Source organism: Saccopteryx bilineata, chromosome 4, assembly GCF_036850765.1.
Source record: "Saccopteryx bilineata isolate mSacBil1 chromosome 4, mSacBil1_pri_phased_curated, whole genome shotgun sequence".
Taxonomy (NCBI): domain Eukaryota; kingdom Metazoa; phylum Chordata; class Mammalia; order Chiroptera; family Emballonuridae; genus Saccopteryx; species Saccopteryx bilineata.
The window spans coordinates 124,469,904-124,540,022 of record NC_089493.1 but is presented as its reverse complement, the minus strand read 5'-3'; the positions used below and the strand labels follow the sequence as shown (position 1 = coordinate 124,540,022).

Genomic DNA, 70,119 nt, shown 5'->3' with positions numbered 1-70,119 from the left:
AGAAGCATCAATCATCAGTTTCTCGTTGCGCGTTGCGACTTCTTAGTTGTTCATTGATTGCTTTCTCACATGTGCCTTGACCGCGGGCCTTCAGCAGACCGAGTAACCCCCTGCTGGAGCCAGCCACCTTGGGTCCAAGCTGGTGAGCTCTTTGCTCAAACCAGATGAGCCCGCGCTCAAGCTGGCGACCTCGGGGTCTCGAACCTGGGTCCTTCTGCATCCCAGTCCGACGCTCTATCCACTGCGCCACCACCTGGTCAGGCTTTTTTTCCCATTTTTTGATTGGATTGTTTGTCTTCCTGGTGTTGAGATTTACAAGTTCTTTATAAATTTTGGTTATTAACCCCTTATCAGACGTATTGTCAAATATGTTCTCCCATTGTATAGTTTGTCTTTTTATTCTGTTCTTATTGTCTTTAGCTGTGCAAAAGCTTTTTAGTTTGATATAGACCCATTTGTTTATCCTGTCTTTTATTTCACTTCCCCGTGGAGATAAATCAGCAAATATATTGCTCCGAGAGATGTCCGAGAGCTTACTGCCTATGTTTTCTTCTAAGATGCTTATGGTTTCACGGCCTACATTTAAGTCTTTTATCCATTTTGAGTTCATTTTTGTGAGTGGTGTAAGCTGGTGATCTAGTTTCATTTTTTTTGCAGGTAGCTGTCCAATTTTCCCAACAGCATTTGTTAAAGAGGCTGTCTTTACTCCATTGTATTTCCTTACCTCCTTTGTCAAATATCAGTTGTCCATAGAGCTGTGGGTTTATTTCTGGGTTCTCTGTTCTGTTCCATTGATCTATATGCCTGTTCTTATGCCAGTACCAGGCTGTTTTGAGTACAATGACCTTGTAGTATAACTTGATATCAGGAAATGTGATACCTCCCACTTTATTCTTCTTTTTTAAGATTGCTGAGGCTATTCGTGTTCTCTTTTGGTTCCATATAAATTTTTGGAATATGTGTTCTATATCTTTGAAGTATGTCATTGGTATTTTAATTGGTATTGCATTGAATTTATAGATTGCTTTGGGTAATATAGACATTTTAATGATGTTTATTCTTCCTAACCATGAGCACGGTATATGCATCCACTTGTTTGTATCTTCCTTGATTTCTTTTATCAATGCTTTGTAATTTTCTGAGTACAAGTCTTTGGTCTTCTTGGTTAAGTTTACTCCTAAGTACTTTATTTTTTTGGTTGTAATAGTGAAGGGGATTGTTTCCTTAATTTCTCTTCCTGTTTATTGTTGGCATATAAAAATGCCTCTGATTTCTGAGTATTGATTTTATATCCTGCCACTTTGCTGAATTTATTTATCAGGTCCAGTAGTTTTTTGACTGAGACTTTAGGGTTTTCTATATACAATATCATATCATCTGCAAATAATGATAGTTTTACTTCTTTTTCAACTTAAATGCCTTTTATTTCTTCTTCTTCTTGTCTGATTGCTGTGGCTAGGACTTCCAGGACCAAGTTAAACTAGAAAGCCCGACGGTCATACGAAATGACCGCTGTTCTAGATATTATAAATTGTAATTAAAATGATTTGTGCAAAGGTGTCTGCTAATTGAAACTGAATTACCCAGGGCAGGCGGCAAGGACGCCCCTTTGCTTACTGCCCCACGGGGTTTCCCCCTTCTACTTGCTTAATTGCTTAGAGTGCAATGAAGGAAACCACTGGTGGTACATTTCTTAAGAGCCACCGCTACCTCAATAAATAAAGGTGATTTAAATAATTAAATGTTAATTCACATGTCAAAGATCTCTTTGTACACAACATTTCTTGTGTAGATCTTTCCATCATTTTTAAGCTCGCCTTGCAGAGGACCATCAATTATTTTTAATTTTACGTCCGTTCTTTCACGAACTCTTGAACAGGCAACATAAAGTTGACCGTGTCCAAATGCAGGCTTAGGTAAAAAAATGCCAACACGCTTAAGTGTTTGGCCCTGAGACTTATTGATGGTCATAGCAAAGGCAAGTTTTACAGGAAATTGTCTATGTCTCAATTGAAACGGCAACCCTGTTTGAGATGGAGCCAAATCAATTCTTGGAATGGCATGTATTTCACCTTTAGAGGAGCCAGTCAAAGACTTAGCTATTATGACATTATTTTTCAATTGGAGAACCTCTAGTCTTGTACCATTGGAAAGACCCCTTCTGGTGTTAAGATTTCTTAACAGCATAATAATTGCTCCAATCTTTAACCTCAGTTTGTGAGGTGGCATGCCAGAAGGCGGGACTATTTGAATGCCATGGCAACTTCACCCCATTGGCTAGTACAGTTACGCAAGCAACCAATAAGCTATCGGCGACAGACACTTAAGCCGCATATAATAAAGATAAGAGTGGTGAAAGGGGGCACCCCTGTCTTGTTCCTAATCTTAAGGGGATTGCTTTTAATTTTTGCCCATTGAGTATGATGTTGGCTGTGGGTTTCTCATAGATGGCTTTTATCATGTTGAGGTATGTTCCCTGTATTCCCACTTTGCTGAGAGTTTTGATCATGAATGGGTGCTGGATTTTATCAAATGTTTTTTCAGCATCTATTGAAATTATCATATGGTTTTTCTCCTTTGTTTTATTTATGTAATGAATCACATTGATTGATTTACAAATATTGTATCAGCCTTGCCTCCCCAGAATAAATCCCACTTGATCATGGTATATGATTTTTTCCATATATTGTTGGATCCAGTTTGCTAATATTTTGTTGAGGATTTTAGCATCTATATTCATCAGAGATATTGGCCTATAATTTTCTTTCTTTGTGTTGTCTTTGCCTGGTTTTGGAATCAGAATTAAGCTTGCCCCATAAAAGGAGCTTGGAAATCTTCCTTCCTCTTGAATTTTTTGAAATAGTTTGAGAAGGATAGGAGTTAGTTCTTTGAATATTTGGTAGAATTCACTTGTGAAACCATCAGGCCCCGGACTTTTCTTTGTTGGGAGTTTTTTGATAACTGTTTCGATCTCATTTGGTGTAATCGGTCTATTTAGGTTTTCTGATTCTTCCAGTTTGATTTTTGGAAGATTGTATGTTTCAAGGAATTTGTCCACTTCATCTAGGTTGTCTAGTTTTTTGGCATACAGTTCTTCATAGTATTTTCTTACAATATTTTGTATTTCTGTTGTGTCAGTTGTTATTTCTCCACTCTCATTTCTAATTTTAATTATTGGAGTCCTCTCTCTTTTTCTTGGTGATTCTAGTTAAAGGTTCATCAATCTTGTTTACCTTTTCAAAGAACCAGCTCCTGGTTTCGTTGATCCTCTGTATTGTTTCTTTAGCCTCTATGTCATTTATTTCTGCTCTGATCTTTATTATTTCCTTCCTTCTACTACATTTGGGCTTTACTTGCTGTTCTTTTTCTAGTTCTTTTAGGTGCAGGGTTAAGTTGTTTATTTGAGCTATTTCTAGCTTCTTAAAGTGTGCCTGTAGTGCTATGAACTTCCCTCTCAGTACTGCTTTTGCTGTGTCTCATAAATTTTGAGTTCTTGTATGCTCATTGTCATTCATTTCTAGGAATTTTTTTTTCTTCTTTGATCTCATTCTTAATCCATTTGTTATTTAACAACCTGCTATTTAGTTTCAATGTGTTTGAGACTTTTTGAGCTTTTCTGTTGTGGTTCATTTCTAGTTTCATGCCGTTGTGATCGGAGAAAGTGCTTGATATGATTTCAATCTTCTTAAATTTGTTGAAACCGCTTTTGCGCCCTAATATGTGGTCTATCCTAGAGAATGTACCATGAGGACTTGAAAAGAATGTATATTCTGCTGCTTTAGGGTGAAATGTTCTGAAGATATCTATTAAATCAAGTTGATCTAGTGTGTCCAATAAGTCTGCTGTTTCTTTGTTAATTTTCTTTCTTGAGGTTCTATCTAGTGATGTTAGTGGGGTATTGAAATCCCCTACTATTATAGTATTGCTGTTGATCTTGCCCTTTAAATCCATCAAAGTCTGCTTTATATATTTAGATGCTCCTATATTAGGTGCATAGATATTTATAATAGTTATATCTTCCTGTGGGATTACTCCCTTTATCATTATGTAGTGGCCTTCTTTATCTCTTACTATATCCTTTGTTTTAAAGTCCCAATTTGTCTGATATAAGTATTGCTACCCCAGCTTTTTTTTTTTCATTTCCATTTGCATTAAATGTTTTTTTCCATCCTTTTACCTTCTCTATGTGTATCTTTTGTTCTAAGGTGTGTCTCTTGTAGACAGCATATGTACGGGTCCTGTTTTCTTATCCACGCAGCTACCCTATGTCTTTTGATTGGATCATTTAATCCATTTACATTTATGGTTATTGATATGAATTTTTTTATTGCCATTTTATTTTTTAAAGCTGTATTCCTTTTTTGCTATATTCTTTTCCCACTTTGTTCCGTTTACAACAGGCCCCTTAACATTTCCTGCAGCATTGTTTTGGTTGTAATGAATTCCTTGAGTTGTTTTTTGTCTGGGAAGCTTTTTATTTCTCCTTCAATTTTAAACGATAGCCTCCCTGGATAAAGTAGTCTTAGTTGAAAGTTTTTGTTCTGTATTACTTTGAATATTTCTTGCCATTCCTTTCTGGCCTCAGGTGTTTCTGTTGAGAAGTTGGATGTCATCCTTATGGGGGCTCCTTTGTAGGTGATAGCTTTTTTTTCTTTTGCAGCTTTTAATATTTTCTCTTTATCACTTAGCTTTGGTATTTTAATTATGATGTGTCTTGGTGTAGGTTTCTTTGGGTTTCTCTTTAATGGAGTCCTCTGTGCTTCTTGAACTTGTGAGAGTTTCTCCTCCATTAATTTTGGGGAGTTTTCAGCTATGATATGATTGAACAAAGTCTCTATCCCTTGTTCTTTTTCTTCTTCTTCAGGAACCCCTATGATGCGGATGTTATTTTCTTCATGTTGTCACAGAGCTCTCTAAGAGTTTCCTCAGGCTTTTTGAGTCTCTTTTCTTTTTTCTTCTTTGCTTTCATGCCTTCGTTCCAGTTGTCTTCCAACTCACTGATTCGATCCTCAGCTCTATCTATCCTGTTTTTAATTCCTTCCATTGTGGTCTTTATTTCTGATATTATATTTGTCATCTCTGACTGATTCTTTTTTATACTTGCTATTTCTTTATTTAGGTGTTCATAATGACCATCCATTGTTGTTCTAAGATCCCTAAGCATCCTTACAATCATTATTTTGAACTTTGCATCTGGAAGTTTGATTATTTCCTTATCACTCAGTTCATTTCCTAAAGGTTTCATTTGGATTTCACTTTTTTGTCTTCTCATTGTCTGTATTTTGTTTGTAGAGTTGGTTGAGTCTAGGCTTGGTGTTGTCTGCTTCCAGTTTTCAGTTGTGTTATTTCTAGGTCTTCTTGGGTTGTTTTAGCTATTATTTGTAATCCACTTTTGGATTTGGGCAGCTTTGAAGTCTTGATTTGTTTTTTTTCTGTTTTTTTTCTTTTTTTTTTTTTTCATTTTTCTGAAGCTGGAAACAGGGAGAGACAGTCAGACAGACTCCCGCATGCGCCCGACCGGGATCTACCCAGCACACCCACCAGGGGCGACGCTCTGCCCACCAGGGGGCGATGCTCTGCCCATCCTGGGCGTCGCCATGTTGCAACCAGAGCCACTCTAGCACCTGGGGCAGAGGCCACAGAGCCATCCCCAGCGCCCGGGCCATCTTTGCTCCAATGGAGCCTTGGCTGCGGGAGGGGAAGAGAGAGACAGAGAGGGAAAGTGCGGCGGAGGGGTGAAGAAGCAAATGGGCGCTTCTCCTGTGTGCCCTGGCCGGGAATCGAACCCGGGTCCTCCGCACGCTAGGCTGACGCTCTACCGCTGAGCCAACCGGCCAGGGCTTGTTTTCTTAACAGGTGATAGTCTTGTTTACTGATCTCAGCAGGGGGCTTCCTTGAAACTGTATTCAGGAATGCGGTGGGTGTGACCTGAGACTCTGAAGGCTTCTTCCACCAACTAATCTCTCTGGGGGCAGAGTGTTTTCTCAGCTTCAGTAGGGGGAGGTGTATCTCAGATCTCCATGGAGACCTGAGTTACTGCCCCTCCTCCCCACTTCTTGTTTTCAGCTATGTCTTGTTGCACTGATTGGAGCTGGAGAGATGTCTGGAGATCTCTGATCCGGAAGCAATTCAGTACTGTTTTGTGGGGAAGAATCAGTCCCTCCCCCACCTATGGCTGCCTCCAGCACGGATGAATCAGCTTTTTTTAGATCATGTCCTGCATTCCTTAGCCCCTCACAGTCTGTCCCTCTCTCTTTCCTTTCCACTTGGGAGATAAGCTGGTCTTTTCAACACACCTTGCTCCCTGGTGGCCAGGCAAGTGGCTGTGAGCAGTATTTTCTGCTCTTTTCCCTGGGGTGAGATCCCCTCTGGGCTTTCAGCCTCACCCCCCCCCCTCCGTTCCTGTAAGCAGGGGAGATTCAGGCGCTCTCTACCAGGTTTGTTGTGGCTTCTTCTTTGCTCCTTGGTTTTTGAGAGCTGTTTTTTTAGTCCAGAGTTGGTTTTTCACACTGATTTTTCCTAAATTGATTTGTATTCCAGTTTGGTGGTGAGAGCTGGGTATCCGTGCATCCACCTACTCCGCTGCCATCTTCAGGTCTCTCAGAGTATACATTCTTTTCAAGTGCTCATGTTACATTCTCTGATTATTGCTTATCCCACCATGTTCTCTGGAAGAGGCTGTTGCCAGCAAATTTTTAAATTGATTTCACTTTCTAACATGTTCTCCCTATGAAGTGACAGAGATGGTCACTAGAAGCCTTAGCAGCTCTCTTATTGGCCCAGTTTGAGGCCCTTGCTCAATCCTTGAACCAATCACTGGCCAAAGAGATGGAATGCTTTGCTTCATTAGGCCTCAGTGACCTGTCAGTAGACGGGGGAAGGTACCCCACTCCACCTAATGTACGGGGATCGACAGTGGAGCAGGGTTTTCCCAACAGAGGCTTCATTTAGTCCCTTGTCTTGTCTGCCTCACAGCTTCATGCTCTACACTAAACTTCGCAGCAGTTCCTTAGTGCTTTACTCGTTTTACTTTCTCCTGTGACACATTCCTTCCTGGGCCCCAAGTGTCCTGTTTCAGCCGCCTCTTACTAGCGAAGTCTTATTTTATCTTTTAGGATCTTAAGTGGCCCCTTATGCCAACAGTCCTTTTTTGTATTGTGACCTGTTGGCACTTCTCTCTCACTAACCCCATGCTCTGAGGATGACAGCTTGGTTTGTTATCTTCATAACCTCAGGCCAGAGTGTGCTGCTGCTGGGTACACAATAGACCTTTAAATTTTTATAAAGTACTTTTATTTTTAAAATTATATTTCTATATTTCTACATTGTTATGTGGGTTTTCAGATTTGTTGAGAATAGATGGCAGGAACATTTAAGGCAGTGTTTTGTCAGGGTACTATTCTTTTTTTAATTTTTTATTTATTGATTTTAGTGAAAGAGGATAAGAAACAGGAACATCAATTTGTTAAACTGGCAACCTCTGCACCATCAGTCAACAGAGCCAAATATCAACAGTACAACAATTGACATTTCTTTTGAGAGCCAAATTTTTTAAACTTAAACTATATATGTAGGCACATTCCTTATCGAGGTAGCACCTGCACGTGGTATTTTGTGGAAGAGCCACACTCAAGGGGTCAAAGAACCGCCTCTGGCTCACAAGTAAGCTGTGGTTTGCTGACCACTGCTAACCAATAGAGCCATCTAGCCAGGGCTTGTCTGGTTACTGTTGTATAGAATCTTGGTTTTAGGTGTCTGCTTCAGTAATTCATGTGTCTTTCTTTTTTATAGAGGACCCACAGACATGAATTATTTACTCCTCCAGTGATTGGTTTTCACTCTGATGAAAATGGAAGCAAATTCCAGGTTAGAACACTATCCTAGTTTTTTAGGGGGTGTAAGTGTACATGTTTAATATTTATTGCTTATTCTAATTTATTGGATTTCAAATGAAAATGAACCTAGCTAATTGAACTGTGCATGCCCACTGTTTGATAAAGTCCTGTCCAATGTCCTATGTACTACAAATCTCTAATAAAAGCAACGACTTCCTTCTCTGGGGCAGGCCCTGTGACTGTAGTAGCCCCTACATAGTCTCCCAGTCACCAAGACAAATCCCTAGTCCTTCTCCGTTTGCTATGTAGTGCATTGGCTTTCTGTCCAACTCTCAGCATTACCGTCTGCCCTCACCATACTGCAAAACATGGGCCCTTGCCCAGCCCAGCCCTCTAGTGACCACCATCCACTTGTTCAATTAAAATGTATTGTGTCATTTGGAGTGAAAGCTTTACACGAGCACTAAAGAAACATTTTGTAGAATGAAATGTGAATTTCAATACTTTTCCCAGTCTTTAATCATATTTTTATTCTCTTAACTGTCCTTTTGAAGAACCTAAATTCTTAATTTTGTTGAAGTCCAAATAACAGTTTTTTAAAATCAGATAATATTTTTGGCATTCTTTCTAAGAAATCTTTACCTAACTCAGTTTTTAGGATATATCTTTTTCTTCAGATTTATCGCTAAGTATTTTTTTTTAATTATTTAAATGTACATTATACTCCTCTGTTGCTTTAGGTTCATGTTTTTTAAGAGGAACTCCAATATCAAATGTTAACAGTAATTATGCCTTTATTTCTTTCTTCTTTAATTTTTTTCTCTATATTAAACATTTATTATTTGTAATTAAAACCATTATGTGGGAAAGATAAAAGAAGCTCTACCTGGTAGTTCCTATAAAAATGAAAAATTATATACCTTTCATCCAGGGATTCTGTTTAGCTTTTTGTAAGTTCATAATGTATTTTCTAAGCTTCGTTTGCTTTTCTACAGGAAAGTAGGTATAAATACAAAATGTGCATTCAAATTTTATTTACTAATAAAAATATTAGTTTCTTGCCTGACCGGGCAGTGGTGCAGGGGATAGAGCATCAGACTGGGATGCAGAAAACCCAGGTTCAAGACCCCGAGGTCGCCAGCTTGAGCGAGGGCTCATCTGGTTTGAACAAAAAGCTCACCAGCTTGAGCCCAAGCTCGCTGGCTCAAGCAAGGGGTTACTCGGTCTGCTGAAGGCCCGCGGTCAAGGCACGTATGAGAAAGCAGTCAATGAACAACTAAGGTGTTGCAACGCGCAACGAAAAACTAATGATTGATGCTTCTCATCTCTCTCCGTTCCTGTCTGTCTGTCCCTGTCTATCTCTCTCTCTGACTCACTCTATGTCTCTGTAAAAAATAAATAAATAAATAAATATTGGCGACCTCGGGTCTCGAACCCGGGTCCTCTGCATCCCAGTCCAACGCTCTATCCACTTCGCCACTGCCCGGTCAGGCAAAAAAATATTAATTTCTTTAAAAATGTATTTTCAGTCTTTAAGAATTTGTTTTGTTTTATTTTAGCTTAAAACAGTGGAAACCCTATTGGGCAGTACAACCAAAATTGGAGACGTAATTGTTCTTGGAATGATAACGCAATTGAAAGAGGTAAGCTTAACTGAAGAAGCATCAGACTTTTATGTGCACCCTTTGGAAAGATGACATGCAAGTTACAGGTAGCATTTCTACAGGGGTACAGGAGCATAGTCTGCACTGAGGGCTCCTATCTCAGGGACCATGTGATCTTTTCATCTGTGTCTGGTTTCCATGTAGACATCAGGAAGGAGTGCTTTATACCAACAATCAGACTGCACGGTCTTCAGTGGTCTCAAGTTAGTGATCAGTCTGAGGTCACCAGACTAGTAAATGGAAAAGCCGAGACTAGAAACTGTTAAATTTTTGAAGTGTACTATGTACCCTCCACTATATTCTGTTGTCAAAATTGTCAGTGTTTTAATTATTTTATCATAGTATTCATTTTTACATAAATATGGACATAATGCCTTTTAATTTATTTTTAGGGGAAATTTTTTCTGGAAGATCCAACAGGAACAGTACAACTGGATCTTAGTAAAGCTATATCCTTCACTTTTATTTTTTAAAATCTGTGACTTAGACAAATTGATTATATATCATTCTCAAATTTAGCCATTTGGTTTCCCAGTATGGTGATGGTGTGAAAATTTAGAGACATAGGCCCTGGCCGGTTGGCTCAGCGGTAGAGCGTCGGCCTAGCATGCGGAGGACCCGGGTTCGATTCCCGGCCAGGGCACATAGGAGAAGTGCCCATTTGCTTCTCCACCCCTCCGCCGCGCCTTCCTCTCTGTCTCTCTCTTCCCCTCCCGCAGCCAAGGCTCCATTGGAGCAAAGATGGCCCGGGCGCTGGGGATGGCTCTGTGGCCTCTGCCCCAGGCGCTAGAGTGGCTCTGGTCGCAACATGGCGACACCCAGGAGGGTCGCAACATGGCGACGCCCAGGATGGGCAGAGCATCGCCCCCTGGTGGGCGTGCCTGGTGGATCCCGGTCGGGCGCATGCGGGAGTCTGTCTGTCTCTCCCTGTTTCCAGCTTCAGAAAAATGCAAAAAAAAAAAAAAATTTAGAGACATACTCCTAAAAAGACAAAAATTCCATCTTATTTGGAAAATCCAGACAAATTGTTGAGGGAGTTGATAACATGCTAAGAATAATCTGTTTGTTTATTTATTTAACTTAGAAATGGAGAGAGACGAACAGTATCAACTCATAGTAGTTACGTCACTTTAGTTATTCATTGATTGCTTCTCATACGTTCCTGGAGCAGGGGGCTCCAGCTAAGCTGGTGACTCCTTGCTCAAGCAAGCAGCCTTCTCACTGAAGCCAGCGACCCCGTGATTTAGCTCATGAGCCCGTGCTCAAGCCAGATGAGCCTGTGCTCAAGCCAGTGACCTCAGCCTCCCAGGTCAATGCTCTATCTACTGCTCCACCACCGGTCAGGCAAGAATGATCTATACTGTCAATATTACCAGGCATGTCCCAGAATCAGACATAGGGACATTTAAACCTAAAATTTTTAAAGATATGATCTATTCACAGTTTTAAATGTGATGTCTTTGAATTTATTATTTAGAAATCCTTTTGGGCCCAAAATGTATATTGATCTTATCACTACCTCAAGCATGGAAATCAAATTATTTTCCTCAGCTTTGTGTACCAGTTCCATAGTGGTTTATACACAGAGTCATGCTTTGTCTTAGCAGAAGGTAAGTCAGTCTTCTTTTCTCCTGACCTTTTCATCGTTCTACAGTGAAACCATTTCTACATTGGTTTAGATACGTTAACATGGAATAATTTGGGAGAACACTGATTATGAGAGCATACTTCTGTCAACTTTAACTGTGAGACTCCTGTTGGCACAGGTCTCCTTTTGGGTTGATGAAAATATTCTGAAATCAGTGGTGATGGTTGTACAACTTGTGAATATACCAAAAAAACCACTGTCTTATATATATATTTTTATTTACTTATTTATTTAATGTACATACTTTCAAAGGTGGATTGTATGATTTATAAATTATATCTCAATAAATTTGAAAAAACAGATTTTACATAGGATCATAAAATGAAACATTTCCTAACCAATGTACCTAATCTCTCTTTACTGATACATACATTGAAAAGTTTCAATTCTGAGTATTTCATGAGCTCTTTTTTTGTTGCTTGTTTTTTGTTTTAAATAGAACTGGGCCTGTGTCTGGATATGAGGTTGTTATCTAGCTCAGTGGGATGAGGTGATAGCCTAGCATTACTGCTTTGTGTTCTGTAGTCTGTTCTTTCAAGCAAGAAGAGGAGTTGGACAAATGAAAGTGATTTTTTTAATTTTATTTTTTTCAGGTTGGTTTGAAGATCAAGTGTTTCATGTCAATGCCTTTGGATTTCCACCCACTGAACCTGCTAATACTACAAGGTATAAACATGTTTGACTTAAACTCTGTAGGACTTGTGTAACACTGGCAGTAATGAATGTAAGACAGTGTATCAGCTTAGTTATTACAAAGGGCCTCAGTCTTTGCATTAGCATGCAAAGAGCCATGGAAAGTTAGAGTTAGAAGACTGGGGATTACACGTAACTGAAAACTAGTGGATTGACAGCAGATTCATTGCAAAAGCATTTCTGCACTTTGTCTTCAACTGGGAAAGATTTCCAATCGACCTGCCTTACCAGCCTTGTAGGTTGATGAGAAGCTCAACTGAGATAAGAGCTAGGAAAACACTTTGAAGACTATGATAGCCGTGTCAGTATAAAGTTGTTATTTTTTTGTATCCTACTAATGAATGAAAGTTAAAATAGGCATTCTGTAGTTAATATAAGTGAAAGCATCATAATTTTAGAGCAATTCCAAGAAGGGCGTTCTCTGAGAGGAGTGAGCTCCTCACACCTGAGCTGTTTCAGCAGAAACTGATTGCATAAGAGCTGTAGCTGGTTGGCCGGGGGTTGAACGGAGTCTACGGACCTTTCTTTCTTTTCCTGCTGAGATGTTCAGACACATTTTGAGTGAGTTCAGATGTTTAAAAATAAGAGATTTCTCATTAAAGTCTAGATTTCTGGGTTCTTTTGAACCATCAGATCTGGGACCATGGTGCCTGAATTCTCACATGGCTACATCTCTGCTGTAGTGATTCCTGTGGGCAGGTTATGTGTGCACCCAGCTCCTACCTGGTCAGTCTTAGCTGCCGCAGCAGCACCTGCTTTGATATGTGTGTCCTTCCTGAAGCCTGTGAGTGTTTGAGTCTGCTGCCTCTGGGGGCGATTGCAGTTGCTTTCTAATCTGCAGGTTCTATTGTGATAGTAAAAATTTCTAGTAAGGATAGGATTTTAGTTCTGCGCACTTGTATCGTTCAGGTGCAGAGGTGATGCTTGCTGGCCGGGCATCATTGGCCGGGCAGCCTCTGCAGGACAGCTCTCTTCCTCTGAAGTAATTTGGGGACAGTCTGGTCACACTAAGGAGAACACAAGCCAGCTACTTTTAAGAGAGTGTTTTTAATGCTAGTTTGTGACTTTTCTACAGTATGGTAGATTATCTTTGAAATATATTTCAGTCAAAATTGCTGTCTTGGTGTTTTAGTTTCATGCAAACTTCAAAACTACTACTTGGGGATGAGAGGTGTATTACCATTTGTTTCAGTTTAGCAGAGTTCATCATTGTAGTGTCTCAAATGTTCCATTTAAATTATGCCATTTCCTTTAAATTTTACTTTTTGTGGGTGTTTAGTACACCAAAGACTAGTATGAGGAATCATAGTTACATTAAAATAGTCATTTTAGCCTAACCAGGCGATGGTGCAGTGGATAGAGCGTCAGACTGGGATGCAGAGGACCCAGGTTCGAGACCCCGAGGTCGCCACCTTGAGTATGGGCTCATCTGGTTTGAGCAAAGCTCACCAGCTTGGACCCAAGGTCAGTGGCTTGAGCAAGGGGTTACTTGGTCTGCTGAAGGACCACCATGGTCAAGGCACATATGAGAAAGCAATCAATGAACAACTAAGGTGTCACAACGAAAAACTGATGATTGATGCTTATCTCTCTCCGTTTCTGTCTGTCTGTCCTTATCCCTCACTCTGACTCTCTGTTTCTGTAAAAAAATAAATAAAATAAAGTAGTCATTTTATTCCTATTGGGATTTTAAATTACTTTTTTCTTGAAAAACCTCCCAAATAAAATTCAAAGGGCTGTATTCTGGTGGTAGTTGGTGGATTCAAGAACAGATATTTTATTAAGTATTTTTATGTATAGAATACCATTTTAGGGATACAAATAAGTCTACAGCGTGATCTGGTGCCAAAAGGATTTACACTAACCTAATGCCTTCCCATCGATGCAGTTTATCATATAATTTTTTTTAGAATTCAGACTTTCCAGAACTTCATTACCATCTTGATCAGTCTTTCACTGGTACAGGGCATGTGATTTGTGTTTTCTGAGTCCGAGGTGGTTCCTTGAATTTCTAGAGTATTTCTTTCTTTTCAAATCTGACAACTTAGGGAAATAGGTACTGTCAGGCCTTCCTCTTGCTCATGTATTTGCACCTTACAGTCCATGAGCCATGGACAGAAGATGTTAGTAAGGCTTTTCTACATTTCAATTTTTTAAATATCAATTAAGAGGTATTTTTTTCTGTGATGCTCTAGTTTATGCTTGGGTTTCTATTTAATTGAAGCCACCATACAATTGTATCAACTTACTGTATTCCTCTGATAACTGCAAGATTTTAACTGTAAGATCATACTTTGAAAATGCTGTGTCCAGTTGTTTGTAACAATAACAGCTATCATGTCCCAGTGCTAACAATGTACTAAGTAAGCCCTGAACCCCAATGGCTAGTCCTGGTATACCTCCAAATTTTCACAATTCTGGGATGTAGGTTAGCCTTTGTAGACCTCCTTAATTCTTTAGAATGAATTTCTGGAAGTGGAATTGTGTGGTCAGTTTTAAAAGACACAGACATAGCCTATTAAGAATTTTATATACTGTTTCTAGATTGCTTGCTTTCTCATTTTAGAACATTTAAATAAACTTGTGTGCTAACAAATAGTATGTTTTAATGGTACTATATGCATTGATGGGGAAGAAGAAACCTCATTAGATAGAAAGAAGCTTAATTTATAAAATTATAAAAATATCTCAACAGAATATAGAAGATAATAATTGTTACAATTACCTAGGGCATACTATGGAAATATAAATTTTTTTGGAGGGCCTTCTAATACATCTGTGAAGACTTCTGCCAAACTGAAACAGCTAGAAGAGGAAAATAAAGATGCCATGTTTGTGTTTGTGTCTGATGTTTGGTTAGACCAAGCAGAGGTGTTGGGAAAACTTCACACCATGTTTTCAGGTAGGTTGCATTTTGTTTTCTATTCTTTTTGAAGTATTATGACGGTCATGTTTTAAAACTACCTAAGTACTTAAAAATATGTTTATTGAGTAGTTGACTTTTTTAAAAAAACTTTGATTCAGCAGTGAGATATTTCAAATGAGTTCATCTCAAAGACTTACATTTTTACATTTGAAAATAACTTTGTGTATGTGTGTGTATTCATGGTAAATAGAGTTAGTCCTTGGTATAAGAGTAGATAAGAGCTTGGGCTTTGGTGTCTGACAGACCTAGATTTATGATGCAGCGTAATGCTTGAGCAGATTACTTAATCTCTCTTAGCTTCTAGGGATGCCGTGAGGATTAGTCAACCCACTGCAGGACCTGCCACATAATAAGTGTTCACTGGACCCATTATTACTATTGCTTTTAAATAATAAGTTATTAAAATATTGTTTTTTTTATTAACTCATGGCTAAAGAGTATTAAACCTGACTGCACATTTTATTCACTAAGTCTTCATGAAAGAACAATTCCTTGTGTACATTACTGAAGGAGCACCTTTATTCTCATTTTTAGGTTATTCACCAGCACCTCCAACCTGCTTTATTCTGTGTGGCAATTTTTCATCTGCACCATATGGAAAAAATCAAGTTCAAGCTTTGAAAGGTATTGAGGATCTCTTGAAAAAATGTTTCTATATTTATATAAACTAATATGAAGTAATCGATATTTTGTAACTAATGAAAAATAATTTGATATTTATGTGCATTATATGCAAATTAAATTTAATATTTCTTTAAAATTTTAGAGTCCCTTAAAACTTTGGCGGACATAATCTGTGAATATCCCAATATTCACCAGAGGTAATGATTTCTTCTGCCATATTTTTTATTTAAACAATTTTGTTTAAAAATAAAAACCCAGAAAATGAACCTTAAGTTTGATAGCAGTGATTATTTAAAAAGATAGAAAGAAAAAGATGAGGAAACAGGTAAGAGATAAAATTATTCTCACATCATGACAATGTATGTTATACTCCTAGAGGCTTACAGTGCAAAGTATTAAAAGGGTGAGTGACAATTTCAACCATATTTTGAATTTCTTGGTGACATTACTCAAAGTCTGGAGTGGAGTAGTGTTCTTCAGTGAGATGGTCTTTGGTGACATGTGTCTCTTTAAATTTAAAGCATAATTATTTAAAGTTAAATCAAATGTAAACTGTCATTGCAGGAGCCGTAGGTCAGGCCCTCAGTAATTGGGCAGTGCAGACACAGCATTTTCATCATTGCTGAAGGACTACTGGACAGTGACTCTTAGTAGTTTATTTATTAAAATGCATGAAATGTTTTTAAAATCAGTTAAGTTTATCACTTAATTAAAGATAATAACTTGTTTTTAGAAAATTCGATAAGGTTGCAATTTTTTTTTTTAATGGATCATTTTGAATTTTGCTACAGTAGTCGTTTTGTGTTTATACCTGGTCCAGAGGACCTTGGATTTGGTTCCATCTTACCAAGGTAAGTTTTATTCAGATTTTTGTAACAGTAAAGGAAATTCTGTAACATTTAAAAATATATATTGTATCATGTAAATTGTTTTCATAGGCCACCACTTGCCGAACACATTACTAATGAATTCAGACAAAGAGTGCCATTTTCGGTTTTTACTACTAATCCTTGCAGGTAAATATTAGAATTTAGTGTTATGGTTTTTTTCCTTTCATTTAAAAATTAGTTCTTAAAATGTGTCTCAATTTTGACTATTATGAGATATTTTTCTTTATTTTAGGTTTCTCAAAACTTTAAGGTATTTTAACTGTATTTAAATAACTCACTAATAATGACTCTAGAAGCTTGACTAATGGAGATTTTAAAATAGATATTCTCATTGCACATCTTTAAGCAAAGTGACAGTGGAGGAATGCAAAGATGACAGCTTTCCTATGTGTGCTGCTTATCGTGATCATAGCTCTTCTAAGGGTGAACCCTCCATCCTGGTCCTCTCTTGCCTGCCCACATTCTTTCCTGCAGTGACCTTATATAGCTCCATGGCTTTAAATACCATCTGTGTTCTGACAACTCCCACATTTATGTATGCAGCTCAGACCTCCTGCCAGACTCCGGTCCCAAGGAGTCAGCTGCCTGCTCATTTCCCCCGGCTGCCTGCTCATTTCCCCCGGCTGCCCAGTAGACAGCTCTGCCTGAGCCCCTGAGCCTCCTCCCTCATCCTGTAGCCTGTTCTGTAGCCTTCTATCCTTTTAGTTGCTCAGGTCCAACTTTTGGGGGTTTCTCTCATGCGGTTTTTTGGGAAGTCCTTCAGACATTTTAAAGAAGACTTCGAAATATATCCAGAATCTGGCTGCCTCTCTCTACCTCCATGTCTGTAATCATCTGTTATCTTCTAGCTTAGGTTACTGTATGTAATAGCCTCCTGGTTGTTCTCCAGCTTCTCCGCCTGCCCTTCTGATGTCTGTTCTTCACACTGTGTCAGAGTGGTCCCTTAAAATGAAGGCCCCTTACCGATCCTGGAAGATGGGACCCCTCATGTCTTTCAGTAGCAGCCAGTATCCTTGCAATGGTAGTCAGGGCTCTGCGTGGTAATGCTGGTTTCCTCTCTGATTTCTTCTGCTTTTCCTCCTTATTTATTCAAGTTTCTCCAGCTTTTTCTCTGGTCCTCAGATGCGCCAGGTGTGCTCTGTCGTCGAGCCTGTGCTACACCTACACCTGCGCCCGCTGCCGGCAGCGTTCTTTCCCCACTGCCTCTCACCTCCTTCAAGTCCGTACGCAGATCAAACTTCGTTATATGCCGTCCTGTTCTGATAATCCTCTTTCATACTCCAGCCTTCTGGACGTTCTCTCCCACAAATGTTCCTAGCTAACCTGTCTTTTTATTTGTCTCATATATGTAATCATCTTCCAACTTACCCTATAATTAGCATGTTTATTGTTCATTTCCTCTGACCACCCTCCTCTTTTTAGAATTACGTGAGGGCTGGGATCTTTTTGTTCTGTTCACTCATTCCTAGAATAGTGCCATACATATACTAAGAGCTCAATAAATTACTGTTTAATGAATGGATGAATAGGTAAAACTCTGGTAGAATTTTTGCTGTGATAAACAATGGAAAGTTGGAATGGTTTTGTATTAGAAAATATTTTGCCTTTAAGTTTCCTCGTATATATTTTTTCTGATGGAAGACAAATTCAACTGCTGTTTTCATTTCAGGATTCAGTACTGTACACAAGAAATTGTTGTCTTTCGTGAAGACCTAGTAAATAAAATGTGCAGAAACTGTGTCCGTTTTCCTAGTAGCAATTTGGATATTCCAAATCATGTAAGTTCAGTCATCTTTCTGAAACTATCTTACATGTTGTATTACATAACACTTTGTTAAGCCACTTGATAATTTACCCTCTTATGTTTGTTTATGGTTCAGAATAATTTGTACTTACTTTTGTCAGTACGTTACAATTTGTTAGTCAGTGTTTCGCAACTTTCTCATTCAAGTATCCTCTTTCATTGAAGCTTCCTGTTTTGCTTTAAAATTAATAAATCTGCCTGACCAGGCGGTGGCGCAGTGGATAGAGTGTCAGACTGGGATGCAGAGGACCCAGGTTTGAGACCCCGAGGTCGCCAGCTTGAGCGTGGGCTCATCTGGTTTGAACAAAGCTCACTAGCTTGGACCCCAGGTCGCTGGCTTGAGCAAGGGGTTACTCGGTCTGCTGAAGACTCACAGTCAAGGCACATATGAGAAAGCAATCAATGAACTACTAAGGTGTCACAACGAAAAACTGATGATTTATGCTTCTCATCTCTCTCCGTTCATGTCTGTCCCTATCTATCCCTCTCTCTGACTCTCTCTCTGTCCTTGTAAAAAAAAAAAAATGAATAAATCTTACATTGTACTTTAAAATATATGTGTATTTGTTTTAATAAAGTGTTCATGTTTATTGAATATTTCTCGCAATAATATTTATCTCAGGAGACTGTGTAGTGTTTATCTCAGTTTCAGGGTTCCATGATATATAAGTATCAGGACCTGGTTACATGTACCCCCTTTTCAGAAGTATGAAACTAGATCATATAGGATATTTTCTATGTTTATTTTATAATACTTAAAGCTTATGTAGGCTAAATATCTGTTCTTGGCATTACTCAAGCTATGAAATTATTCTTAGATGCACAAAATTAATAAATGAGTATATTATATAGGTATAAGGACAGTTGCTCCAATATGACTATTGGGGGAGGTGCTTTTACGGTATCTGGTGTTAATTAAAAACTTATATATGATTGTTAATCTCATTTCGTATCCGTGTTTCCCAAAGCTCTGTGATTCAAAGTTCTCCAAATTGTTTCTTAAATTTTCTAATTCCTTTTGGTAATTAACATTTAATTTGAAATCATTTGTTAGCTGTTTTAACTTTTACAGATGAACTAAAATTTGTTTTGTGTCATTCTTTTTAGTTTGTAAAGACTATCTTATCCCAAGGACACCTGACTCCTCTACCCCTCTACGTGTGCCCAGTGTACTGGGCCTATGACTATGCTTTGAGAGTGTACCCTGTGCCGGATGTGCTTGTCATTGCAGACAAATATGACCCTTTCACTCTGACCAATACGGAGTGCCTCTGCATAAACCCAGTAAGACTGTAATTGACATAGAGTCACAATTTCTCATGATTACAGTGTTTATTTCTTTAAATTTAAAATATATGTTTAATACAATTAATGTCAGAGGGCCTGACCTGTGGTGGTGCAGTGGATAAAGCGTTGACCTGGAATGCTGAGGTCACCAGTTTGAAACCCTGGGCTTGCCTGGACAAGGCACATATGGGAGTTGATGCTTCCAGCTCCTCCCCCCACTTCATTCTCTCTCTCTATCTCTTTCCTCTCTAAAATGAATACATAAATTTAAAAAAATTAATGTTGGAGTAAAAATGTTATTAATGAAACTAAATTAATTTGATATATACAGAAAGGTTTTAAACCATCATTATGGCATGTGACTATAAAGTAATGTGACTTTTTCTTAAAAAATATATAAAGTGCCCTGGCCGGTTGGCTCAGCAGTAGAGCGTCAGCCTGGCATGTGGAAGTCCCGGGTTTGATTTCCAGCCAGGGCACATGGGAGAAGCGCCTATCTGCTTCGCCACCCTTCTCCCTCTCCTTTATCTCTCTCTTCCCCTCCTGTAGCCAAGGCTCCACTGGAGCAAGTTGGCTCTGAGCGCTGAGGATGGCTCCATGGTCTCACCTGAGGTGCTCAAAAGAGCTCAGTTGCTAAGCAACAGAGCAACACCCCAGATGGACAGAGCATTGCCCTCTAGTGGGCTTGCTGGGTGGATCGTGGTCAGGGTGCATGTAGAAGTCAGTCTCTGCCTCCTCTCCTCTCACTGAATATAAAAAAAGTACACTGACATTGATAGGTTCAAATGAATATTTTTTCCCTTCAAAATACCTTGGGAGCCCTGGCCAGTTGGCTCAGTGGTAGAGCATCGGCCTGGCATGCAGGAGTCCTGGGTTCGACTCCTGGCCAGGGCACACAGGAGAAGCGCCCGTCTGCTTCTCCACCCCTCCCCCTCTCCTTCCTCTCTGTCTCTCTCTTCCCCTCCCGCAGCCAAGGCTCCATTGGAGCAAAAGATGGCCCGGGCGCTGAGGATGGCTCCATGGCCTCTGCCTCAGGCGCTAGAATGGCCCTGGTTGCGACAGAGCGACGCCCCAGATGGGCAGAGCATCCCCCCTGGTGGGCATACCTGGTGGATCCCGGTCCGGCGCATGCAGGAGTCTGTCTGACTGCCTCCCCGTTTCCAACTTCAGGAAAATTAAATAAAATAAAAAAAACCTTGGGTTACTATAATGAGAATTGCTTTCAGAGCTTTTATTCCCTTTAAATTTTATTAATGAAATTAAAAACAAACTTTTTTTTTTTTTTTTTTGTATTTTTCTGAAGCTGGAAATGGGGAGGCAGTCAGACAGACTCCCGCATGCGCCCCACCGGGATCCACCTGGCACGCCCACCAGGGGGCGATGCTCTGCCCATCTGGGGCGTCACTCTGTCACGACCAGAGCCACTCTAGCGCCTGGGGCAGAGGCCAAGGAGTCATCCCCAGCGCCCGGGCCATCTTTTGCTCCAATGGAGCCTCGGCTGCGGCTGCGGGAGGGGAAGAGAGAGACAGAGAGGAAGGAGAGGGGAAGGGGTGGAGAAGCAGAGGGGCGCCTCTCCTGTGTGCCCTGGCCGGGAATTGAACCCAGGACTTCCGCACGCCAGGCCGACGCTCTACCACTGAGCCAACCAGCCAGGGCCAAAAACAAACATATTCATAGTACTTATTCTTTGAGGAGGATTTTTTTTTTAGGAGGATTTTGATTTTTAGAAATTACCCAAGTCCCCCAAAATCTAAACCTGATAAGTGGAAAATCTTATTGGGTTATATTTTATTATTTCATTTTTATGCAGAACATTGAAATTGCCTCAGAATTTCTATAGAAGTATGACTTTTTAAGTTTAGAGTATAAATACTGCATAAATGTTGTTGATGTCAGAATGTTTTTGCTATAAGTTTTATATGCTGTATGCCCCCTTGGTTCTTGTGAATTTTAGATCTTAATACTTTTCTGTTTCATGTAGGTCATTTTTTTTTTCATGTAGGTCATTTTTAGAAACATTGTTCCTTACTACTGGTTACTGCTTCCTCAAACACACAGACACACACACACACACACACACACACACACACACTTATTTATTTATTTATTTATTTTTATGCTAATGTGTTTTTTTTGTTGTTGTTTTTACAGGGACAGAGAGAGAGTCAGATAGAGGGATAGATAGGGACAGAGAGGAACGGAGAGAGATGAGAAGCATCAATCATCAGTTTTTCGTTGCGACACCTTAGTTGTTCATTAATAGCTTTCTCATATGTGCCTTGACCACGGGCCTTCAGCAGACCGAGTAACCCCTCGAGCCAGCGACTTAGGGTCCAAGCTGGTGAGCTTTTTGCTCAAGACAGATGAGCCTGCGCTCAAGCTGGCGACCTCGGGGTCTCGAACCTGGGTCCTTCCTCATCCCAGTCCAACGCTTTATCCACTGTGGTACTGCGTGGTCAGGCAACACACACACATTTATTATGTCCAGCTTCCTCTCACCCACAGAACTGTGCACATTCAGGACCACATTTTCACTGTGAGTGCTGTCCTGTGTACTGTGGGAAGCTTAGCTTCCACCCCCTGGGTCCAATTAACAGCCCTCAACTGCAGCAATAAAAAATGTCTGAGATATTTCACAAATGTGTCCTGGAAGACAAAACTGGCCTTCATTGAGAACTACTCTATGGACAAGCATAATCAACTGATTTGATTTTATTGTTTGAAATTGGTGGCCTGGTTTTTGTAGACTGTATTCACATCCCATTCTTTCACAGGGAGGCTATATCCTTATTTAAAATGAACAGTCTGGGTATTCTTATAGTTAATTCTCCATTTTAAAATACCTTATTACTGAGTTTTTCTACCTTTTCATCCTGTAGGTGAATAAACCACTTCCTATATACCATCATTACATCTTTTTTACCTTATTTGTACCTTTTGGGCCCCAAACTTGCCTATAACATTGCTTCATGCCTTCTGGATATTTACCCACATTCCCAAATGCCTACAATGAGTGAGGTATCGTGTGAGTGCTCAGGATGTGGAGAGTGAAATGGCAGTCTGCTCTGGAGCTGAATGTGTGTTCAGCTGCTTTGAGCACACATAGGAGGGGCCTCAAATCAGATTTTCACTGAGGAAAGGGGCAGGAAGATTTCTTAAAGATACCCAAGTGAGCTACATGCATCTTTAGTGTCACACAGTAATGTTTAGTTCTTATACTAAGTAGAGCCGCTTCTGTGTACTTTTCCAGTCACATCTATTAGCATAAGGCCTAGCCAACTTGGAAGGCCCTTTTGCTTCCAGTGGAGACATTTTATAGTAATACCATCTCTGTTAATATCAAGCAGAAATCTGTCTCATTACTTTATAGTCACATCTGACAACTTTAAAGTCATGACCAAGGAATTTTATTTTAAAAATAGGAATTCTTCTGTAAAAGTTGAATATTCATTTACAGGCTTTTTTTTTTTCTCCCCAAAGGGTTCTTTTCCAAGAAGTGGCTTTTCATTCAAAGTGTTTTATCCTTCCAATAAGATAGTAGAAGATAGGTAAGTGTGCCCACTAAACAGGAAAAGGAGCTGTTTCTTAGTGTTATATTGCTAAAGATCTGTAGGTGTATTGAGGTTTTTAAAAGTGTCTGCCATGACCCACTGGAAATGTTCCGGGCTGAAGTTACTGTGGTCAGGCTGTGTGACATAGCATTGTATGTACTGGATGGCATGTTTGTGATGGAAAAGATTGAGTGCTGTTTTCTGAGAGAAATCCAGGACCAGCTGTGGAGGTGGGCTAGCTAGCTCACAGGCTAGCTCCTAATGATGTTTGTGTTATTCTGAGACATCAGCCCTGCCTCCATATGGTTGAGTCTCAAAACCTAGGTAATCTGCCTTAAATTGGCAGCAAAGAAGATGGAAGGAGCTGGGTACAAGTGTGGTGATAGGGAGTGGTTGGGGTTGAAGGAGGTCTTGGGGGGGGGGGAGTTATCACCTAGTGGGCAGTGGTTTCAAAGGGTGGTCTACAAATCTCCTGCATCAGAATCCTCAGGGTCCTGGTTACAAACGTTAAGTTCTAGGATCCCACCCCAGATTTAGCAGGTGACTCGCTTTCTAGTTTATAGGCCCCACAAATACACATTTTGACACTATCCCTTAGATTCAGGAATTCTAACATGATGTCAGTTAAAGATATTTTGAAAAAGCTTCCACTTTCTGTTAAGAGCAAATAACCAAATAACTGTCCTCCAGTTTCTTCTTAAAGAATATAATCTTAAACATACAGCCGAATTGTCTTTATCTGTATGGGGGGGGGTGTAATTAAGAAATTTGTTAATAAAAATCAACACAATCATATGATAAAAATTTTCAAATAGGCCCTGGCCGGTTGGCTCAGCGGTAGAGCGTCGACCTGGTGTGCAGGGGACCTGGGTTCGATTCCCGGCCAGGGCACATAGGAGAAGCGCCCATTTGCTTTTCCACCCCCCCCCCCTTCCTCTCTGTCTCTCTCTTCCCCTCCCGCAGCCAAGGCTCCATTGGAGCAAAGATGGCCTGGGCGCTGAGGATGGCTCCTTGGCCTCTGCCCCAGGCGCTAGAGTGGCTCTGGTCGGGGCAGAGCGACGCCCCAGAGGGGTAGAGCATCACCCCCTGGTGGGCGTGCTGGGTGGATCCCGGTCGGGCGCATGCGGGAGTCTGTCTGACTGTCTCTCCCCGTTTCCAGCTTCGGAAAAATACAAAAAGAAATAAAAAAAAAATTTTTTTTTCAAATAATGCTTAACATTATAAAATTGAAAAGAAAAATGCCTCTGCTTCCTAACCCTGGGCCCATGAAGTTTCTTTATTTATTTATTTTTTTTATTTTTTATTTTTTTGTATTTTTCTGAAGCTGGAAACGAGGAAAGACAGATAGACTCCCGCATGCGCCCAACCGGGATCCAGCACGCCCACCAGGGGCGGAAGCTCTGCCCACCAGGGGGTGATGCTCTGCCCCTCCGGGGCGTAGCTCTGCCCCTCCGGGGCGTAGCTCTGCCACACCAAAGCCACTCTAGCGCCTGGGGCAGAGGCCAAGGAGCTATCCCCAGCCCCGGGCCATCTTTTACTCCAATGGAGCCTTGGCTGCAGGAGGGGAAGAGAGAGACAGAGAGGAAGGGGGGGGTGGGGGGGTGGAGAAGCAAATGGGTGCCTCTCCTATGTGCCCTGGCCAGGAATCGAACCTGGGTACCCCGCACACCAGGCCGACGCTCTACCGCTGAGCCAACCGGCCAGTGAGCCAACCGGCCAGGGCCTGAAGTTTCTTATATGTATTTCTTGGGGGGGAATATGCATTCTTGCAGCTCAATACTCATGGAGGATTCAAGTCTATTCACTTTATGAGATAGTCTAAGTTTTATTCTTAGATTCACTATTTGACATGTATTTAATTCTCAATATTTTCCAGGCACTGCTTAGTTTTTAGAGTATAACCAAATACTCTAATAAAGGTCTTTAATCCATAGGCCTGACATGTGTTTGACTTTACCTAGCTATTAGCACATTGGGTCCTAAAAAAATAAAAATATTGCTTTAGAGTGCCTTTAGGTGAAGGAAGTAATCGCTAGTCTCACTACTCTCTGTTGTCAACACCTGGATTCCCCTGAGGGCACTTGATTTTGTGACCCCAAGATTAAGTTACCTCGGAGGGCTGTCTACCTGGAGCATACTTTTGTCCACCTTCCTACTGACTTTTACTGGGCTGAGATTTGGTATAAAATTTATCCTGCTTTGAAAACCAGTCCTGGGAACTTTAAACAGGTCTCAGAATGAGAGAAATCTGTCTGTCCCAAGCAACTGTTAGTGCAGGGGTCCCCAAACTACGGCCCGCAGGCCACATGCGGCCCCCTGAGACCATTTATCCGGCCCGCCACACTTCCGGAAGGGGCACCTCTTTCATTGGTGGTCAGTGAGAGGAGTAAAGTACGGTGTTGCTCACGTACAGTACTACTTCTGGTGACTTGAGACGTATGCGTCACGGCTCCGGAAGCGCGTCCTATCACTTGTTAGGGCTAGCACTGACAAATAGGGATCTGGATATTGACCATCTCATTAGCCAAAAGCAGGACTATAGTTCCCATTGAAATACTGGTCAGTTTGTTGCTTTAAATTTACTTATTTATTTTAAATATTGTATTTGTTCCCGTTTTGTTTTTTTACTTTAAAATAAGATATGTGCAGTGTGCATGGGGATTTGTTCATAGTTTTTTTTTTATAGTCCGGCCCTCCAACGGTCTGAGGGACAGTAAACTGACCCCCTGTGTAAAAAGTTTGGGGACCCCTGTGTTAGTGTATGTGTTAGGGAACCTGTAACTCTTCTAACAGGCTCCCTTCTCTTTGGCTGCTAGAAAGCACAGCAGATGTGCTGCAGCCTGGCTCCATCTGCTTTTCAGACCTGTATTTTCGCCTTGAGTTTCCTCATTTACTTACTTTTATCTTTTATTACACTTATCTCTGCAAACCATTTTATATTTTTTAATGAGTTGGGATATAAGCAAATAACCCAGAAGAGGAAATTAACTGATTTATTATGATAGCACAAGACACTTCTGTTACATATCCTGTCATGTCCCTGACCACCGTGCAGAAGTGTTTTAAGCACTTCATAGAGATTTCTATGAGTTCTTAACACTGTATTAGAAGTCACTTATGTGCCTGTACCTCTTAAGTTTATAACACAGTAGTACTTGACTTGCAGTCTGTTGAGTTGTAATAGTTGGTTCCTTTATCTTCTGTGGACTCAGCTACTGAAAACCTTGGCTTAATTTCCAAACTATGATTAGTATTGATAATTTGAGGAGTCGTTTCAGTGCTAGATCTAACAAAGTGATGCCTGCTTATTTTTGAGAGAATGAAAAACTTTCAAGGTATAGAGGTCTTCCTGCTATTTTGTTTCTCCTAAGAAGAAATCTTTTGTTAGGATATTTGTGAAACTGTAGTGTAGAGTTAATCACAGAAATGCAGTCAAAGTAGATACGGTAACCTCTATCTCAACATGTACTATCAAATACAAACACTAAAAAGTAGTTGTTTTATTTAAAAACACAGTACTGGTGATGTAGAGGAGAAATATCCATTCTCACATTTAGTTGATCAGAAAAAAAAATGGAACTTGTATGGAGGGCAATTTGGCAAGATTCCTTAAGACCTAATAAGACTCCATATACCAGCAGTTCCATTCCTAGGGATTTATCCTACAAGTGGACTTGGGTTTATGCATAAAAACAGGACATTTCTTTTTCACAGCTGTTTTTATTGTAATTTTTATACTAGCAAAACAAGTGGTTTAAATATATATCCATTTAAATATATATACTTATTTAGAAGTTTTCTAATCTACTTAAATTTTAAGGCATTAAAGGGATTAAATAATTACAAACAATGTATTACTAATTGACAAAAGGTGCAGATAGTGCTGATAGTAGTCTACCACTTGTGTATGTGTTTCTGTAGCCTATGTCACCCCCCACACACACACACACACCAAGGTATATGACCAGAGTTAGACAATCTTTATGAGATATACAGTGGCTTCCAGGGAGCACAAACTGTGTAAAACTAACATATTTTTCCAGCACTGTTTCAATTTGGAACAATGTGCATGTATTTTTTAAATGAATTAACTAAAACTAAATATGAAGAAATGGACAATAACTTAGATTTCTAAAACGTTTCATTTTTTGATTTTCTATTTTCAGCAAACTTCAAGGTTTTTGAGATTTTTGAAGACCATTTGAAGAACAAAATTTATCAATTTTATGCCTAATTTTACATTTATATAATTTTGATATTAAGTTTAAATAAATGTATGGTGGCCTGACCAGGCGGTGACGCAGTGGATAGAGCGTCGGACTGGGATGCGGAGGACCCACGTTCAAGACCCTGAGGTCACCAGCTTGAACGCGGGCTCATCTGGCTTCAGCAAAGAGCTCACCAGCTTGGACCCAAGGTCGCTGGCTTGAGCAAGGGGTTACTCGGTCTGCTGAAGGCCTGCAGTCAAGGCACATATGAGAAAGCAATCAATGAACAACGGTGTTGCAACAAAAAACTGATGATTGATGCTTCTCATCTCTCTGCGTTCCTGTCTGCCCCTATCTATCCCTCTCTGTGTAAAAAAAAAAAAAAAAAAGGTGTGAACTTTAGAATGTTGTTTCAATTTGTATTTTATGAAATTTTGATATTGTTATAATAAACATGATGGTATAATTTAGTTTCATAGGAAAAATATGAAGATATGTATAAAGATGTAATCTCGCTATATGTTTGCATTTTAAAAACTGAAGTTTCATTACTTTTAGTTATGTTAGTTCATTTTAAGAAAAATATATTTGAAATTTTTGAATCATTATTTTAGTTAACTTAGGTTTTTTATTACCGTAAGAGTGCTAAGAGTCTATATGACAATTTTCAAACTTTAAATTTCAAGTTACAGAATTTATTCTAATGATAGTGAAAACTTTGTTTCAGGATATTACTGTGAATTTCATTGTATAATTAATTATCTTTTGGCACTGGAAATTTAAAAACACATAGTCCCCATGGTTTTTACATTTAGAAGACATGTTTATTATGAAGTCACGTGTTTTGCCATTTTGGCTGTAATTACTCAACACCATTCCCTTACTTTTAGTTTATGGTGTTGCAACAATAGCCCAAAAAGGAATCTGAATGACAGGAAGTTGTTAGAGAGGTACAGTGTTTCAAATTTAGGAGTAAACTTAATATTACAAAAAGCCCGCCATGGAAGACATTTCTTTTAATGAGAATTACTATTTGGGAAAAAGATAATGATAAAACAACAAAAATGACATATTAAAGAGAAAAAACTTAATGTGAATTTAATAAGTAAATTAGTGGCTAAGGATGAAGTGGTAACTTGGTATGTGGTTTAACGATAGGGAAGAATGTTACAAGAGGCCTGATATTAGAAGGATAAGATTTAACTTTAATTTCAAATAGCCTGGAAAAATTGAAGTTAAAGATGAAAACAAGGCATAAGTTCAAAAGCCACCAGATTGCTTGGAAAAATTTACAATTAGGGCCTTGAAAGTGAAATAGACATTGTGGGCTGTTGGTCTAGTTATAAGAGCCCAAGTGGAAGCTGGGTACAAGGTGTTGTTCCCTTGCTCAGTAACTCATTCATTTGACAAGTAATTCCTTCTATAAATAAGGGGGAGCTTTCTGAGGCCGCTTTGGAACACAGTTAATGGGTGAGTCGGTAGATAGGGTGTCTTTAGGGATTAGCAAGGTGAAGTGAGATGAACAGAGAAGTTGCCAGAACCAGGCAATAAGTATCAATAAGGTAAGACAGGAACCGAACCAGGTGGGAATTGGCATCGTCCAGAAATAAGGAAGCAGAAGTGTGAAGCATGAGGCAGTGGGGGAGCAGCACTGAAAGGGTATCCTGGGCCACCACTTTGGGTAAAAACAGTTGGTATGCCTCAGAGCAGGGGCCAGGGAGATCACACAAGACGGATATGGGTAAGATTGATCTGTGATGAGAGAAGCAACATTTGGTCTTCACGTTGAGGAACCACAGGAAGTGCCTGGGACTGCACAGACTGGAGTACTCAATCACTTATCTGTAAGGTCTCAGACCATCTACTCCGGACCTCGATTGCTCACTGGAGTTGGCATGCCATATTTGTGGAAGGAGAAAAAGCAGTTTGCATTAAGCAGTGGTCAGCAAACTCATTAGTCAACAGAGCCAAATTATCAACAGTATGATTGAAATTTCTTTTGAAATCCAAATTTTTTAAACTTAAGCTATATATAGGTAGGTACATTACTTATCGAGGTAGCACCCACACGTGGCATTTTGTGAAAGAGCCACACAAGGGCCAAAGAGCTGCATGTGGCTCGTGAGCCTGCAGTTTGCCGACCAGGGCACTAAGGGGTTAATAATTTATAATGGCCTTAATACTCATTCATATTTTAGTAAGGATAGCCTTTCTTCAAGGGGTGAATTTTAGGCAAAAGATCATTTGTTTGGGGCCTGGGAGCATTTTCCACAACTCTACATTTTTTCCCAAAGAGCTGCTGGGAAAGACTGTCACTTGGTAAGAAATATGGAAAGGTGGAGGATATGGACCCTTCTCAGAGAATCTAATGAAAACTTAAAGCCATCTGCTCAAAAAGAAAAAAGTCAGCATGAGCCTCCCCACTCATAATCTCACATATAATCTCAGTGCTCAGGAACTCTGAAGGCCATTCTCATTCCCAAACAGGAGTGGCCCATTGTCACGTGTGTAGTGTGATGTGTTCATGTTTGAAAATACCATTAAGGTGAAAATTGTTCAGGATTTCTAAGTTACAAAGGTAGCAAGATAAACTAATCGTTGGGTATGTTCACTGACATCAGGGCTATAACAAAATACATCTCTCATATGCTTTAAAGATCTATAATTCATCTTTATACCTCAAAGCCATTTCATATGTAAATCTAAGGTCTAAATTGTAGAGTACTTTAAAACTTTTTATTAAATAAGTTTGTAATAGGAAATTAGGAAACACAAGTAATCATGAAGAAAAATGTTTTAAGGACCTGCAATTTCACTATCATAGATAATCTGGTAATATTTTGGTATAGACCCTTTTGTTTTCTCTATACATACATTTTTTCCTACAAAAATATTTTGGGGATCATACTGTACATACTAAGCTTGCCTTTTTCTTTACTATATTCATCAAACACCTGAGTGCCTAACAGGTGTGGGCAAAAGTAGGTTTCCAGCTGTTCACATGGAAGACACGTAGGTCATGATTATTACAAGTTTTATTAACTCAGAAAAATGTCACAATGGCACAGTGCACTTAGGTACAATCTCGTAAGTGTTCAAATCACTAGCCTTTGTTATTTTCACATTCCTGTAGTCTACTTGCTGTACTCAAGCACACTTTGGCACAGGGCTCTTGATAAACCTACTTTGGCCAACCCCTGTATACTCTACAAACTGAGGAATCCAGTGGTAAACCAGAAAGGCAAGGCCCTAGCTTCCATGTTTACTTTAAAATAAGTACCACATATGGCCAGACCTATGGTGGCACAATGGATGAAGTGTCAACTTGGAATGCTGAGTTCACAGGATCAAAACCCTGGGCTTGCCCAGTCAACGCTGATTTGAGTTGGTGCTTTCTGCTCCTCCCTCCCACCCCCGTCTTTCTCCTCTAAAATCAATAAATAAAATATATGTTTTAAAGTACCAAATATGCCTGACCAGGCGGTGGCGCAGTGGATAGAGCGTCGGACTGGGATGCAGAGGACCCAGGTTTGAGACCCCGAGGTCGCCAGCTTAAGCGCGGGCTCATCTGGTTTGAGCAAAAAAGCCCACCAGCTTGAACCCAAGGTCACTGGCTCCAGCAAGGGGTTACTTGGTTTGCTGAAGGCCCGCAGTCAAGGCACATATGAGAAAGCAATTAATGAACAACTAAGGTGTTGCAACGCGCAATGAAAAACTAATGATTGATGCTTCTCATCTCCGTTCCTGTCTGTCTGTCCCTGTCTATCTCTCTCTCTGACTCACTCTCTGTCTCTGTAAAAAAAAAAAAAAAAAATTAAAAAAATACCAAATATGAGCCATTCTGAAAATAAAAACTATGTGGACAATTTTAAATGGAGTGCTGAAGGTGGGGGTCACTAAGGTGACATTTAAGTTCTCGAGACTCATCGGCCTGTGCAAGGGCTACACAGGAGCAATGAGTGTTCTGCCACTGAGGCTGAAGTAGAATGATCCAAGGGGAGAAAATCCGGTGGTGTGGAGGTCAGAGATCAAGTGTGATGGGCCTTATAGACACGAGTAAGGAATCAGGATGTGAGTACCAGAAGATGTTCAGCAGATACGGTTTTCAAGATAACTAAGGCTACTATATGAAGAGACTAGGAAAGAAAGGTGAAGAGGAGGCCACTCAAGAAACTATTGCTGGAGCCTGCCGTGGCGATGAGGGAGGCTCTGACCAGAGATGGAAAGTAGATATGTTTGGGATGTAAAAAAAAGACAACAGGACTAGGTAGGTAACTGAATGGCAGTGCAGGGTGGGGTTGAGAGGAATCAAGGCTTACACTTGGATTAAAAGCTTGAGCAGCTGGGTGGATGATACTATTTACTGAGACTGGGACATAACAGGTTCAAGGGGGAAATCAGGATTTATATCAGGGGTCCCCAAACTTTTTACACAGGGGGCCAGTTCACTGTCCCTCATACCACTGGAGGGCCGGACTATAAAAAAAACTATGAACAAATCCCTATGCACACTGCACATATCTTAAAGTAAAAAAAAAAAACCAGGAACAAATACAATATTTAAAATAAAGAACAAGTAAATTTAAATCAACAAACTGACCAGTATTTCAATGGGAACTATGCTCCTCTCACTGACCACCAATGAAAGAGGTTCCCCTTCCGGAAGTGTGGCGGGGGCCGGATAAATGGCCTCAGGGACCCCTGATTTATACTTTGATAATGCCTATCAAACAGCCAGGTGGCGGTCTCCAGCAGACAGTGACATGGGTGTAGTGGTCAGTGGTCAGGTAGGACTGCAGACAAAATTTTGGAGTCACTGGTCTTGTTCCACATGAAATCCACGAGGGTAAAGTTTTTAAAAGCATATTTAAAAATGTTTAAATTGAAGTGTAAGATACATACACACAAGTCCTCTGTTGTCAGTGTACATACAGATCAATGAATAAACTGCAAACTCTATTACCAATAGTAAAATTAAGAAATGGTACATTATTCTCATCCCAGAGACTCACTCCTGCTTCCCTCCAATTACAAAACCCCACTCTCTCTCAAAAGGACAATCACTAGTCTACTTTTAACAGATTTATTTGGTCAAATTTTGTCTACTATATACTGGAACCACACAGTATGTATTACTTTGCAAATGGCTTCTTTCACACAACATTATGTTAGTGATATCCATCCACTTTGTTTATTCATGCCCATTATGAGTACACACATTTTATTTATCCATTCTCCTACAGATGGCAATATGGGTAGCTTCCACTATTTGTCTATTACATATAGTGCTGTTATGACTATACAAAATCCAGTCTATGTCTTTTACTAAAAATATAATTTCTTAGTCATATGATATACACTATATTCTACAGTTTTCCAAATTGACCCAATAGACACTTCCAGCACACAGGAGTGCCAGCTGCTTCAGGTCCTTGGAGCACAACGACTTGTTTTCTTCCACTGTTGAGAACAGTGCCGTACTTACCTATTAGTAGGTGCAACAGTGTGCCGTCACTTTTGTTGAAAGAAATCTGGACATAGATGACATTTAATACTGTGGGCTTGAATAAGGTCATCTTGGAAGATATATGATTAGCTAAGAGAGCTGCTGAATAAGCCTTAGGTGACACCTACATTGAGAGAGCTGGCAGAAGAGGAGCAAGGAGAGGAGGAAAAAAATGGGAGTGCATGGAGTTCTGCAAACCAAGACAAGCATGTGTTTCAAGGAGGTACCAGTCCACCACTCTGAAAGCTGCCAAGAGACCACAAGGTAGGACAGAGTAGAGAAAAAGTCAGGAGTTCTGTTTTTGGTCATTTCAAGCCTGAAGGGCTTAAGCATGAAATCTTTCAAATGGAGACTGTTTTAAATGGGCAACTGTATATAGGAGTTTGGAATTGAGAACTTGGCATGTAAGTATAAACTTATTTGTGAAGGAGAGAGTGTAAGTGGGGAAGAGATGAGGATTCAACCTTGAGGCATATCCACTGAGAAGCTGAACAGAGGTGAACACCTGCAAAGCAGACTAGGCTTAGGTAGTGTTAGATGTCTGGGAAGGTGGGAGAGAAGCCTGAAAAGTGTCTTGTCACTGAGGTAATGACATCAGTTGTATTAAACGGTGGGTTTCCACAAAATGAGAACAAAAATAATCATTGGATTTAACAACTGCTAACTGACAAGTAACTGCTACCCTTGTCAATAAATATTTTTCTATAAAATCACTTGGAATGGCTGCAAAGAATCCCATCGCATGGATGCACCAAAATCTGCTCAACCAGTCCCATTGCCTTGAGCATGCTCTTAAAGTTAAAATTGCTGGATCAAGAAAGTATAAATATTTATAAAGCTTTTTGATGCAGATACCAAACTAATCTCTAGAAAGGGTTTACTAAATTCTACCACTACCCCATGTAAGTATAGTAATTGTAAAAAAAAAAAGGGGGGGGGGAGCCTGGCCAAGTGATGGCGCAGTGGATAGAGAGCTTCAAGCTGGGACACTGAGGACCCAGGTTCGAAGCCTGGAGGTTGCCAGCTTGCATGCAGGGTCACTGGCTCAGCTGGAGCTCCACCCCTACCCCAACCACCCTGTCAAGGCATATATAAGAAGCAATCATGCGCCTGACCAGGCGGTGGTGCAGTGGATAGAGCGTTGGACTGGGATGCGGAAGGACCCAGGTTCAAGACCCCGGAGTTGCCAGCTTGAGTGCGGGCTCATCTGGCTTGAGCAAAAAGCTCACTAGCATGGACCCAAGGTCACTGGCTCGAGCAGGGGGTTGCTCAGTCTGCTGAAGGCCCACGGTCATGGCACATATGAGAAAGCAATCAATGGACAACTACAGTGTCGCAACAAAAAACTGATGATTGATGCTTCTCATCTCTCTCCGTTCCTGTCTGTCTCTCCCTATCTATCCCTCTATCTGACTCTCTCTCTGTCCCTGTAAATAAATAAATAAATAAATAAAAAATATTTTTAAAAAAAAAATTTAAAAAAAAGAAGCAATCAATGAACAACTAAAGTGCCACAACTAGGAGTTGATGCTTCTCATCTCTCTCCCTAAAAATAAAATAAAAATTTTAAAAAAGGCATTTGCCATTTTCATAGATGATATGTGGTATCTTATATTTGCATTTTTATTAATGTAGTTATGTATCAGTATATATTAGTTCTAATAGCCTACCATATCTCTTGCCCTAATTAAGTGTTGTTACAGGGCAAACTGTATGGTAAAATATCCAGAAGACTGAAATATCAGCTTAGTGAAGTACAAAGAGCAGGTAAACATAGATATGAATCACTTGTGAATAATTAGCTGTTACCCTGGTCAGGTAACTTCTCAGGTCCCATCTTCTTGGCTATGAAATGGGGATCAATTCTACCCTGAAGTGTTGTGAACGACAAAGGAGATGGCATACCTAACGCTGGAAATCACTAAAATTATTATGATAGTTATCCTACTGCAAAAATAACTGGGCCAGGGTCCTCAGGAGGGAAGTAGAGGTAGATGGAGGGAAGTGGGATAGAAGAAGGGGGAGGAGTAGCTGCGCCAATGGCACAGGAATCTAAAAAACACAGACTGTAGGTTTGAAAAAACTAAGACGCTGTTTCTGGCATTTCCACCATCTCACTCCAATTCTCACCCCTCCCAAGTGTTGTTGGCGTCGCCATGGCAACAAGCACGCGCAGTCAAACGCACAATTCCCTGACTGTTACCGACCGCACCGCCGGCCAGGGACTCCACTACGCGTCCCACCGACCCGGTCTCGGATTGATCTGCCTTGTCCCGAGGGATAGGGGCCAAAGGCCAGCATGGCCAAGACAGAGGCGTCTTCGCTGCTGGAGGACTTGGACCTAAGCAGAGAGGAGGTCCAGCGGCTCACCTCCGCGTTTCAGAACCCGGAGTTCCGACGAATGTTCTCCGAGTACGCCGAGGAGCTCACGGACCCCGAGAATCGGCGGCGCTACGAGGCGGAGATCACGGCGCTGGAGCGCGAGCGCGGAGTGCAGGTGCAGTTCGTGCACCCGGAGCCTGGCCACGTGCTGCGCACCAGCCTGGACGGGGCGCGGCACTGCTTCGTGAACGTATGTAGCAACGCGCTGGTGGGCTCACCCACTAACCGGCCCCGCTCCGAGAGCGCAGCGGCCGGCAGCCAGTGGTCCCTGCCCTACAGCCTGGCGCCGGGCCGCGAGTACGCGGGGGGCCGCAGCACCCGCTACACCGTCTACGACGTGGTTTTCCACCCAGATGCGCTCGCGCTGGCCCGGCGCCACAGGCGCTTCCGCCAGATGCTGGACACCACCGCCTTGGAGGCCGTAGAGAAGCAGTTCGGCGTCAAGCTGGACCACAGAAATGCCAAGACTCTGAAGATCAAGTACAAGGGGACTCCGGAGGCTGCCGTGCTGCGCACGCCCCTGCCCGTGGGTGTCCAGGCCCGGCCCGAGGGAGAGCTGGAGAGCCCTCTCCCCGATTTCCCCTACCCCTACCGGTTTCCGACGGCCGCGGGGAACTCTGCGGGCCCCGCACCGCGGATCCCCTCCCCTCTAGAAGCGGTCCCGCAGCCCGCTCCCTCCGAGCCTCGCTACAGTGTGGTGCAGCGCCACCACGTGGACCTCCAGGATTACCGCTGTTCCCGGGACTCGGTCCCCAGCCCCGTGCCCCAGGAGCTGGTGGTCACCATCGAGCTGCCGCTGCTGCGCTCCGCCGAGCAGGCGGCGCTGGAGGTGACGGGAAAGCTGCTGTGTCTGGACTCGAGGAAACCCGACTACCAGCTGCGGCTCGCGCTCCCGTACCCGGTGGATGACAGCCTCGGCAAGGCGCAGTTCAATAAGGCCCGACGACAGCTAGTGGTCACGCTTCCAGTGGCGCTGCCCCGCACGCGATGGGAGCCCTCCGCGGCGCCGGAAGAGTCCGCCCACCCGTCCGGAACTTACGGCGCGGCCTACACTTCCGCTCTCAGTTGGAAGAGGGCCCCCGCTGAGGGTCGGCTTGTAGATCGGGACTCGGATTCCAGCCGAACTGGGGCTGTAGACGCCGGGATCACTACCCCGGGCTCCCGGCAGGAGCTTGTCTCGGAACTGGAGGAGCAGGACTTAGGCAGGCAAGCGGCGTTGACTCCCGGCATCGGGGAGAAACCGCTTACTGGAACTGGGAGCTCAGCTGTGGACGGTCGTGGAGGCTCCCCTCGTACTTTATCCCAAGACCTAGACAGCGGATCTTATGCTGGAAGAGGAAGTGCGTGCGGAGAGCTCAGCGTTGAGACCCGCGTGGCCCGGAAAGACACGGGCAGGGAGCCTTGTGATTCAGCCATGGGTAGACCTGGAACAGACAGCGGGGGACCTCTGTGTCCTCCTTTGCAGTGTAATCAGGATGAAGAATCCCTGACTCTGCTAATTCAAGTTCCTCGTATCCAGCCGCAAAGTCTGCAAGGGGATGTGAGCACCGTCCGGTACAAATTGTGCTTCTCCACCCAAGACTTAGTTTATTACTCCTTCTTTTTGCAGTTTGCTCCAGAAAATAAATTGAGTGTCAAAGAACCAGTGGTTAGCATTTCTTCAAACAATGCAGTGATAGAACTGGCCAAATCTGCAGGGTGCTATGGACATTGGAGAGAGTGGTATTATGGTTTAAACAACGATTCTTTGGAGGTAACAGTTCTTTCTAGGATGTTAATATTTGAAATATTCCATCCTACTATTACTACTTTTTATTTTTTTACGTCATTGGTTGATTCTTGTATGTGCCCTGACAGGAGACCAGAGGAAACCTGTAACTTCGGCAAGTCAGGACGACACTCTAGCCAATCGAGCTGCCTTACCAGAGCCCCCTCCTACTTTTAAAATTACATCCTCTCAGTTTATCCTAAACAAAGTATTGTCCATTAGAACTCTCGAAATGCCTTTAAATTAATCGTAATGAAAGATGTCAGTGCGCTTTAAACGGATGTGGTTTTGTTGTTGTTGTTGATTTAGAAAAAGACATCCATTTGTTCTTCCACTTATTTGTGCATTCATTGGTCCATTGATTCTTGTACGTGCTCTAATCTGGGACGGAACCTCCAACCTTGGCCTATGGGGATGACGCTCTAAACAACTGAACTACCTGGTCAGGGCCTTAAGGCATATTGAGGGGGCCCATCAGGTAACCCCTCTGATGGATGGGTTTCTAATCTTCAAAATTGCCCTAATGAATTTGTTTCCCTGGAGTCCATTGACTGAGGAGGACATGAATGGATTTCCAGGGATCTGTAAACCTCAAATTGTATGCAAAAAGTTCAGGATGCTTTCTTCTGGGGCGAAGGGCTATAACTTGAGTCATATTCTCAAAGGGGTTGATGACCCAACAGGTTTAAGAGGCACTCTATTAGAGCCATATTTTAAGTTGGTAAATAACACTGCCTGACCTAATAAAATAAACAATTTACTTCTTGAGAGCTAGTCACTTAGCCACTTGTCTTATGTAGGAAAATGAACTCAGAACCAGGTGTCAAGCTAAATAAATCCCTTACCCTTTAGATCAGTGGTCCCCAACCCCCGGGCTGCGGACTGGTACCGGTCTGTGGGCCATTTGGTACCGGTCTGCAGAGAAAGAATAACTAACTTACGTTATTTCCGTTTTATTTATATTTAAGTCTGAATGATGTTTTATTTTTAAAAAATGACCAGATTCCTTCTGTTACATCCATCTAAGACTCACTCTTGACGCTTGTCTTGGTCACGTGATACATTTATCCATCCCACCCTAAAGGCCAGTGAGTGAAAATATTTTCTGACATTAAACCGGTCCATGGCCCAAAAAAAGTTGGGGACCACTGCTTTAGATAACATATAGTGCTGCTTGATTTTAGTCGCTGACCTTGGTGGGGTTGGCCTCAGGCAGATGTTATCTTACATTGAAATTGCATCTTTTTGCTGTTGTTTTAACTATCTTTTGGTCCCTAGTAGTAGTTGGCACAATGGCGGGCATTTACCAAAGTGTAATTAATATAAACATTTGTTTAACGACTGAACAGCACCATTAACTACACATCTTCTGGGCATATACTCTAGAACTGGGGTGAGCATTACCTAGCTTATTAAGGCTATAATTTTGATAATTCAGTATGTCCTTTTGTAGTTGCTACTATACTTTTTTTTTTTTTTCCCCGTATTTTTCTGAAGCTGGAAACAGGGAGAGACAGTCAGACAGACTCCCGCATGCGCTCGACCGGGATCCACCCTGCACGCCCACCAGGGGCGACGCTCTGCCCCTCCTGGGCGATGCTCTGCTCCTCCAGGGCGACCAGAGCCACTCTAGCGCCTGGGGCAGAGGCCAAGGAGCCATTCCCAGCGCCCGGGCCATCTTTTGCTCCAATGGAGCCTTGGCTGCGGGAGGGGAAGAGAGAGACAGAGAAGAAGGAGGGGAAGGGAGAGGGTGGAGAAGGAAATGGGCGCTTCTCCTATGTGCCCTGGCCGGGAATCGAACCCGGGTCCCCCGCACACTAGGCTGACGCTCTACCGCTGAGCCAACCGGCCAGGGCCGCTACTATACTTTTTAAAAGGTTTTTGAGCCTGACCTGCGGTGGTGCAGTGCATAAAAGCGTTGACACAGAACGCTGAGGTTGCAGGTTCAAAACCCTAGGCTTGCCTGGTCAAGGCATGTATGGGAGTTGATGCTTTCTGCTCTTCCCCACCTTCTCTTTCTCGTCCTCTCTCTCTAAAATGAATAAATAAAATCTTTTTTAAAAAAAAGTTTTTGAGGTTCTCAAATTTTAGATTCAATACTCCAGTACTATGGGCAAAAATGGAAAAAACTGCTTAAAATTTGAAGTTCTAAAGAACTTTGTAAACTCATAAGTTAATTAGTGATTTTGAATAAGGTATGTGTCAGTGTTACATGTAAAATTTTAAAGGTTTTTTTTGTCATTATTTATGGTTAACATGAATTCAAAGCCAAGTATGCAGTTTCTATTATACTAGAGCAAATCAAGTAATCAAGACACAATTTTCATCATCAAATCTTAATCTTCAGAGAACAACATCTCCTCGAGGTTGGCCTGCAGACATTCGGATTCTACTAGTTTCTGAGGTGTTCCATATTTAAGTAGTGTAGGCACTGCAGTTATTTTCAAGTTTTTTCTGAAGTCATTATTTGGATCCTTCCAATAAGGTTTTTCTCCTACTTGGCAGTAGATGAACACACTTCCCTCGCAAATATGCTTCAGCCCCTCTCATACAACTGGTTCAGCTCCTCGTAATAGGCCATCGGGAAAGCGCACTGTGCTCCGCAGGAAGACTCCGCCTAGAGGCGGAGCCCCATGTGGGCAAGTGTTTTTTTTTTTTTTTTTAACATATTCAAGGGTTTAATTCCCAGAAACAACACAAATTACACAGATGATATGTTAAAAATTAAGTTTCCAAACAGCAGAGTAGGGGAGGTTGGTTTTAGCTGTACCCAAACCATAAAGAGTAGATGTACAAAAAAGTGGTTCCTCAAGGTAAAATTTCCCCCAAAAGTGCTATTGCTGGGTAAAAGGTAGTATGGGCACTTGGTAAGCAGAACTGGACTGTATTTTGAAAAATGAAGATCTCCCCCTAACCCCAAATTGGAATTACCAAAGACATTTTGCTGATAGTAACATTTTATCTATTTCTCCCGGTCTTCCATATTGTCCTTAAGACATTGACTCTTCAGTCTCTATTCTCTCCACCAGTTAGCTCCTCTCTCTAATATTTCCACCTTTTCTCTACTAGATTTATTTTCCTTAATAATGATAAAATTTAAAAAAAAATTAAGTTTCCAGCCTTGGGATTTACCTCTTCCCCTGTTGTTTTTCTAGAAATTTGCTAATAAGTTATTTATTAATATTATTATTCTTTTAGAGCAAAAGGGAGAGAGAAGCATCAACTCTTAGTTGTGTCACTTTAGTTGTTCAATTTATTGCTTCTCATATGTGCCTTGATGCGGTGGGGGAGACTTAAGCCAAGCCCGTGACCCCATGCTCAAGCCAGTGATCCTGCGCTCAAGCTAGAGAGGTAGGAATTTGGAACCTGAAGCCTAAGCGTCCAAGTGGAGGCTCTATCCACTGTGCCAGCACTGGTCAGGTTGTTTACATTTATATTTTATGAGGACTATCTTCTGTGAGAAGTGGTTAATTTGAAAGACTCTAAAAGTGAAAAGATAAGTAGTCAGGGCTAGGTAAAATACTTTGTGATAATATAAAACAGTAAATTGACTATATCTGATTATGTCCTTAGAAGAGGGAAATTTAGGAAAGGGTAGTCGTTTTCCTGTAATTGTCTTAATAAATGTGAAAATAACTCACAATATGGGAAGAAAGCTTTGTGGACAGGCAGTTGAGGAAATACTAAATAATATGTTTTAATCTGATTTTCTAGTATGTTAACATTATTTTAGCAAAAAAAACCAGACAGTAAATGGGGTTATGACAACTGTGTTTTATATCTTTGAAGTCTTAAATAGATTTATAATTTCTTCATTAATCATCACATTTGCTAAGGCTGATATAATCATAATTTTTTTTTCTTTACATTTCACTGTCACTGGACCAGGCTGTAAGAACTAAAGTAAAAAAAAAATTTTTTAATTTAGTGAGAGGAGAAGAGGCAGAGACAGACTCCCACATGCACCAGGACCAGGATCTACTGGCAAGCCCACTAGGGGGCAATGCTCTGCCCATCTGGCGCCCTTGCTCCTTTGCAACTGGAGCCATTTTTTAGCACCTGAGGCAGAGGCCATGGAGCCATCCTCAGTGCCCAGGGCCAACTCACTCCAATCGAGCCATGGCTGCATGAGGGGAGGAGTAGAGAGAAGGAGAGAAGTGATAGGGGGAAGGGTAGAGAAGCAGATGTGTGCCTTTCTTGTGTGCTGTGACTGGGAATCAAACCTAGGACATCCACATGCCCAACCAACCCTCTACCACTGAGCCAACCTGCCAGAGCTTAAATTTTTTTTTAAATCACAAATGTAGTGGGTGATTAGATAGATAATATATCATGATTGTATTATATGCATTACATGAAAATAATTGTAATGTAAGAGACTTATTTGTAGCTGTCAAGTTCAGAATTGTTACTTTACACATAAAGGGGTACAAAATATATTTATATAAGCCTTAAATATTCACTGGGAATTATTCTAACACTTTAGGACCACTGAATACAGTATCTTTTATAGTAAAATCAGTCATTAGAACAGGGGTCCCCAAACTATAGCTGGCAGGCCGCATGCGGCCCCCTGAGGCCATTTATCCGGCCCCCTCCGCACTTCCGGAAGGGGCACCTATTTCATTGGTGGTCAGTGAGAGGAGCATAGTTCCCATTGAAATACTGGTCAGTTTGTTGATTTAAATTTACTTGTTCTTTATTTTAAATATTGTATTTGTTCCCGTTTTGTTTTTTTACTTTAAAATAAGATATGTGCAGTGTACATAGGAATTTGTTCGTTTTTAATAGTCCGGCCCTCCAATGGTCTGAGGGACAGTGAACTGGCCCCCTGTGTAAAAAGTTTGGGGACCCCTGCATTAGAATGTGAAGAAAATTTTATGCACATCATTTGTATTTCTTAACATTACCATTTTCAATATAAATACATATATTTTTCTTCAGGTTAACTAAAAACTAAACTATGTGGTATATTGTTTTACAATTAATGTGTGAGTCTTTTCCAGAGACAGGGAACTTAGAAATGCTTTTGATAAGAGTGTTTTATAATACATTGCTATTCTGGATCTTCAAATAATAGTAGGGCAAATTACTCCAGAAGTAAAATTTTTCTGTTTAGGTGTTCCCAAGTTCAAACATTGTTTAATAGAAGAAAAATTGAAACTTGTCTCTGATTTTCTCCCCTATTTTGACTAAATAACAAACTTTTTATTTGTAATTATAAAATGTATTTATATAAAAGTGCAGTGTAGCCCTGGCTGAATAGCTCAGTTGGTTAGAGCATCATCCCAAAGCAAAGAGGTTGCCAGTTTGATCCCTGGTCAGGGCAACCGCTACACTGAACAGATCAATGTTACTGTCTCTCCCTTTCTCTCTAAAATCAATAAAATAAACATTTAAAAAAAGTACAGAGGAAAATACTTTTATTTTGGTCCCAGTGAACTGATTTTCTGAATATGGTTATTCCTTCAATGGCCCGTATACCTATCTTCACTTGACACGAACTTGCTGTGTGTTTAGGATTTTTGTGAATGTGATTTTTGCATTTCCTAATAGTTTCAAAATCTACCTCATTCTTATAAATAGTTATATGCTGGTGTCACAATGGATTATCTCATTGCTTCAAAATAAAATATACTTATTTTAAATAAAATATTACACTGGTTCCCTACCTGAGCAAATGGCTCAGTGTCGGCCCAGCGTGCAGACATTCTGATTTTGATCCCCAGTCAGGGCACACATGAAAAGTGACCATCTGAATCTCTTCCTCCTTCTTCCCCTTCTCTCCCTCTCTCTTCTCCTTCCCCTCCTGCAGCCAATGGCTCAAGATCCTCTGTCCCAGGCGGGGGTTGCCAGGTGGATCCTGGTTGGAGTGCATGTGGGAGACTATCTCTGTCCCCTCCTCTCATCCAAAAAAGCAATAAAGAACAAAAAACAAACTAAAAGGCAAACTGCTACCCTAACCAGACAGCCAGGATGGTTAAAACATTGTCCGCATACTCAACAGTTGTGGCTTTGATCCCTGGTCAGGGCACATACCGGAATAGATTGATGTTTCTGTCTCTCTCTCTCTTTCTCCCTTCCTCTTTTTCTCAAATCAATACACTTGTTTTAAAAACTCTTAACACGGCCTGACCTGTGGTGGCTCAGTGGATAAAGTGTCGACCTGGAAATGCTGAGGTCGCCGGTTCAAAACCCTGGGCTTGCCTGGTCAAGGCACATATGGGAGTTGATGCTTCCAGCTCCTCCCCCCGTCTCTCTCTCTCTCTCTCTCTCTCTCTCTCTCCTCTCTAAAATGAATAAAAAAATAAATAAATAAATAAAATAAAATAAAAAACTCTTAACAAAATTTGAATAAATCTTGTCATGTATATTTCTTAGCTGACTCATTAGAAAGTGTTCTAAAATTGAATTAAATTTTATAGCTGGGACACATTTATAGCTCTAGAGGTGATGTTATTTTTTTTAAATATTGAAAAAAAGGAAAAGAAAATATCATTTGTAAATATTGTGTACAAGATTATTTTCTTTTACCAAGACAATGTAAGAATAATGTTAAACATTTTGGAAGTGTAATCTGAACTGTGTGAGAACTTTTATAAGCTGTTTTTATATAAAACTGAAGTATGACCTATAAAGCAGAGTATTTTCTTTTTATTTTAGGAAAGGTTGTTTGTCAGTGAAGAAAATGTTAATGAGTTTCTTGAAGAGGTCCTCAGTTCTTCATTTCAACAGACAATGCCCCGAACCTCACCGTTAATTGAAGTGCTTCAGGTTTCTGACAGCAAGATTCAAATTCATGCAAAGGTAAGGATTTTAGTGACCTGTAAAGAAGTGACTTAGGACAAGGTTAAAGCCTAATGAATAACTTAATTCTTGATGTTGTAACTTTAAGCTAAATGTACATTATTGCCAGGAAGAGATACTTTTCTTTTGCATGCATTTTACTGTTTTTTAAACACTCTGCAATTCATTTTCATATACACTGTTCACAAAAATTAGGGGATATTTCAAAATGAATATGAAGTGGTAAAACATGCCTTAATTTTTGTGAGCAGTGTATATTACCTCATTTAATCCCAAAATAACTGTCAAATGAGGAATAAAGGAAAACTGACATTTGGGAAGCTAGTCCAGGGACAAATAAGTCTTTTTGACTTTCATACCAGGGGAACTATGTCAAATAGTTTGTTCATTAGTTGAATCTTAATTTTGGTTCTTTTTTTATTCTTCAGTTTTGGACAGAAATAATTTAGTTAACTAACATAATTGGCAGGTATGAATTGTGGGAGAGTGGCTCTAAAGAATCACAGAAATTCAGGAGAGTTCAATAAATTCAGGAATGCCCCTTAATATGACTGCCAGTATGATTTTATCCTGAGGGAGATGAGTCATTAAAAGGATTTAATCAGAGAATTAATGCAGGTTTGCATTGTTAGCCTTGTCAGTAAATGCCTAGCAGCATTTGGAGGATGACTTTGAGGAGGAAGAAGCCTGTCTGCAGGTCTACAAAGGTTAGTCCCTCACAACTTAAAAAATAAATTTTTTTCCAGCTGCAACTACAATTTTTTTTTTTTTTTATTTATTTATTTATTTATTTTTATTTATTCATTTTAGACAGGAGAGGGAGAGACAGAGAGAGAGGAGAGACAGAGAGAGAGAAGGGGGGAGGAGCTGGAAGCATCAACTCCCATATGTGCCTTGACCAGGCAAGCCCAGGGTTTCGAACCGGCAACCTCAGCATTTCCAGGTCGACGCTTTACCCACTGCGCCACCACAGGTCAGGCACAACTACAATTTTAATTTTCTATTTGTTTCAAAGAATTATTAATTTGTTGTTTCTCTTAACATAGTTGCATGAATGTAGTAACTCTGAGCAGTTTCATGAAAAGGAAGAAGTAGTCAATGGAGGAAGTCATCTAACTGAAAATGAAAATATAGAACATCCCACGACCGCAACAACTGATTCTGATTCATCTATAGCAGTGACGGGACTAGAAATAGACAGTTCTGGTTCAGCAGAATACTTGCAACAAGAGTCTCTTGATGATTCCCAGGTGCTATTTGGAAAATCTCAATGTTCTGAGTCAAAAATGGAACCTGAATTTATAAAAGAAAAAGGTAGCGATTACTCAAATGAGGAGAAAGATAATTTAAACGAACCAGTAATGACTGAAGGGAACGAATTAACAGATCACAATATACCTGGTCTTAACAACATAAAAGAAACCAATATGCAGGATGGCAGTATACAGATTATTGAAGATCATGTGACTCATTGTGCATTCAGTTTTCAGAATTCTTTGCTATATGACTTGGATTAATTCTATGTAATTTTAGAATTTAAAGGTTAAGAGTAAAAAGTTTGGGGGCTTAAATTCTATTTCTGTTAACTACTGTCTTAAAATATATTCAAGGAAACATGTTGGGTGTAAAATAGGTTCTCTGTTCACTCTTTTTTATTATTAATTTTAATGGGGTGACATTGATAAATCAGGGTACATATGTTCAGAGAAAACAGCTCTAGGTTATTTTGACATTTGCTTATGCTGCATTCCCATCACCCAAAATTGTTCACTCTTAAAACTAAAGATATTCAAGAAGTTAAAATTCTCAATTTTTATTCTAATAGGGAGAATGGAGATCTTTTTTTTTTTTAATGTAGAGTTTATAGACCTTTGTTAATTAGAGATTAGTTTTGTGACTCCTCTGATGTATATTCTTTCTAATGAGAATTAAACATTTAGTCTTAAGACAACCTGTATATATTTATGTCTGTGTTGGTTTTGGCTTCTTTTGTTTACAATTACTTCAATAAAGTTTCAAAATATTCACTAAGCTGTGTCTGTCACAAAAAGTAATTCTTAAGAATGTTAATTAACCAGAAATATGAGTGTATGTAGGGAGAGCAGAGTCTCAAAACTGTGTTTAGAAGTTTCCCTAAATAGGATGTATTTATGCTTGAAATAGAGATTTTTAAGAGATGAAGAAACTTTACTGACCATTAATAACAATTCAAACAATTATAATACACATACACTGAATGAAACTTAGTACTTTTGCTTTAGCTCTGTATTTTACTTTTCTCATCTGTCACAATATATATGTATTCACACAATACAAGTTTTTAGTAATGACTTTGGAAATTTACTATTTTTAAAGAACTTTTTAGAAGTTATTGTTACATATTAAAACACCTGTTGGTTTTACAGAGTACATTTATGAATTTTAGAACAGGACAGTTGAAAAATCTGGGAATTTGCTCCCACAGGAAAAGTATTATTATACTACTACATGAAGAAAACAACAAAAAAGTGTTTTCTAATCAATTTCCTTTATAACTCCTAAAAGAAGGCAGCAGATAGTGTAACAGTATTTTTATTTGAGACCAGGAGAAAATTCTTTTTTTTTTTTTAAATTTTATTTATTTATTTATTTATTTATTTATTCATTTTAGAAAGGAGAGAGAGAGGGAGAGAAGAGAGAGACAGAGAGAGAGAAGGGGGAGGAGCAGGAAGCATCAACTCCCATATGTGCCTTGACCAGGCAAGCCCAGGGTTTTGAACCGGCGACCTCTGCATTTCCAGGTCAACACTTTATCCACTGCGCCACCACAGGTCAGGCGAGAGAAAATTCTTAATAGGTTTTTTTCCTCATAAAAATTGTTAGGACAGCATGAAAGAAAATGTAGAAAGGGAAATATCTGACCCCAAAGGCCATGAGCTGATATATTTGTTCCAAAACCAGCTACCAATTCAAATCTCTGTCCTTAACGTTAAATCCTGGAAATTACCTAATACAGTATCTTTAAGCCTTTGAACTAGGAGGTCAGATTAGAGCAGTGATCCCCAACCTTTTTTGGGCCACTGACCGGTTTACTGTCAGAAAATATTTTCACAGACCGGCCTTTAGGGTGGGACGGATAAATGTATCACGTGACCGAGACAAGCATCAAGAGTGAGTCTTAGATGGATGTAACAGAGGGAATCTGGTCATTTTTTAAAAATAAAACATCGTTCAGACTTAAATATAAATAAAACGGAAATAATGTAAGTTAGTTAATTCTTTCTCTGCGGACCGGTACCAAATGACCCACAGACCAGTACCAGTCCGCGGCCCCGGTTAGGGACCACTGGATTAGAGTACCAAAAGCTGGTACAAAGCCTGGCAATTCATCCTGATTTACATTTATAACCCTGATTAAATCTGGACTCAGCCTGGGTTTAGGGCAGTATAAATGTAGCTAGCTCGTAAAACAAGAGAATGATTTGCCCCACCTTAGATGACCAAATGCATTTTTCAACCATAATATAAATCCTAATTTGATGGAATAATAATTTTGAAACTACCCACTTTATACACAATTTCTCTGAAAATGACTAAATGAAATATCTACGCAGAAGTTATGAGTAATTTTTGGTTGAATGAAATTATATACTATTAAGGGAAACCTCTACGTTAAATGTGGAGTAGATTCTAAGCTTGTTTCCTATTATTTACTGTGTCTGTCCTTTTAAAATGTCTGATTTCAGTGAAAATAAAGCTGGCACTAGAACATGTTTCACTTTGGTTTGATGGAACTTTGTATCATTTCTGGCTGTATTTCACTTACACAGCAGCTTTTTATTGTTCATTATCTATGCCTGGCTAAATTGAAATCCATTTTCTTCCAAAGGGAATGCATGGTCAAGAGCTAGGTTTTCTTTGTTTCATACTCAGTTATATAATGTACAGGTAGTAAATATGAAGCTGTAATGCTAACTTTAAAACTTCTAGAATGCCTTTACTGAATTTCAGTGTACAAAGTAAGCAATTTATTCTGCAAAATGATTAGGATCCTTTTTATGCAAAAATGAGTATTTTATTTTGGTAGCACTAAAAGAAAAAAAACAAAACCACTGTATTTCTACATTGAGGTGAAAACAATGTTAAAATTTTCTTACCAATCAAATATATTCCAAAAGAAAGTGTGTACTATGAAGGTTCCAAAGCACAGGCAAACCTTAACACATAGTTAGAAATCTGTAATACTGAAATTGACTTTGTATTGACAGGGTGTTTAACAAACTTTTGAGTTATCAAGCCATTGAAGCAATCCCTTCCTAGTAACTGCAGAGCGAAACTGGGCTTCTCCCACTAACACTTAACAATTTCATTATAATACTTTTTTACTGTTATGACAATTTAAAATAAATTTTGCTGTATTTAAAATAAGTTTTGAAAGTGGAAAAGTGTACAAAGTTCCAGATAAAAAGATTATTGGATGCAATTTAAATAAAAGTTCCCCTCTTCTCTCACAATAATGATTACCTTTACAGATACAAATTTGAGCTTTAAAACCCAACTCCCCAAATGAAAACTGGTGTTTTAAATCTTAATCATACATAAAAGGAAAAGAGTACTATCCTCGGACACTTTTTACAAGAAAAAAAATTTTTTTTTTGTATTAAAGCAGAAACCAGTCCCTAAACTCTCTTATTCAATTGTCTGTCCTGTTGGGACAAATATAAAAAATAGAAGACTGTTGCTTTCGCTTTTGTTATTGTGATTTTTTCACTGCAGTCTTCTATAACTTTTACAGAGTTCATGGTCCCGAATATCTCCCCATCCTCCATTTTTCCTAGGTGGGGAAAGGGCTGGCATAAACTTCTCACTGATAGTTAGAGTTTCTGGAAACATGTACTGCTTGTTATTATTTAAGAGTGACTCAATTTGGGTACTTTGGGTGGATGGTCTACAGGTTTTCTTGTGGTGCATACCACAGTCGCCAGCATGAAAAATCCTAGGTGCCTGAGGAACCAGCACTTTCCAGAATTTTGGAAGACAAGATACAGTCAAATACTGAAGAGTCCAGTCCCAGTTATAGTCATCATAAGTACAGAAAGTGTCTGTGCAATCGATCAGCTTCTGATATGCATCCCGGGTCAAGGCTAGACCCATATTGTGCTCTGTGGATTTCCAAGTTTTCACATCTACCTTGTCAGCAATGCCAGAGAAACTTCGACTGGCAGTATAGGTTCCCAGGGAGAGAACATCACACTCGGGACACTCCTGCTGCTTTAATTTCCACATCTTTTTGAAAACATGGTAAAAGTCTGGAGCTAAATAGTGATCCTCCTCTAGGAAAAGTATGAGGCCAGCGTAGTCTCGAAGAACTTTGATTCTTTCCCATACAAAATGCAGCTTCCACCACCAGTGGTGTTTGGTTTGGGAGAATTTGGCCTCTCTATAATGGCCAAAGGAGTCAGGATACTCAGCGTTAATGCATCCCATCTTCAAAGCTGCATTCTTCTCCAGATCTCGGGGGCAATCTCTCGGGTCACTGCCTGGAAACTCGTTGGGGTACAACTGAATGCTGAAAGGAAAGAACACCTGCAGAACCGGACAGAAATCCACCCCAGCAATCAGCTGATTGATATCTGTCGACCAGAAGTCGTGGCTAAAGATGACGAGGACGTTGTCAATGCCCTGGGCTTTTCGAAGTGAGTCCAGTAGCAGTTTGAGGTAATCGGGCCGGTTATGTACCTGGACCACCAGCACCAGCTCTCGCGGGGCCCAGGAGCCGGCTTTCTCTACATTCCTCAGCGTCTGGTCAAAGTTCAGCTGGTACACCAGGGACCGGTACCGCAGCGTCAGGTTGTCCGCCTCGGGGTGCGGCGCCGCCGCGACCAGCGGGGCTGCCGACGCGTTGGAGACCCGGCGGATGCCCACGGACACAGCGGGATGGTCCCCGCCCCGGGCACCCGCACCCCGCGCGGGCTCGGCGTCCAGCAGCGGCGGGGCGAGGGCCTCGTTCTTCCTTTGTCGCCCATTGCTGCTCCAGAGGACGAAGCCGCAGGCGGCCACCACGAGCGTCAGGATCAGCACCTTCCGCTTGTAGATGCGGAACCTCATGGTCTCCAGGGCAGGGAGCGCCGGCAGGCGGGTGCGGAGAGCAGCTAGCGGCTTCCCCACGGAAGGGGCGGGCACGCGGCGGCCGTCGCCTCGGACTGCAGCGGTCGTCCGAGGTCGGCTGCGCTCGCTAACTCATCCCGGGCTTTCAGCTTTCCCGTGCCGCCTGGGCTCCACACATCCTCGCCTGGCAGCCGCAGCTCTCGGACAGCGGCCCCGCCGCTAGGAGCCGGGGCTCGGCGTCGCCTCGGTCCTCTCCATTCAGCACGGGTCCCGGAAAAAGTCCTGTCGCAACCCAGCTTCGTTACCTGCGCCTCAAGAGGCCCTGCCTCCTCTGCGGTCTCGTTGCTACGCTGGCCCCAGGCGGCCAAGTCCGAGCGACGCAGCCTAGTCCCAATCCGGCGGAGACAGCTCTCACAACCCGCTACTGGGTCGCGGAGCGCCGGGGCCCTCAGGCCCACACCCCTCCAGCCCGCCCCTGGGCCGTTGGTTGGCGCCTCCACGGCGCGTGCGTAGGTGCCCGGCCTTCGCTGCCCGCTAGCTATTGGTTCAGGGCCCTGTCGCTCAAGGCTCTGTTCCTACTTCCGCTTTTCTTCTCCATTTCCGGTTAGGCGCCAACGGAGCGAGGTGAAGCGGGTGGACGCCGTTTCCTGGTAAGCTAAGATTGGTACTAGGGGACTCTAGGGGCGCCCCGAATGCGGGGACGGACTAGGCCCTAGTAGGAAAAGAGAGGGCGCCATCCTCTGCCTTGGCAAGGTCGAGTTCAAGAACGGGTCCTACCTCAGGAAAAGGGCTCACGCGGGGCTCTGCTGGGCCGGGAGGCTCTTGTTAAAGACACGTCAGCCTTCAGAGCCGCTGAGGTGTGATGGTGCCGGTGTTACGGAGGGGAGAAGTGAAACCAGACTCCTTTGGTGCTCGGGGAATGAGCAGGGCGGGCCGGGGCTGGAGCTGCTCCACCGCGCAGGGAACCAGGCCCGCCCAGGAGCTGGAACATGGAGGGTGCGAGGAGAGCACTTTCGGAAAGAAAGTAGCCGTGGCCCTGCCTACGGAAGGAAATTAAACACCACCGCGCTTTTCTGTTGAGCAGCCACAGTAAATCAAGCCCCCAGTTTGTCAGCTCCTCTTGTTTTTGTCCCATTTATAGAAATGCTCCCAATGATTTAGCACTGCAAAATGATGTGCACTTAAATGTGCATTTCCTCATTGAAAATAAGTAGTTGGTGGACTTACAGTCGCTGATTTATGTAATGTTACGGTCCTATAAATACTTCTAAGGTACTTTTACTTTTCAAAATGGTTAACATGCTGTATTTTAAATATCTTGCCAGGATTTCCTTTGTGTAGATAGCTCTACTGCAAAGATGGTGAATGTGCCTAAAACGCGAAGGACATTCTGTAAGAAGTGTGGAAAGCATCAGCCTCACAAAGTGACCCAGTATAAGAAGGGGAAGGATTCCCTGTATGCCCAGGGAAAGAGGCGCTATGATCGGAAGCAGAGTGGCTACGGCGGGCAGACCAAGCCAATTTTCCGGAAGAAGGCCAAAACCACAAAGAAGATTGTGCTGAGGCTTGAATGTGTTGAGCCCAACTGCAGATCCAAGAGGATGCTGGCCATTAAGAGATGCAAGCATTTTGAATTGGGAGGCGATAAGAAGAGAAAGGGCCAAGTGATCCAGTTCTAAGCTCTGGGACTTTTATTTTTGAGAGGAAAATGTTGAAGCTGTAGAAAAATTACCTGTATGAAAATAAATGCAGTGAGATTTCTACTATTATCTTTTTGTGTGTTTTTTGGAATATAAATAGAATTGCATGCTTAATATAGTTGGTTTTTTTAAGTGAGAGGAGGGGAGATAGAGTCCAGTGCACTGCGACCCACCCTGGCAACCTTATCTGGGGTATCTAGCCTAGAGATTTTTAGGGCCTGACACTAACGGGGGGGGGGGGGGGGGGGGGGGGGGGGGGGGGCCGCTGGCTATGCCAGAACCAATGGAGTTATGAGCCATCGGCTGCTAGAGGGAGAGAAGCAGATGATCATTTCTGTGCACCTTGACTAAAATCGAACTCATGAAGTTCACATGCCTGGCCCACCCCACCGCACTCCATCCACTGAACCATCTGCCAGGGCCACTGGGTGAATGTGAAATTTCATTATGTCAAATAATATACCTAAAAAACAAAAAGTTGTATTACATAATTTTCAGTATAATTTAGATCATATTCTCCAAGGATATTTTCTGCATACAAAAACTCAATTTCTTTAATTGAAATAAAAGAAGAGAGTTGATAGGAAAACTGACCAGAATAAGTGGGATCACTAACTGCTTAACATTAAAAGGTAACTTCATTTTGGAAACACCAAGCTAAAATCAACATAAGTACAATAAACTGATAAATGTTAACCCCATAATAAAATAGGTTTTAATGAAATTAAGATTTTACAGTTGAATTACTGTTAACCCACATACTTCCCCTCAAGCATGTATACAAAAAAAGGTTCCCTTTCTTCAACTTAACAGTGTTAAATCAACTGAATCCCAAACTGAGCTGTAAGTACTGTAAACAATTTCTTTTTATGGTATCATTATTTTAACATATCACAGGAACTTACGTAACAGGATAGAGAACAGAAGTAAGAGATAACAGGTGCTTCGGTGCCCCCCATATTATCTACTAAGACCACAGTGTGAGCAACAGAGTGTAGATTCATGGTAGTCGTACCCTGAATAAAACAGCTTAGACAGAATCTTCCACAAACACAGGTTTTTGCTGTATCCAAATCTTGGCAAAGATGGAAAGGAATGATATGAGAGCCATATGGAATTCTATTGAAAAAAAAAAAAAAATGTTTTTAAAATATGTTCCGCCTGACCAGGCGGTGGCGCAGTGGATAGAGCGTCGGACTGGGATGTAGAGGACCCGGGTTCGAGACCCCGAGGTCGCTAGCTTGAGTGTGGGCTCATCTGGTTTGAGGAAAAGCCCACCAGCTTGACCCCAAGGTCGCTGGCTCCAGCAAGGGGTTACTCAGTCTGCTGAAGGCCGGCGGTCAAGGCACATATGAGAAGGCAATCAATGAACAACTGAGGTGTTGCAGCGCGCAATGAAAAACTAATGATTGATGCTTCTCATCTCTCTCCGTTCCTGTCTGTCCCTGTCTATCCCTCTCTCTGACTCACTCTCTGTCTCTGTAAAAAATAAATAAATAAATAAAAATTAAAAAAAAAAAAAAAGTTAAAAAAAAAAATGTTCCTATATTCAGAACTTCACGTATTAACGATATAAACTATTGAACACTGAATTATAACCATAAAAATTAAATTATTCTATTAATTAAATATAAGTATACTGTTCTTACAAACTGGGTAACAAAGAAAATATAGTATTCCAAAAATCAGCATATAGTAAACCAAAGAGGATCTATACCACTCCATAAAGTATCTTTTAGCACTGCCCCTTAATAGCATATATCACCCATTGAATAGAATGAGTCATCACTCCTTTATATAATTATATGAACTGTATAATACAATAAGTTAAATCTATAGCTCTCATACAATTCTCATGATGGTAAAGAGAATTAAGTTCCACCTGTAAAGAAACATTTAAATAAATCCATATATTCTAGGTATCAATTATTTAAAAGGGTATGTTAAATGGTGTGTGAAATATAGTTAAAACATGCTGTTTGGGGCATTAGTTTTACTTCACTGGCTGAGCAAGTAAGGCTGCCCTCAAGTTGCTTAAATCATTAACCCTCCTGCTTAAAACTTCTGTGGTGCCAATGCAATTAAAGTCAAGTCTAGCATGACCAGGCGGTAGCCCCCCCCTCCCCCAATCAAGGCACATATAAGAAAGCAATCAATAAGCAACTAAGATGCTGAAATGAAGAACTGATGCTTCTCATCTCTCTCCCTTCCTGTCTGTCCCTATCTGCCCTCTCTCTGTCTGCCACACCCACACACAAAAATAATTGATGCTTCTCATCTCTCTCCCTGTCCCTCTCTCTGTAACAACAACAACAAAAAAACCCAAGGAAAAAAATATCAAGTCTAAGGTTTTGCCCTCATCTACACAAAACTAAGTAAGAGCTTCTTGAGATTACCTGCCCACTGCTCAACTCCTTTCCCCTAAACACAACCATGTTCTAGGCACTATCTCCCATACTGCTGTTTCTATAGCCTCTAGCCTGGACTGGCTCATAATATGTAGTTGTTCAGATCTTTTTCAACAAATGAGTAAAACCTAGTCTTTTTTTTTTTTTCTCATTTTTTCCGAAGCTGGAAACGGGGAGGCAGTGAGACTCCCGCATGCATCCGACCAGGATCCAACCAGCATGCCCACCAGAGGTGATGCTCTGCCCCTCTGGGGCGTCGCTCTGTTGCATCCAAAGCCATTCTAGCACCTGAGGCAGAGGCCACAGAGCCGTCCTCAGTGCGTCATCTTTGCTCTAATGGAGCCTTGGCTGCGGGAGGGGAAGAGAGAGACAGAGAGGAAGGAGAGGGGGAGGGGTGGAGAAGCAGATGAGCGCTTCTCCTGTGTGCCCTGGCCGGGAATCGAACCTGGGACTCCTGCATGCCAGGCTGACGCTCTACCGCTGAGCCAACCGGCCAGGGCCTAAAACCTACTCTTATTTATACCAAAGTTTAAAACCCTTTTAGAAAAGTCTGAAAAGATACACATCAAATAAAAAATAGTGGTTTAAGTAAGGATTTGGAATTGGCCTTGTTTACAATTTTTCATTTTTTCACATGTACTAATTCATTAACAATTTTTTTTTTTCTTCACAGAGACAGTGAGTCAGAGAGAGGGACAGACAGACAGGAACGGAGAGAGATGAGAAGCATCAATCATTAGTTTTTCATTGCGCGTTGCAACACCTTAGTTGTTCATTGATTGCTTTCTCATATGTGCCTTGACCGCGGGCCTTCAGCAGACCGAGTAACCCCTTGCTGGAGCCAGCGACCTTGGGTTCAAGCTGCTGGGCTTTTTCTCAAACCAGATGAGCCCGCACTCAAGCTGGCGACCTCGGGGTCTCGAACCCCGGTCCTCTGCATCCCAGTCCGATGCTCTATCCACTGTGCTACTGCCTGGTCAGGCTGCTTGTGTAACAATTTTTAAAAATTGTGCCAGGGCCTGACCTGTGGTAGCGCAGTGGATAAAGCGTCGACTGAGGTCGCCGGTTCGAAACCCTGGGCTTGCCTGGTCAAGGCACATATGGGAGTTGATGCTTCCAGCTCCTCCCCCCCTTCTCTCTCTCTGTCTCTCCCTCTCCTCTCTAAAATGAATAAAAATAAAAAATAAAAATTGTGCCAGGAAGCATCTACCACATATTTACATTAATCTCTTCCAGGTTATTGGTTATTAGTCATAGTTAGAAATTCTATTATCTAGCTAATATAATTTAAATTACAACATATCTTTCTAATAGACCATATAACTTTATATTTATATCCAGTAGTTGGAACAATTACCAACAGATAGATAAAAGGTATTATTCTTATGGCTTTGGGTTTATATTCTTTTTAAAATAGGGCTGAAAACATGCAAAATCATACTACAGTAATGGTTAGGGTCACTTTACAAGAACCAGTATTAACAGAGATCAAGTTTAAAAAACAATATAGGCCTGACCTGTGGTGGCGCAGTGGATAAAGCATCGACCTGGAAATGCTGAGGTCGCCAGTTCGAAACCCTGGGCTTGCCTAGTCAAGGCACACATGGGAGTTGTTGCTTCCAGCTCCTCCCCCCTTCTCTCTCTCTCTCTGTCTCTCTCTCCTCTCTCTCCCTCTTTGTCTCCCTCTCTCTCCTCTCTAAAAATGAATTAAAAAAATTGAAAAAAAAATATAAATACTACAATGGTACATCATTCAGCACTAACAAATTATTTTTCTGCCCTATTAATTATATCACATTTTGATCATCTATTTTTTCCTTTCCATCTGCACTTTTCTTTTTTTTTTTTAATTTTTATTTATGTCTCATGAAACTAACCTCAGTTAGTGTACACAAAGAGAACCAACAGCTGCTGAGCCCTACTATATGCCAAATGCTTTAGCAAATTACAATAGTACACTTATCTTCACAACTCTGTTCCTGTTTCACAGATGAGAATATTGAATCAAAGAGGTTAAATAACTTGCTAAAGATATACTACGGGGTGAAGCCAGGAATCAAACCCAAGCCTGACTCCAAAGACTACGACCACTATGCTAGATTGGAGGTCTTAACTTTACAGTGCATCAGAACTACCTGGAGGACTTCCTAACACACAGATAGCTGGTGTCCACCCTCAGTGTCTGATTCAGTGTGTCTGGGGTGGAGTTCAGGAACATGAATTTCTAACAAGTTCCAATGCGATACTGATGCTGCTGGTCATGGGGCCATAATTTGAAAAATACTATTCATTCATTCAAGTATTTATTAGGTGCCTAATACATGGCAAGAGCAGGAGATATCAGATTTTAGACACTAGGGAAATAGTGGCAAATAAGACAAAGTTCAGTCCTCATGGACCTCACAATCTAGTGGGGAAAACTGACAAAACAAATGTTTTGGTTTTTTAAAAATGTAATGCCGCCTGACCTGTGGTGGCACAGTGGATAAAGCGTCGACCTGGAATGCTGAGGTTGCCGGTTCAAAACCCTGGGCCTGCCCGGTCAAGGCACATATGGGAGTTGATGCTTCCTGCTCCTCCCCCCCTTTCTTTCTCTCTCTCTCTCTTCTCTAAAATGAATAAATAAAAATTAAAAAAAAAAATGTAATGCCAGTAATCCAATGACCAAGAGGAAAAAAAAAATGTAAGGGGATAGGCAATAAAACTTTAGAAAGGGTGGTCAGGAAAGACCTTTCTGGGGAGCCACCCGGCCAGAGAATTGAATAAAGTGAGAAAGTGAGCTATGAAACCTTCTGTAGGAAAAGCATTCCAAACAGACATAAGAAGCAGTAAAGCCCTGGCCGGTTGGCTCAGCGGTAGAGCGTCGGCCTGGCATGTGGGGAACCCGGGTTCGATTCCCGGCCAGGGCACATAGGAGAAGCGCCCATTTGCTTCTCCACCCCACCCCCCTCCTTCCTCTCTGTCTCTCTCTTCCCCTCCCGCAGCCAAGGCTCCATTGGAGCAAAGATGGCCCGGGCGCTGGGGATGGCTCCTTGGCCTCTGCCCCAGGCGCTGGAGTGGCTCTGGTCGCTGCAGAGCGACGCCCTGGAGGGGCAGAGCATCGCCCCCTGGTGGGCGTGCCGGGTGGATCCCGGTCGGGCGCATGCGGGAGTCTGTCTGACTGTCTCTCCCTGTTTCCAGCTAATATAAAATTAAAAAGAAAGAAAAAAAAAAGAAGCAGCAAGGCGGCTACCACAGCAAGGGGTCAGATTATGCAGTGTTGTAAACTATGGTTAAAGACTATTAGTCTGAGGATGATGAGAACACTAGGATGCTATCAAAAGTACATTTTAGGCCTGACCAGGCAGTGGCGCAGTGGATAGAGCGTCAGACTGGGATGCGGAGGACCCAGGTTCAAGACCCCAAGGTCGCCACTTGAGCACGGGCTCATCTGGTTTGAGCAAAAGCTCACCAGCTTGGACCCAGAGTCGCTGGCTTGAGCAAGAGGTTACTCAGTCTGCTGTAGCCCCATGGTCAACGCACATATGAGAAACCAATCAATGAACTAAGGTGTCGCAATGAAAAACTGCTGATTGATGCTTCTCATCTCTCTCCGTTCCTGTCTGTCCCCATCTATCCTTCTCTCTGTCTCTGTAAAAAAAAAAAAAAAGTACATTTTAGGACTATTAATGTCTTACCTATTATATAATATGGTTCGTGCAGAAGATTCCAATAAAGTTAATGGCGTCTGCAGCATTATAACTGGAAGAACTTTTGGTTGTTCAAAAGTATTTCCAAAAAGATCCAAGTATTCAAGGGATAAATTTTTAAATTCACTAGGCAAAAATGGAAGCTTATTTCGAGCTGCTGACAAAAACCGCAGATTTGTTAACTGTCCTATCTTGAAAGGAAACCGAATCAATTCATTATCATCAAGATTTAAATCTGTAAGTTCTTGAAGCTGGCAAAACTGCACAGGTAGTGCCTTAATTTTGTTCTTGCTGAGATCCAAACTCCGAAGTGATTTTTGGAGTGTAGACTGACACAATGCTACACTAAATGACTCCAAGTGATTGTCATTCAGGTTAAGTTCTTGAAGGTGGATGAGGTCTCCAATTGCAGGTGGAAGCTTTTTTATATGGTTGTGACTCAAGTCTAACTTCTTAAGGTTTTTTAAGCAAAATATACGCATATCAACTCTGACAAGCCCACAATAAGACGTCTGAAGATGTTCCAGGTAATATGGGAAGTTCTTGCTTACAGGATAGTCTTTTTTGGATGTGATAATCATTTTAGTTTTAAACTTGTCAAATTCTGAAGTCTTCACTGGTGTGGGGGGTGAAAGTGGTGCCTGAATGTCACAGCCTCTGTGAGCCAGCCTCACAGCTGAAAGGAAACTCCTTAAACTGCTGGAAATGGCCTGAATAAACAAAACAAGGTATACAGTTATAAATTCCATTTTAGACAATGTATGCATGCCCTTTCATCCTATAAAAATTCTATAGCGCTATATATACAAATGGTGCCATCATTCATTGAAAAATAGCTATAAAGGCCCTGGCCGGTTGGCTCAGTAGTAGAGCGTCGGCCTGGCGTGCAGGAGTCCCAGGTTCGATTCCCGGCCAGGGCACACAGGAGAAGCGCCCATCTGCTTCTCCACCCCTCCCCCTCTCCTTCCTCCCTGTCTCTCTCTCTTCCCCTCCCGCAGCCAAGGCTCCATTGGAGCAAAGTTGGCCCGGGCGCTGAGGATGGCTCTATGGCCTCTGCCTCAGGTGCTAGAATGGCTCTGGTTGCAACAGAACAACGTCTCAGATGGGGAGAGCACCACCCCCTGGTGGGCATGCCAGGTGGATCCCGGTCAGGCGCATGCGGGAGTCTGACTGCCTCCCCGTTTCCAACTTCAGAAAAAATACAAAAAAAAAAAAAAGCTATAAAAATTAAGTTTTTAGCCTGACCTGTGGTGGCGCAGTGGGATAAAGCGTCGACCTGGAAAACTGAGGTCGCTGGTTCGAAACCCCGGGCTTGCCTGGTCAGGGCACATATGGGAGTTGATGCTTCCTGCTCCACCCCCTTCTCTCCCTCTCTCTCTCTCTCTCTCTCTCTCTAAAAATCAATAAATAAAATATTAAAAAAAAAAATTAAGTTTTTAGTATTCTATTTTGACTAAGTTACTATATAGATACAAAAAATGTTTTAAGTTTTTTTTTTTTTAAATGCTGGCACACCCTCTATAAACTGTTCAAAGGGGAAACTATAAGATTATAAAATATGATAGGAAGACATGAAAAGAATCCACTTGAGATCTGGGTTTAAGATGAGCCTATCCAAACCTCCACTGCCGCTGAGATAGGCTGAGACAAACTTGTGCACTGTAAAATGTCCAGGGGTGCCATTCATCAAGATTAGGAATTATAAAAAGCCATGGGCCTGACCAGGTGGTGGAGCAGTGGATAGAGCATCGGACTGGGATGCAGAAGGACCCAGGTTCGAGACCCTGAGGTTGCCAGCTTGAGCATGGGCTCATCTGGCTTGAGGGAAAAAAAAAAAAAAAGAAAACCAGCTTGGACCCAAGGTCACTTGCTTGAGCAAGGGGTTACTCAGTCTGCTGTAGCCCCACGGTCAAAGCACATGTGAGAAAGCAATCAATGAACTAAGGTGTCAAAACAAAAAACTGATGATTGATGTTTCTCATCTCTCTCCATTCCTATCTGTCCCTATGTATCCCTCTCTCTGTCTCTGTATAAACAAACAAACAAACAAAGAAGGGAGTGGTCATCAGTGTCTAATTCTACAGAACTCACAAAGGATAAGATAAAAATGGCAATGTGATTGGCACACAGAAAGGAGATCACGGGTCCTTCAGGTAGTTCTTTTTTTTTTTTTTATATTTTTCTGAAGCTGGAAACGGGGAGAGACAGTCAGACAGACTCCCACATGCGCCCGACCAGGATCCACCTGGCACGCCCACCAGGGGGCGACGCTCTGCCCACCAGTGGGCGATGCTCTGCCCCTCCGGGGGGTCGCTCTGCCTCGACCAGAGCCACTCCAGTGTCTGGGGCAGAGGCTAAGGAGCCATCCCCAGCGCCCAGGCCATCTTTGCTCCAATGGAGCCTTGGCTGTGGGAGGGGAAGAGATAGAGAGGAAGGGGGGGGGGTGGAGAAGCAAATGGGCGCTTCTCCTATGTGTCCTGGCCGGGAATCGAACCCGGGTCTGCCGCACGCCAGGCCGACGCTCTACCGCTGAGCCAACCGGCCAGGGCCTTCAGGTAGTTCTTGAATACACCAATGAAACTGGTGTGTATAGTCAAATGAAAGTAAAGGTCAAAACAGATCATAAATGGAGGCAATTGACTTAGTCTTGTCTTTCCAGAAATTTGTTTATTCTATTTTTTTAATTGGTAAGACCTCAGCTTGTTTTTAGGTAGAAGGAAGGAGTTAGTGGAAGAATAGGCTGAATATCAACAGAAAATGAAAAATCACAAGAACAAGAGGAGGTAAGGGCCCTGGCCGGTTGGCTCAGCAGTAGAGCGTCGGCCTGGCGTGCGGAGGACCCGGGTTCGATTCCCGGCCAGGGCACATAGAAGAAGTGCCCATTTGCTTCTCCACCCCCACCCCCTCCTTCTTCTCTGTCTCTCTCTTCCCCTCCCGCAGCCAAGGCTCCATTGGAGCAAATATGGCCTGGGCGCTGGGGATGGCTCCTTGGCCTCTGCCCCAGGCGCTAGGGTGGCTCTGGTCGCCGCAGAGCGACGCCCTGGAGGGGCAGAGCATCGCCCCCTGGTGGGCAGAGCGTCACCCCTGGTGGGCGTGCCAGGTGGATCCCGGTCGGGCCATGCGGGAGTCTGTCTGACTGTCTCTCCCCGTTTCCAGCTTCAGAAAAAATACAAAAAACCCCCAAAAAACAGAAAACACAAAAATAAGAGGAGGTAAGATAAAATACAAATACTTGAAAAAGTTATTGAACTTTTAATGTTTGTAAGGTATTTTGCTTTGGGTTAAGGGTAACACAAGACTGAACAAGACATTCCTCCTACCCTCTAAGGGGGAAAACAAAAAAGAGAAGATAGGGCAAAGAAAACAGTTTTTGTTTTTTTTTAATTCTAACAGTTTATGTATTTAAAAAAATATAGTAAATAAACTACCCCCAAAACAAGGTTCTAATTGCATTTTATCCTTTTACAGTAAATTTAGATGTTTCACCTGTAATTCAGCTAGCATCATGTTGACCTGTGCCACCTGCCTTCCAGTTTCAGTGGAAGCACAGCCTAAGCTCCTTTGGCACAGAAGCGAATCTAATTTCCCCCCCATTTGGGCAGGCTTACTAAAGGCCAGCTCTGCCCGTTTAGAGCTAGCTCTACAAGCACTCCTGGGAAGCTGCCATCACTTCTTCAAACAAATCTGTACGAATCCCTCTCTCTCTATTAAGCTATGTGAGATATCAGGATATCAAATAGCTTCTTATTTATTCATTCATTTATTGATTGGATTGGCAAGAGAAGAAGGAAGAGACAGAGACAGGAACATAGATCTGTTCCTATATGTGTCCTGGCTGGGGACTGAACCAGCAATCTCTTTGCTTTAGGAAGATGCTCTGACCAAACAACCGAGTTATCCAGTCAGGGAAAGAGCTTTTTAATTTGTTTTTTTGTTTGTTTTTGAGAGAGAGAGAAATAGGGACTGACAGGCAGTAAGGGAGAGAGATGAGAAGCATCAATTCTTCATTGTGGCACTTCAGTTGTTCATTGGTTGTTTCTCATATGTGCCTTGACCAGGGGGCTCCAGGTGACCCAGTGACCCCTTGCTCAAGCCAGTGACTATGTGGTCATGTCTATGATCCCATGCTCATGCCAGCGATCCTGAGCTCAAACTGGTAAGCCTGCGCTAAGGCCAGTGACCTTGTGGTTTCAAACCTGGGTCCTCAGCGCCCCAGGCTGATACTCTATCCATTGCACCACTGCCTGGTCAGGCAAGAGCTTCATATTCAAAGAAAATACAGCCAACCAACCTAACCATTAATGTTTTTAATATCATACCTTACTTACGCAGATATCCACAGGAGGCTCCTTTAACCGAATAGTGACTTTTCCTTCATCTATAAATTTGGTGAAGAATTGTTCAATGTTCTTCTTTAGCTGCTTAAAACAAATAGGAAAAAACCCAAATATTATTATTTAATACTTACTACAACTAGAATGTGCCAGTCACTTTGCCAGGCTTTAGTTTGTCTTTTAGTCCTTAAGTCTGGGTGTTTTGTGGTTTTTAAGTTTTGTTGTTGTTGTTGTTTTAGAGAGAGAGGGAGAGTCAGAGAGAGGGATACAGATAGGAATGGAGAGATGAGAAGCATCAATCATCAGTTTTTCATTGCGACACCTTAGTTGTTCATTGATTGCTTTCTCATATGTGCCTTGACTGTGGGCCTTCAGCAGACCAAATAACCCCTTGCTCGAGCCAGCGACCTTCGATCCAAACTGATGAGCTTTGCTCAAACCAGATGAGCCCGTGCTCAAGCTGGCGACCTCGGGGTCTCGAACCTGGGTCCTCCGCATCCCAGTCCGACGCTCTATCCACTGCGCCACTACCTGGTCAGGCTGGTTTTAAGTTTTAAAGTTTTCTGTTTGGTTGTATTTGTTTTTAGCAGTTGGGTAGCTACTTTTTTTTTTTTAATTTAAGACTTGACTTATTCATTTGAGAGAGAAGAGAGAGAGAGAAGAGGGGAGGAGCAGAAAGCATCAACTCCCATATGTGCTTTGACCAGGCAAGCCCAGGGCTTTGAACCAACAACCTTAGCATCCCTGATCGACACTCCCTCCACTGCGCCACACAGTTCAGGCCAGTAGCTACCTTTCTTATCTCTCTTCTGTTAGATATCATTGTCTTGTCCAGTGAACTCTGCTCTTTGAGAACAGAATCCCCTCTGTTTTGGAAAAATGTTCTTCCTCTCCCATTCTAACCATGTGGCTGTGGTGAGTTGCCAATAGTAGTTACTTGTCTTTTTTATTTCAGTGCATTAGTCTGGGAATGCATGCCTCCCATAAGATTATAAACTCCATGAAGGTAGTAATCTTGTCTCGTTTGTTCATTCCTGTATCCCCAGAGCCAGTGACTGACACATAACTGCCTCTCAGAAAAACTTAAAGACTGATGTTGCTTCTGCTTTAGACTTCAAAAACAACTTAGCAAGAAGGCATTATGTATCAGATTAAATATGACAGGGGATGCCTGACCAGGCGGTGGCGCAGTGGATAGAGCCATATGAGAAAGAAATCAATGAACACCCAAGGTGTCACAACAAAAAACTGATGATTGATGCTTCTCATCTCTCTACGTTCCTGTCTGTCCCTATCTATCCCTCTCTCTGGGATAGAAAAAAAGAAAAAGAAAAATAAAAAGAAAGAAAAACAAAAAACAAACAGCCTGACCTGTGGTGGCACAGTGGGATAAAGCATCAACCTGGAACACTGAGGTTGCTGGTTCAAAACCTTGGGCTTGCCTGGTCAAGGCACATATGGGAGTTGATGCTTCTTGTTCCTCCCCCTTCTCTCTCTCTCTCTCTCTCTCTCCCCTCTCTCTAAAAATCAATCAATAAAATATATATATATAAAAAAACCAAACAAACAAAAAATAAGTAAATATGACAGGGCGCTTGGAACAATAGTGGTAAATAAGACCAGCATGGTGCCTGACCAGGCAGTGGTGCAGTGGATAGAGCATCGGACTGGGATGCGAAAGACCCAGTTCAAGACCTCGAGGTCGCCAGCTTGAGTGCGGGCTCATCTGGCTTGAGCAAAAACCTCACCAGCTTGGACCCAAGGTCGCTGGCTTGAGCAAGGGGTTACTTGGTCTGCTGAAGGTCCACGGTCAAGGAACATATGAGAAAGCAATCAATGAACACCTAAGGTGTCGCAACAAAAAACTGATGATTGATGCTTCTCATCTCTCTCCATTCCTGCCTGTCTGTCCCTATCTATCCCTCTCTCTGTACCTGTAAATAAATACATAAATAAATAAAATTTAAAAAAATAAAAAAATTAATAAGGCCAGCATGGTAACCACACCTAATTGGTTGCCAAAGGATGAGAGACAGTAAAGTAATTACAAGCATAACAGTTATTAAGACAAGGAAGTACAGGCTGCTATAAAACTTTACATAGCAAATAAATCTTACTTGGTCTTGGAATATAAAGGATTCAGACACTTTGGCCAAGTGAAAAAACTAGGAGAAGATAGCACATCAATAAGAGGGAATGTGTGAAAAGCCTTCAAAGCAAGAGAGCTTGTCAGATGTGAGGAATTAAAAAACCTCAGTATGAAGGAAGGATCCAGTGAAAAGAAGTGAGCCTGAACACTCATTTCTATGTTTTTATAGATCTATGTTTCTATAGCTCCCTTTAACCACAGGGTAAGGATAAATTTGGGGGGAAGGGAGAGTGGGATGTGGAAAGGATAACAGTAGAGGTAGCAAGATCCTCTAAGACAGGGGTCCCCAAATTTTATACACAGGTGGCCAGTTCACTGTCTCTCAGACCCTTGGAGGGCCGGACTATAAAAAAACTATGAACAAATCCCTATGCACACTGCATATATCTTATTTTAAAGTAAAAAAACAAAACGGAAACAAATACAATATTTAAAATAAAGAACAAGTAAATTTAAATCAACAAGCTAACCAGTATTTCAATGGGAACTATGCTTCTCTCACTGACCACCAATGAAAGAGGTGCCCCTTCTGGAAGTGCAGCAGGGGCTGGATAAATGGCCTCAGGGGGCCGCATGCGGCCCTTGCAGGCCATAGTTTAGGGACCCCTGCTCTAAGAGACTATCCAGGCAAGGAATAATGATTGGACTACAGCTCGGATGGATGAAAATTCGAAAGATAACTAGGAGGGAGAATTGAAAGGATACAATAATATATTGAATGTGTGTGTGGGGGGAAGATTTTAGGGTTTCTGGGTGGGGCAGAATGCTACTTAATGAGTTGCAGAACACTATCAGAAAGGCTGGTTTAGGGGTGACAAGGACAATTAGTATTTAGGTATTTTGGGGTCGAAATCCTAAAACACATCCAATTGAAGATTTCCAGTTGATAGCAGATTCAAGTCAGAAATTAAGAGATTTACACATTTATCTGGATAAGATGAAAAATGTTTCTCACTGCTCTTCTAAGACCTGTTCCCTCTGATGACCACCAATTTGCTTCCCTCCATCAATAATATATCATGCAGATTTGAAAAGTCAGATGTGAGTCATGATGATTTTTGTAAAAAAAAGCTAAATGGTGTTTACATTTTTTTTTTTAGCAAGCAAGAGAGAGATAAGAAGGGAGAGAGAGGAGAAGCATCAACTCATAGTTGGTGGCACTTTAGCTGTTCATTGATTACTTCTCATAGTGCCTTATTGGGGGCAGGTGCTCCAGCTGAACCAGTGACCCCTTGCTCAAGCCAGTGAACTTGGGCTCAAGCCAGCGACACTGGGCTTCAAGCCAGAGACCTTTGGGCTCAACCAAGCAACCATGGGATCATGTCTCTAATCTCACGCTCAAGCTAGTGACCCCGTGCTTAAGCCGGCAACCTCAGGGTTTCGAACCTGGGTCATCAGCGTCCCAAGTCTGTGCTCCATCCACTGTGCCACCACTGGTCAGGCTTATTCAGCACTTTTTAAAAGTAAAAATAGTGATATGGAAAGTGTGCCACAGTGGCATGAAACATCGCACACACATACAAAACACTCTAAGATACAGTAGTATCCCTTTATCCAAGGGGGAGATACATTCCAAAACCCCCAGTGGGTACCTGGAACCAAAGAGAGTGGCAAACTCTATATATACAATGTTTTTCCCTATGCATACATACCTATGATAAATTGGGGACAGTAAGATATTAACAATAACTAATAATAAAATAGAACATTTAAAAAAAAGGGGAGAAGACTGGCTAACGATACCGATTTGGAAATCCCAGTTGGATGGTGTTGGGCAGATAAAATATATTATGCTCACTTTGTTAAAGATGACGCTGCCCACGTGGAGGCCGTTGCCCAGGTGATATTAATGTGTCTCTGTGGGCAGGCAGGATCTTTGTAGCCTGGGGCTCGGTTTTGGAATTAAGCCTTTCCCACCCTTTTTGATATGGGGTAGTACAATCTCATCATGCCTCAGAGAAGTGACTTTGTATTAGAGACTTCCCTATTTTGTATATTGGATTAAAGGTTTGGATTTCTACACTATAAAATAGGGGTAGAGTCTGACCTGTGGTGGCGCAGTGGATAAAGCGTCGACCTGGAAATGCTGAGGTCACCGGTTCGAAATCCTGGGCTTGCCTGGTCAAGGCACATATGGGAGTTGATGCTTCCAGCTCCTCCCCACCTTCTCTGTTTCTCTCTCCTCTCTCTCCCTCTCTCTATCCCTCTCTCTCTCCTCTCTAAAATGAATAAATAAAATAAAAAATATTAAAAAAAAAATTAGGGGCAGAGCGGAAGCTTGCTCTCTTGGTTCCTGAGATTAATATTAGAGGAGAGAGCAGAGAGCAGAGAAAGGCCACGTGGAGGAAGCCAGGAGAAGCAGCCAAGATGGTGGAGTGTTGAGTGAGAAGCCAGTTAGTGCAGTTTGTGCAGAGAGAAGGAAGGAGATGGGGAACAGAGGTGACTAAGTCTGGTGAGCTAGAAACCTTTGATTCTAGGAAACTCGGATAAGCTTTGTGAGCACTGAATGTAAGGAGGTTTTGGAGCCCAGTGTGTGTTTTTTACTTGCCCGCTGGGTGCAAGCTAGAATTAAAGATGACAGCCCATCAGTTTTTGGCTCCGTTGTTTCTTTACCGACTGTTCGAATCCAATGCGAACCTGCATGGGCCAGGCAGCTGTGATGGTGGCCCTGGCCCTGCTTACTGGCTTTACAGATGGTAGCTGTAATCACGGGACAGAAAAGTAAATGTAAGAAAGAGGCCGAAGGCCCTGGCCAGGTGGCTCTGTGGGCTAGAGCACCCTCCCCATACAGGAAGGTTGCAGGTTTGATCCCCAGTGGGGGTGCATACAAGAAGTAACCAATTAATGTACAATAAATGAATGTAAAAATGAATGTACAATCAATGAATGTTAAAAAAGAAAAAAAAAAGTGGAGCCTGACCAGGCGGTGGCGCAGTGGATAGAGCATCAGACTGGGATGCAGAGGACCCAGCTTCGAGACCCCGAGGTCACCAGCTTGAGCGCAGGCTCATCTGGTTTGAGCAAAAAGCCCACCAGCTTGAACCCAAGGTCGCTGGTCCCAGGAAGGGATTACTCGGTCTGCTGAAGGCCCCCCGTCTAGGCACATATGAGGAAGCAATCAATGAACAACTAAGGTGTTGCAACGCACAATGAAAAACTAATGATTGATGCTTCTCATCTCTCTGTGTTCCTGCCTGTCTATCCCTCTCTCTGACTCACTCTATCTCTGTAAAAAAAAAAAAAATAGAACAACAAATCTGTCGGAAGGGATGGAGAAAGAAGGAAAAAAGAAAGAGGCCCAAGGTACTTTCCATACTTAGTACTAATACCTATTCTTCAAGGGCCAGGACCAACACCAACACCACCTTAATTCACCCAACAAATGTTTAAGCACCTAGGATTTTCAAAGCTCTGTGGCACATCCTCTTCTATAAAACTATCCCAAACCCCTGTAATCACACTTTATCTCCTTGTAACTATTCTTCGTTGCTTCCACTATTATCATAGCGTGTTTTGTGTTATTAGTGGTTTCTCCGGCCAGCCGGCCCGCTCGCTCACGCACCTCGTAGCGGGTCCCGCGCTTGTCCTTCAGGGTGGAGATGAGCAAGCAGGCGGTGTGCGGGCCGGCCCGCGAGTCCCCGGCCCACGGCCGTGGGGGGCTTCTGGGCGTATGCTGACAGAGGCTCAGCACCGCGCGGACGCTCTTGCCCCGGTTCCGAAACCCCAAGGCTGGCAAGTGCCGACTAACCACCTCCACCTCGCAGTGCAGCTTCATCCCGCCGCGACCCCGGCAGCGCACAGCTCCACTCCCCGACTTTGAAAATCCCGAGTTCCCGCCACGCGCGCCACCGCCGGGTCTTCGGACGCCTGGGCTGGCCGCGGATTTGCCTGCCTGCTCCATGTGTCCACACCCCCTGCTTTCTCAGTACGGTGGCTCTCGGAGTCCCGCGAAGACAGGCAGCACTCTCTCCCTCGCCGGGTCCAGTCCTTACTGCGGCTGCGGGCGGGCAGGGCGCGGATCGCGACAGCGTGAGGACCCAGCTAGGGCCGCGAAACCGGCAATCGGCTAGGGCGCAATGTCCTTTTCCAGGACCGCATGCAGTTGGCTGCGAGTGTTGTTGTTGTTTAGGGCGGAGTTGTCCTTGCCGCTATTGATGCCTAAGCCCTGACTTGCACGCTTCGGGGCACCGTGTATTCCGAAGGAAGGCAGGTATCCCTCTGTGAGAGGGAGAATCTGTATGCTTCCATAGTTTCGGCACTTGGGACATTACTAGCCCAGCTAGGGCGCCGCTTGTCCTGGCCTTTCTGGGCTGGTATTTGTTTTGTTTTTGGTGGCTCCCCTCCCTTCGGAGGCAATATCTGTCACATCAGAACGAACTTGCTGTGAGAATTCTTGACTATGCAGCTTCTGTGAAACAAATTCCCACTTTACAACTGCCAGGGGTTTGGCGATGGATTGATTGGCTTAAATACGTGTGAGACTTGGAAAGACCGACAGTTTAGATCCCAGATACCCTTTGGAGTCCTATTCTGTCATTGGAAAGGGACCAGGACTGGTGGAATGGGGTCTGCCCCAGCAGGGTCTTCTGGGATGTGTGAGTTCATGACTTCGTGCAGGAAAGAATTCAAGACACAGTCCAGGTGACTTTGAAAGTATGTTTATTAAAGCTCGGGACAGTGACACAAAGGGAGGGCTTAAGATAGAGGAAGAAAAACCACAGTAACAAAAGAGAGCTTAGGCTGGGCTGCCTAGACTCACTGAGAAGTAGAAGCTCAGTGGCAAAAGTGAGCCAGGTTGGGGCTGCTTTCGGTTCACTGAAAAGTTAGGCAAGGCCCTGGCCGGTTGGCTCAGTGGTAGAGCGTTGGCCTGGCGTGCAGGAGTCCCGGGTTCGATTCCCGGCCAGGGCACACAAGAGAAGCACCCATCTGCTTCTCCACCCCTCCCCCCTCTCCTTCCTCTCTGTCTCTCTCTTCCCCTCCTGCAGCCAAGGCTCCATTGGAGCAAAGTTGGCCTGGGCGCTGAGGATGGCTCTGTGGCCTCTGCCTCAGGCTCTAGAATGGCTCTGGTTGCAACAGAGCAACGCCCCAGATGGGCAGAGCATCGCCCCCTGGTGGGCATGCTGGGTGGATCCCGGTGGGGCGCATGTGGGAGTCTGTCTGACTGCCTCCCGGTTTCCAACTTCAGAAAAATACAAAAAAAAAAAAAAAGTTAGGCAAGGGTGGGCCTGCTAAGCTTAGGAGGAAAAACCTAAAACTATGTGCCAGAGGAAAGGGAGTTCCAGGCAAATGCTAGGGAGAGCACTACTGGGTTCTTTATCTTGAAGGGTATTTTTTTAAACCTGTTTTCTGTAGGCGGGAATTTTAGGGGAGATATCAATCAGAAATCAAAACATTTAATCCAATATACAAACAAGGAAGTCTCTGATACAAAGTCACTTATCTGAGGCATAATAGGATTCCTTATGAGAGTACACCACCCCATATCATGCAACAGTCAAAGATGTGGGGAAAAGCTTAGTTTTGAAAAGATCTTAGTATTAAAAGGGTGGGAAAGGCTTAGTCTTAAAACTAAGCCTTAGGCTATAACGACCCTGCCTGCTTGCAACCTGTCCCCCACACCCAATGCAAACTATAAGCGAGCAAACATATATATTTACAAACTTATTTGACCAACATTCCACCCCTTTTGCTCACTTACAATCTAAAGCGCACATATTCCTGCACTAGGAAATCAGGCACATTACACAAATTACAACAACATGACAAATCATACAATTTCAACAATTACAAAGGTACATTTCACCAGTCTCTGAGCACTTTGCCAAAAGAGCAAAATGTCCTTGGACTTCTTTCTAGCCATGGGAAAAGCTTCCCAGGGCAGGGGGAGGGCCTGCAGTAAAGCCACCCCCCACCCCCATCAGGGTATTTCATATTGTCCAAAATCCCTAAGCCAATCTAACAAAGGAGCCAGTGCCTACCCCGGTTGTAGTCCAGGAATCAGTCCACGCACATGGGGCCTCAGCCATGCCCCTCATTCCTGCCATCCTGGCAGGTCTTACACTGTCCCAAGGAAGAGCACGTGGCATTGGCAGTCAGCATTTCCATCTCAGCTCCAGAGAGCATGATGGCATTTACCCCTATGTCCCAAAATCGCAGACC

At 42.2% G+C, this 70,119-nt stretch overlaps 4 protein-coding genes across 12 annotated transcripts in view; 2 read left to right on the top strand and 2 right to left on the bottom strand.

Moving 5' to 3' along the window:
• The window catches only part of POLE2 (DNA polymerase epsilon 2, accessory subunit), a 39,851-nt gene extending 12,251 nt beyond the window's left edge, over positions 1–27,600 (top strand). For 2 of the 3 annotated variants that reach the window (XM_066277916.1, XM_066277918.1), the window contains 15 exons: positions 7,792–7,866; positions 9,395–9,478; positions 9,892–9,948; positions 11,061–11,109; positions 11,741–11,813; positions 14,570–14,742; positions 15,301–15,390; positions 15,533–15,587; positions 16,182–16,241; positions 16,329–16,406; positions 16,513–16,530; positions 17,950–18,058; positions 19,192–19,368; positions 22,852–22,919; positions 27,089–27,600. In XM_066277916.1, coding sequence (XP_066134013.1) covers positions 7,792–7,866; positions 9,395–9,478; positions 9,892–9,948; positions 11,061–11,109; positions 11,741–11,813; positions 14,570–14,742; positions 15,301–15,390; positions 15,533–15,587; positions 16,182–16,241; positions 16,329–16,406; positions 16,513–16,530; positions 17,950–18,058; positions 19,192–19,368; positions 22,852–22,919; positions 27,089–27,107 — 1,185 coding nt within the window. In that variant the 3' untranslated portion in view covers positions 27,108–27,600. The remainder of the gene's footprint in view (positions 1–7,791; positions 7,867–9,394; positions 9,479–9,891; positions 9,949–11,060; positions 11,110–11,740; positions 11,814–14,569; positions 14,743–15,300; positions 15,391–15,532; positions 15,588–16,181; positions 16,242–16,328; positions 16,407–16,512; positions 16,531–17,949; positions 18,059–19,191; positions 19,369–22,851; positions 22,920–27,088) is intronic. The other variant, XM_066277917.1, reaches the window with a different exon arrangement.
• Positions 27,601–34,152: 6,552 nt separating this feature from the next.
• DNAAF2 (dynein axonemal assembly factor 2) lies at positions 34,153–51,449 on the top strand. Of its 4 annotated transcripts, none has more exons than XR_010731425.1 (4): positions 34,153–36,771; positions 43,450–43,593; positions 44,226–44,300; positions 44,640–44,713. XR_010731425.1 is itself a non-coding variant. In XM_066277913.1 (4 exons), exons 1-3 carry the CDS (start codon positions 34,936–34,938, stop codon positions 44,260–44,262), a joined length of 2,031 nt encoding a protein of 676 aa, XP_066134010.1. In that variant the 5' UTR covers positions 34,153–34,935; the 3' UTR covers positions 44,263–44,300; positions 44,640–44,761. The 4 variants fall into 4 exon arrangements, 3 of the variants coding, with proteins under 3 accessions (XP_066134010.1, XP_066134008.1, XP_066134009.1); XM_066277913.1 differs by having other exon boundaries at positions 44,212–44,300; positions 44,640–44,761; XM_066277911.1 differs by lacking the exon at positions 44,226–44,300 and having other exon boundaries at positions 44,640–45,624.
• MGAT2 (alpha-1,6-mannosyl-glycoprotein 2-beta-N-acetylglucosaminyltransferase) lies at positions 46,186–50,349 on the bottom strand. Its single transcript, XM_066277915.1, has one exon. It carries the CDS (start codon positions 49,678–49,680, stop codon positions 48,340–48,342), a length of 1,341 nt encoding a protein of 446 aa, XP_066134012.1. The 5' UTR covers positions 49,681–50,349; the 3' UTR covers positions 46,186–48,339.
• Positions 51,450–51,703: 254 nt separating the features above from the next.
• LRR1 (leucine rich repeat protein 1) lies at positions 51,704–67,790 on the bottom strand. Of its 4 annotated transcripts, none has more exons than XM_066276203.1 (4): positions 67,523–67,790; positions 61,797–61,898; positions 57,466–58,187; positions 51,704–52,499 (listed from the first exon to the last, which is right to left on the bottom strand). In XM_066276203.1, the coding sequence occupies exons 1-4, from the start codon at positions 67,733–67,735 to the stop codon at positions 52,259–52,261; spliced, it is 1,278 nt and encodes a 425-aa protein (XP_066132300.1). In that variant the 5' UTR covers positions 67,736–67,790; the 3' UTR covers positions 51,704–52,258. The 4 variants fall into 4 exon arrangements, with proteins under 4 accessions (XP_066132300.1, XP_066132302.1, XP_066132301.1 ...); XM_066276205.1 differs by having other exon boundaries at positions 61,806–61,898; XM_066276204.1 differs by having other exon boundaries at positions 61,797–61,895.
• Positions 67,791–70,119: the final 2,329 nt, after the last annotated feature.

Coding starts and splice junctions, on each gene's coding strand:
- MGAT2 (XM_066277915.1), bottom strand. CDS start 49,680: ATGAGGTTCCGCATCTACAAGCGGAAGGTGCTGATCCTGACGCTCGTG.
- DNAAF2 (XM_066277911.1), top strand. CDS start 34,936: ATGGCCAAGACAGAGGCGTCTTCGCTGCTGGAGGACTTGGACCTAAGC. Junction 36,772..43,449: donor TAAACAACGATTCTTTGGAG/GTAACAGTTCTT, acceptor TTTTTATTTTAG/GAAAGGTTGTTTGTCAGTGA. Junction 43,594..44,639: donor AGATTCAAATTCATGCAAAG/GTAAGGATTTTA, acceptor CTCTTAACATAG/TTGCATGAATGTAGTAACTC.
- LRR1 (XM_066276203.1), bottom strand. CDS start 67,735: ATGAAGCTGCACTGCGAGGTGGAGGTGGTTAGTCGGCACTTGCCAGCC. Junction 61,899..67,522: donor AGCGCGGGACCCGCTACGAG/GTGCGTGAGCGA, acceptor ATTTGTTTTAAG/CAGCTAAAGAAGAACATTGA. Junction 58,188..61,796: donor TGGATATCTGCGTAAGTAAG/GTATGATATTAA, acceptor TTGTTTATTCAG/GCCATTTCCAGCAGTTTAAG.